The sequence below is a fragment of the Anabrus simplex genome, chromosome 5, assembly GCF_040414725.1.
Source record: "Anabrus simplex isolate iqAnaSimp1 chromosome 5, ASM4041472v1, whole genome shotgun sequence".
Classification (NCBI taxonomy): domain Eukaryota; kingdom Metazoa; phylum Arthropoda; class Insecta; order Orthoptera; family Tettigoniidae; genus Anabrus; species Anabrus simplex.
Genome location: NC_090269.1, coordinates 321,392,574 through 321,453,521, shown reverse-complemented (window position 1 = coordinate 321,453,521; position 60,948 = coordinate 321,392,574). Strand labels below are relative to the sequence as shown.

General features: G+C 42.2%; 1 protein-coding gene across 4 annotated transcripts; it reads right to left on the bottom strand.

Annotated features, from left to right (window-relative positions):
• Positions 1 to 16,317: 16,317 nt before the first annotated feature.
• On the bottom strand, positions 16,318 to 55,045 carry LOC136874871 (uncharacterized). Of its 4 annotated transcripts, none has more exons than XM_067148566.2 (2): positions 54,953 to 55,045; positions 16,318 to 17,432 (listed from the first exon to the last, which is right to left on the bottom strand). In XM_067148566.2, exon 2 carries the CDS (start codon positions 17,423 to 17,425, stop codon positions 16,577 to 16,579), a length of 849 nt encoding a protein of 282 aa, XP_067004667.2. In that variant the 5' UTR covers positions 17,426 to 17,432; positions 54,953 to 55,045; the 3' UTR covers positions 16,318 to 16,576. The 4 variants fall into 4 exon arrangements, with proteins under 4 accessions (XP_067004667.2, XP_067004665.2, XP_067004666.2 ...); XM_067148564.2 differs by having other exon boundaries at positions 54,911 to 55,006; XM_067148565.2 differs by having other exon boundaries at positions 54,894 to 54,969.
• Between the last annotated feature and the right edge of the window lie 5,903 nt (positions 55,046 to 60,948).

The following is a 60,948-nucleotide window of genomic DNA, read 5'->3' as shown; positions in this document are numbered from 1 at the left end:
TAATACGTTAAAATTTGGTAATGTGTAAAGGCGTGTTTAATAATAATCTTTGAGAATAAAGGCACGGGCTTAGTTGGATAGAATGATTGCAAATTAAAGTAATTTAAATGTGGAGATCACATGTGCCGTGAATAATTATAATTTGTGCATTGAATCCGGTTTTAACACTAATTGTTGATTTAACGTTTTTGGACTCCATAATAATCATAAATAAATTTGGTAGAAACGAGATAGGCACTTTTATAATATGGTCACGCTATGTTTGAGATCCAGAGGGATTTGAGCCAAAAGTTGAGATTTGGAGTTTTGTGGGACAGAAATCCGGCCCGAAATGAAAGTGAATTGTACTGATGTTGATGAAGAAATAGATGGATCTTAAGGCCCACATAGAGGTTGTATTTATATACCGGTGTATTGAGTGGCAGAATAGAGTCCACACACCGAGGGTTAATTTGTGAAAATGTTTTGAAGAGTTCCAATGGATAAATGGAATCAAAATGGAAAAGGAAGGAATAATTTAACACTTGCAGAGATTGGAGGTATTTGCCCAACTGCGAGGTGTTATGGGATTTGAGAATTGTCTTAGGAGCATATGGTCTCCATGAATTAACGGCAGTACGAAAATAAGGTTGCGGGTTCGAAAACTATTATGTCCCGACCGATGTGAATTCGGATCTTGGTGATTTCTGTTTGGGAGAGAACGTATGTGACCAAATTATAAAGATGGGGAATAAAATTAAAGATTCTCGAAAGAAGTAATAATAATAATAATAATATTCCAAGTAAATCATATCTGGATTGATTAGTGCCAAAATAAATCGGAGTTGTAAAAGGGGTTATGCGTTAAACATGTTAAGAGTGGACTACCGTATAACAGGCGATATATTTTTTTTGTAAAATTAATAATAATAATAAATATTTAAAAATACTTTTTTTTGAAGAAGAAGATTTTTTTTAAAAATTTTGGACATAATAATGATGTTGGGAGTTGAAATGAAAAATTTGAGATTTTAACTAATAATAATAATAATGATGAGAATATTTGAAGAAGGAGAAGAAGAATAATCAAAGAAGGTACTTTTATTTATTTCAGATGAAAATAAAAAAAAATTGCGAAAAGTTGAAATCTTAGTCCGAGTATGATTACGGGTTACGATAATCGTGATCTACACGAAACATAATGATAATAATAATAATAATAATAATAATAATAATAATAATAATAATAATAATAATAATATTTAATAAAATATTTTTTTATTTTTTTATTTTTCTTATTATTTCGGATGCTGATGATGGATGATACTAGGGAAGTCCGCTGGCGAATTAACGTAATAATGTCAATTGGTTGTAAATAATAAGTTAAGTTAATATGTGTACAATGAAGGCAAATCCCTACATCGGGACCATTAGGTTAGAGTCCCTTTGTCGTATTCCTTCAACTAACGATTAGCATATCTTGGTTAGGAACCCGGGGAGAGTTTGTAGTTTCCCGGGTTGGTCTCATCTCAATCAAAGTGGAGGCGATAACATGGTCCATGTGATCGCGCCTACTTAGCCAACAGGTAATTGGTCCATGATCAAATATGGTCATGGTGTTAACGAAGGTAAATCTGATACCTTCAGACGTCAACGGTTCCACCACCCAAATGGAAGGGTGGTCAAAAGTGACAAATATTATGTAATCATTTTTCAGGAATAATTTGCCAAATTACAGGCAAATCAAGGGTCAACAGATTTTGATTGTGTGTAAAATTTCATTTGTTTACTTAAATAAATGCTCCTTTAGCATTTGCAAGGAAACAGTTCCAGGTTCTTGTTCTTGTAGAATAGTAAACCCTTGGTGACCGTTTAAATATCCGTCCCCATTCCTAGGACGGAGCCTTCATAATTTCCCTTTGATCTGAATATATATAATTTGTGTGTTTTATGATGAGCCTTAAAGATAAAGATTAGAGTGTCCCGTTCAACCCTGTAGTACTGATTGGATGGCGCCCTTTCATTTAGTTTGAGATCTTATATCTCAAAATATTTTTTTATTGAGTATTAGTTGCGATGGATTCGGACCGTAACACTCCCTGAGATAAATGCTGGTTGGGACTCAGGTTTTGAGCGGGTACAATAAATATAACTGTCTATTCCTCTCGTAGCATTTTTCAATTACCATCTGTTGTCTGTAAATTTTCCCCCCACTTCCGCAACTTCTAATTACCAATCGCCACTACTGGATATGGCTAAGCATGATATTGTTTCCCTATTTGTAGAACAGGCAAATACTGGGGCTGTTATTATGGTCACCGATCTTCCTTTCCTCTTGGTTGATATTTTCATCTCAAAATATTACGTGGCGTCAGGAAGGGCATCCGGCATTAAATCTCCTACCAAAACAAAAATGAACCTAGGTGGCTCCAGCGACCAAAAATTTACTGTAATAAACTGAAGAAAGTTTTTGCTGTTAACTCTGACTACGATGTCACTCTATACTTCATAATATGAGTCTACTTATTCCTCTTCTGCTGCCTTACACTGTGAATACACTGAGACGATTCTCATCCTAATTCCACCAACTGCTAAATCTATCCATATCATTCGTTCATTTACATGCCTAACAGAAAGTATGTTGCATGCTATCGTTTTTCTACTGAACAATCCCACCCCGTACTCTGACCTTCGTCTTCTGACATCTGTTAAGAAGATTTTGTAATCTCCTTCCTCGTTACCTGCCCTAACCTCAGCATCAGTAACTTCTAACACATCCAGACGCATCCTCTTTTGCTGACTCAGCCGTCTCCACTTCCTTTCGTCCCCAAGCCCTATTGGTATTGATAGCCCACCATCGAACTTCATTTCATTCGCCGAGTTGTTCCAAAGAGTCCGTGGTCTGTGAAATGGTGGTGTGACTCCGTCAATCCCATTGGTCCGAGGCTTACTTAAAACATTCTCAGCGTGCTCGGTAAATGTTCTGTGAAGTAGGATGCTATCTTAGTCACATGTAGTTCAAATGATAATCTCTCCTGTAACGGGTAGGAATCATCGGTCGATCGTAAAGTCCTAGCCGCCTAAGCTCAAGGAGGGTCACGAATAATAATTCTGTGGCTTGGTTCTAAAAGGGTCAATGTCATTTTTTTTAATCGTTTGAGATATTAACTGATACAAACGCGTTTTATTCTGGCTTGAAACATGTTAAAAGGGCCAATGTCTCTGTTAAGTACTAAACGAACAGTTAACGTTTAATTAAATAAGCCCTTGCCAATCATGTTAGATTACCAATAAAGATCAGAGACCTGGATATTTTTAAAGAATACGATAGAAGAAATTAGCGTTTAATAAGGTGACTTCCACAAAGAAAGTATAAAGTTATTTAAAGTTAGTTGTGGAAAAAAATAATTGGAAAACTATAAGCAAAACTTCAAATGCTCATAGCTCAAAAACAGGTTTTTTTGACATTGGCCCTTTTAGAACCAAGCCACAGAATTATGTCCGAGATGCCCACTCCAGTTCCACTCTCAGGACCACTTAATGGGCCACTTAGCCCTCTAGTTACCTTGCACTTAGCCATTGTCCATGGTTCACGAACTAGGACGTGACTGTAGTAACCCACAACACGAGCCATTAACTCACAGCACGGGTACAAACTAGTCTATTCTTATTCTCAGAGCAATGAAAGACTGAAACTTTCTGAAATATTTTTCTAAGTAATATTTTTGACTTAATGTGTTTCCTTTGTTAGCCAACGATATGAAACGGGGTGGTCTAGGGAGTGACGATGAGAGTATGGGGAACTGGAATTCAAGTAAGGATAACATAAAGTTGTTAGTGTTAAACAGTAGAAGTAATGCAAAGAAACGAATATAATAAATGTAATAGATACATATTTACCAGATGTCAAAGGAGTTGAATCGTGGCAGAGAAGTGATATTAAGAATGCGGAAGGTTTCTCACGGAATTTCAGGTGTAAGGCCGAACTCTGAAGATAATAGGAAACTTGACAATTTTGGGGTGTACAGACCTGGAAAGGGAGGTGTGGACACTGATACGGAATTATTTAATAAGATGAACAGCTAAGTGGGAAACGACACGGATGGAACGTTAACGTTATTGTAGCGGGTGGTCTCAATTTACCAAATATTAACTGCGTAGGTAATGCGAATGACCTATCTAAAAGTTCTGGAGAGTTTAGGAAATGCCATTATGGTCCTAAACTCGATGAAAGGAAATTCCTGATATTCACCTCCCCGTGGTAGAGAGGGGACAACGTTTGGATATACATTTTTGTCATATTCAAGGGCTAACGAATGCAGGGACCGAATGTCTCCCGGGATAATGAGACCACCATTACTAACGAGTAAGTGCCAACGGGCTCCTGGGAAGGCGGATGAGTGGGCAATGATAAAGGGCACTCTCTTGCCCTAGAGGTAGGAAACTACCTCTGAAGGCGGATGAGCCACTTTAGTGCTGGTCAACGGTATAGGTTGCGGGAAAGTACTTCATTAATGATCTATTAAGATTTCCCAAGTATCGGCAGTATGATGGAAGGCTCTTTAGTAAATTCTTCCGGAATAGCCCTCCATTCGGATCCCCGGGCGAGGACAACTGAAGAGATGAAGCGAAGGAAATACAGTGGAGGAGATAAAAGAATAGCAACATGGAATGTGCAATCGATGATGAAGTGTGGAAAGGTGGAATATTTGAAACATGAGTTGAAAAGAATGAAGATTCACATTTTAGAAGTGTCAGAAGTAAGGTGGCCAGATGCAGGAGACTTTTGGAGTGTCGATATTAGAATAATTCATTCAGGAACATCATCTGACAAACCAGGTCAAGCAGGAGTAGGAATAGTCCTAAATAAAGAAATGGGCATAAGAGTGAAATGATATGTCAATTAAGTGAAAGATTAATACTGGCTAGACTAGAAACAGAACCAAGAGATGCAATAATAGTACAAGTTTACATGCCAACAACTGGTCACGACGATCAGGAAATAGAACACATGTATGAAGAAATAGAAAAAGCTATTAGTAGAGTACAAGGCGAGGAAAACCTTATCATACTAGGAGACATGAATGCTGTAGTCGAAGAAGAAGCGGAAGATAACATAGTAGTAAAATATGGACTGGGGACGAGGAATGGAAGAGGTGAAAGACTATTAGAATTTTGTGCTAAAAATGAACTTGTAATCACCAATACATGGTTTAAACACCATAGAAGAAGAAGGTACACTTGGAAAGCACCAGGTGATATCAATAGATATAGAATTGATTGTATAATAGTTAAAAAGAGATTTATGAATCAAGTAAAAGATAGCAGAAGCTATCCGGGTGCAGATATGGACACAGATCAATCTCGTTATGATGAAGAGCAGGCTGAAATTTAAAAGAATACAGAAAACAAATACCAAATCTTAACAAATAAATACATTGAAAGATGAGAATATTGCTGAGGTATACCAGCAGAAAAATGATGAGATAACTAAAGCAGAAATAGAGAATACTATAGAAGATTCATGGACTCAAATTTTAAAAAAATGATCTGACGGAGGCAGCTGATGAAATTTTAGGGAAAACAGAAATACCACCTAGGAAGGAATGGATCACTAAAGAAATTTTAGATATGATAGATAAAAGACGGTTACTCAAGAGCTCAACAAGATCGGAAGACAAATAGAAGATTGCGGAATGCTATAAACAGGAAAGCAAGGATAGCAAAGAAAATTATTAGAGGATATATGGTCAACGATAGAAGAAAAACTACTAAATGACATGTAGGTTCTGCGTATCAGATGGTAAAGATTTTCTTTGGAAAGATATGTAACAAAAGTAATGCCATAAGTAATGCAGAGGGTATGGGCGCCCGCAAGGGGGGAAGGGGGTCCTTGCCCCCTTGGAAGTCTAAAAAGGTCGATGTTCAATTATTTAATATCAAACCAGATTATTACATAAACTGAACTTACTGACAGTCATCTAGAATCTGTTATAACTGAAAATTTCTGTAAACAATGTAATGCTGCTGACGTTATATTGGTTTTTATATTCAAGAAAATTGTTAATGCGCCCCCCTCCCCGGAAAAGATCCTGCGGGCGCCCATGCAGAGGGAGTAATTCTCGATGATCTTAGTGAGATTGCAAAGAGGTGGAAAACTTACATTGAAACCCGAGGATGTAAATCTACAAGAAAATGAAGTTCTTGAGGAAGAAGATGAAAACCAAACCAAAACCCATGGTACTACAGCCCTTGAAGGGCCTTGGCCTACCAAGCGACCGCTGGTCAGCCCGAAGGCCTGCAGATTGCGAGGTGTCGTGTGGTCAGCCCGACGATTCCTCTCGGTCGTTATTCTTGGCTTTCCAGACCGGAAAGAAGATGAAGTAACAGAAGCTAATTTAGGCTTCAACGTACTGAGAGAGGAATTTGAATTAGCTCTACGAAAACTGAAGGACAATAAGGCGCCAGGCATTGATAATCTCAAAGCTGAACTCCTAAAGAAAAGAGGAGCTCTTATGAAGGAGAGATTACTTACACTTGTACAAAACATCTACATGGAAGGAAAACCACCTGCTGACTTTGAAAAAGTGTCATGATCCCTAACCCAAAGAAAATGGCAGCAAAACAATGTGAACAATATCGCATTATCATTTTAGTCGTTCATGCATCAAAAATTGTCACCAACATAATATTAAGACGAATTGAACAGCAAATTGAAGAGTATCTGACTGAAGACCAGTTTGGGTTTGTTCAAGGTAAGGGTAAAAGAGAAGCTATACTGGCATTGAGACTTATACTTGAAAAAAGATTAGAAAAAGTCAAAATAACTTACTTATACTTTGTGGATATTGAAAAGGCTTTTGATAATGTACAGCGGATAAAGTTGTTTGAAATTCTTACAAACATAGGAGTCCCGTATCGAGATAGAAGAATAATTTGGAATTTGTACAAAAATGAAAGTGCAGTACCGTAATTAAAGTTGGAAATGAACAAGAGGAAGCAAAAATAAGGAAAGGGGTTAGACAAGGTTGTGGTTTGTCTCCCATGCTTTTCAATGCCTACATCCAGGATGCATTGAATAAGGTTATAGAGGATCTGAATATAGGAATAAGGATACAGGGTGAACAAATAAATATGATTAGATTTGCAGATGACATTGCCATAGTTGCAGACAGTGAACGACATCTCAAACAAATAATAGTAAAAATGGAGGAAATCATAGGTAAAGAATACAACATGAAAATAAGTAAGACAAAGACGAAAGTTATGGTCTGCGATAAAAAATGCAGACTTAGGCATGAAAATATTGGTGGGCAACAAAACACTGGAAAATGTTAAAGAATTTAAATATCTCGGAAGCAAAATGACCAAAGATGGAAGAAACAAGAAGGAAATCAAAAGTAGAATTTTACAAGCCAAATTAGCATTTGACAAAAAGAAACGTTTATTCTCTAGAAATTCTATTAATCTTAAAACAAGAAAAATATTACTGAAAGCGTATATTTGGAGCATTGCCCTTTATGGTTGCGAAACGTGGACAATTGGAAAAGAAGAAGAAAGGAGTTTAATTCTTTTGAACAATGGTATTATAGAAGAATGCTAAAGATTAGCTGGACAGAAAAAATAACGAATGCTGAAGTGTTTAAGAAGGTGGAGGAAAAGAATTATACCTTATGGGAAAGTTTTTTTTTTGAGACGCGATAGCCTGTTGAAAACGGTATTGGAGGGTATGATTGAAGGTAAAAGATATCAAGGAAGACCACGCTTACAATATACACAGCAGAAATCATGTCTGATGTACGATGCAGAAGCTATGAAGAGATGAAGAAGAAAGCTATGAATAGAGTCGACTGGAGAACTGCCGCAGACCATTCCATGGATTGAATACTTAAGAAAAAGAATGCGAATGACAAAAAACATGAACAACAAATGGTAAATAAGTTAATCTGGAAAGGATGAATGAATCAGAAAATGATAGAATCAACTCGAGGTGAAAAATATTCTAGACCTGATGTTGATGAAACCAGATGAACTGTATAGAGAAACAGAAGTGATAGATGGTATAAGGAAATGGTTAAAAGGAACTAGTTAAAAATAAATGTATTAAACGAAGGTTTTAAAAGTAGGACTCTTAAGCAATACTTGAGACGAGGAAGGGAGATGTACGATACATTTTCAAGTTCTTATAAATCATTTAAGAAAAGACTAGGTAGACGTTTAAAAGGGAATTCGCTACCTCGACGGCGGACCTAAATGCAGATAAATGATGATTGATTGATTTTGTATTAGTAGAAACGGAGAAATTGCCCAGTTCCTGTTCAGAATCACTCATTCTGTCCTACTACGGACAGCCTATGTAACAACGGCCGGTGTGCAGCGTTATTCTGATGACGTAATTGAACATCCTACCGAGTTTCATTACAATCGATATCGCGGATACACCACGTTCCATTTAACACTACAACAATAAATTACCATTTTGAAGTATGTTCTATTTTACGGCAGAATGCCTATTACCGCCACGTTTATGATGTCTCAGTTGATCATCCTACGATGTTTCGTTGCAATCGGTCAGGTCCAACTAAACAGTTCGTTTGTCAAGACGATATTATGTGGAGACATCTAGAATTAAAGAAATGTATTCGTGGATTTTACTAAAGAAGATCTCATTCACTCTGTTGAGTTAAATGCAAGGTGTTATCTAGATAGTACTTAATTCTTATGGTTCGAGGAAAGAGATAAGGTAAGGAATGAACTGATAAGAGTTATCTTATTCTTCCTTGAAGTTTCGTTCAAACACATAAACTAAAATCCATTTGCAGTCAAGAAGTCGCTAATCCCAATTGCTATCGAGTGTCACAATGCTTGCAGTGGTTGTCCAGATCCTATTTCAAATCGTAGGGCACAAGCAGACAGCAGTCAATGCAGTACATCCACAGTTCCCCACGCTTGTCAGAAGAGGTGACTGAAAGGGTTATTTTCAATAATTAGTGAACGTGGTTAGCGACCACGAGGTCCCTGCTTCCACATACATGTTGCATTCTCCTCATTTTCACCTTTTCTATTCTATTCGCCTTTTGCTTTCTTCCAACCCAACGCTATTAGGTTTGAGGCCTAGGGAATCTTACATTTCCACGTCCCTTTTGGAATCCTTCTTTTTCTTAAGCCGATACCTTCATTCTTAAGATAATCGAACTTCCCTTCTAATGAGAGTTCTATTTTCTAGTTGTACCTTCCCTTAAAATACAATAAATACTACAACACATTACTCAGCTGGCACAGAATGTCACATGAGTCTTGAACCGCACGAAGAACCATTTTGTCCGTTCTTCAAGGAGCTGCAGATTTTAAAACGTCTTTCTTCTCGTATCAATGGAGGAAAAAATTCATTTCTTTGGACGCATTGAGAGACGTCCCGGAGAAAATCTAGAGAAGTTGATCATGGAAGGGAGGGTTGAGGGTAACAGAGCACGGGGAAGGACTGTGACCAGATGGATGGGATAAGTGAACACTATCACCGGTTGATCTTCCCAATGTGCCCGGAGCAGAACCAAAGATCGTCCGTAATGGCGACGCTGCAGCAGAGATGTGACCGACAAAGCCAGTGGGGTTACGACACTCAGAAATGAGTGATTCGATTAGTGATAGAATAAAATTGAATTTAACGCCTGTATTGTTTCACATACTTTAACGGAGTCCTACAATTACAACATACATTTTAATGAATTGGTTGATGTATGATTTCATGATTGTGTTCGTGCATGAATGAATGAATAAACACTCTTCACACCCAGTTACAGTTACCAACTGTGGAGAGAGCAATTCGTTAATGAATGAGTGGTTGATTGGATGAATGACTGAATGGGCGAAATGAATATGAATGGATGAAAGCGTGAGTGTATAAATGAATGATGAATGAACTCTGTTCCTGTAGAAAAATAAATAAATAAATAAATAAATAAATAAATAAATAAATAAATAAATAAATAAATAAATAAATAAATAAATAAATAAATAAATAAATAAATAAATAAATAAATACACTGACTGACAGAGCAAATACAACACCAAGAAGGAGTGGTCAGAACTTTATGCCAATTGCAGGGTAGACTGACGTCACTGAGGTATGCTCATGATGTGAAATGCGCCGCTGTGCTGCGCACGTAGCGAACGATAAATGGGACACGGCGCTGGCGAATGGCCCACTTCGTACCGTGATTTCTCAGCCGACAGTCATTGTAGAACGTGTTGTCGTGTGCCACAGGACACGTGTATAGCTACGAATGCCAGGCCGCCGTCAACGGAGGCATTTCCAGCAGACAGACGACTTTACGAGGGGTATGGTGATCGGGCTGAGAAGGGCAGGTTGGTCGCTTCGTCAAATCGCAGCCGATACCCATAGGGATGTGTGCACGGTGCAACTCCTGTGGCGAAGATGGTTGGCGCAGGGACATGTGGCACGTGCGAGGGGTCCAGGCGCAGCCCGAGTGACGTCAGCACGCGAGGATCGGCGCATCCGCCGCCAAGCGGTGGCAGCCCCGCACGCCACGTCAACCGCCATTCTTCAGCATGTGCAAGACACCCTGGCTGTTCCAATATCGACCAGAACAATTTCCCGTCGATTAGTTGAAGGAGGCCTGCACTCCCGGCGTCCGCTCAGAAGACTACCATTGACTCCACAGCATAGACGTGCACGCCTGGCATGGTGCCGGGCTAGAGCGACTTGGATGAGGGAATGGCGGAACGTCGTGTTCTCCGATGAGTCACGCTTCTGTTCTGTCAATGAGAGTCACCGCAGACGAGTGTGGCGTCGGCGTGGAGAAAGGTCAAATCCGGCAGTAACTGTGGAGCGCCCTACCGCTAGACAACGCGGCATCATGGTTTGGGGCGCTATTGCGTATGATTCCACGTCACCTCTAGTGCGTATTCAAGGCACGTTAAATGCCCACCGCTACGTGCAGCATGTGCTGCGGCCGGTGGCACTCCCGTACCTTTAGGGGCTGCCCAATGCTCTGTTTCAGCAGGATAATGCCCGCCCACACACTGCTCGCATCTCCCAACAGGCTCTACGAGGTGTACAGATGCTTCCGTGGCCAGCGTACTCTCCGGATCTGTCACCAATCGAACACGTGTGGGATCTCATTGGACGCCGTTTGCAAACTCTGCCCCAGCCTCGTACGGACGACCAACTGTGGCAAATGGTTGACAGAGAATGGAGAACCATCCCTTAGGGCACCATCCGCACTCTTATTGACTCTGTACCTCGACGTGTTTCTGCGTGCATCGCCGCTCGCGGTGGTCCTACATCCTACTGAGTCGATGCCGTGCGCATTGTGTAACCTGCATATCGGTTTGAAATAAACATCAATTATTCGTCCGTGCCGTCTCTGTTTTTTCCCCAACTTTCATCCCTTTCGAACCACTCCTCCTTGGTGTTGCATTGTCACTGTCAGTCAGTGTAAATAAATAAATAAATAAATAAATAAATAAATCCTGTCGCCCAGTCACGGATAACCACCAACTTGAGAGAGAGTTTCATGAGTAATTCGATTAGTAATAATGACCACAACCATGCACACGCTGGTAAAGATTTCGACAGTTACACAAGAAATCAGAGTGCGTTTGCCTAAACACTGCAGTGTTCTGAACTTTAAAAGTAAACAATAGAAATAAGGGGATATTCATTAACTCAGAACTCTAGGCTAGTGACTTACGCTCTACATATAGACCAAGCATTCATGAATGCCCTCCTTCCTTTACTAGGAAAAAATAACAACGTGTGAGAGTCAATGCTATGCACCAGAAGGAATTTTCATAAACAAATATACAGAGCAAGTGGCTGTGGCTGTGCTGTTTGGGTCACGTAGCTATCAGCTTGCATTCGGGAGACGATAGGTTCGAACCCCGCTGCCGGCAGTCCTGAAGATGATTTTCCTTGGTTTCCCATTTTCACACCAGTCAAATGCTGGGACTGTATTTGCGTCGGTGCGACATAAAGCAAATTACAAACAATTAAAAAAAATGCATAAACAAATAGGAAAAAACGAATAATGTAATATCCAAACCAAACCCTATGACACTACAGCCTTTGAAGGGCCTTGGCCTACCAAGCGACCGCTGCTCAACCCTAAGTGCTGTAGATTACGAGGTGTCGTGTGGTCAGCACCATGAATCCTCTCGGCCGTTAATCTTGGCTTTCTAGACCGGGGCCGCTATCTCACCGTCAGATAGCTCCTCAATTCTAATCACGTACGCTGAATGGACCTCGAACCAGCCCTCAGATCCAGGGACCCCAGGGGATCTGAAATTAAGGGTGTGGGTTGGCAACCACGGGGCCCTTAGCTGAGTCCTGGCATTGCTTCCACTTACTTGTGCCAGGCTCCTCACTTTCATCATTCCCATCCGACCTCTCTTGGTCAACTCTTGTTCTTTTCCGACTTCGACGGTATTACGTATGGAGGCCTAGGGAGTCTTTCATTTTTACGCCCATCGTGGCCCTTGTCTTCCTTTGCTCGGTACCTTCATTTTTCGAAGTGTCGGATCCCTTCCATTTTTCTCTCTGAATATAGAGGATGGTTACCCAGTTGTACTTCCTCTTAAAACAACAATCACCACCACCGCCTCAGGTCGAGGTAAAAATCCCTGACCTGGCCGGGAATCGAACCCGGGGCCTCCGGGTAAGAGACGGGCACGCTACCCCTACAACACGAGGCCAACAATGTAATATCAACCTACAACAAATAGCGGTCCTAAATGAAGATGCAATAATAATAATAATAATAATAATAATAATAATAATAATAATAATAATAATAATAATAATAATAATAATAATAATAATAATAATAATGTCCACCTCTGTGGTGTAGTGTAGTGGTTAGTGTGATTAGCTGCCACTCCCGGAGGCCCGAGTTCGATTCCCGGCTCTGCCACGACATTTGAAAAGTGGTACGAGGGCTGGAACGGGGTCCACTCAGCCTCGGGAGGTCAACTGAGTAGAGGTGGGTTCGATTCTCACCTCAGCCATTCTGGAAGTGGTTTTCCGTGGTTTCCCACTTCTCCTCCAGGCAAATGCCGGGATGGTACCCAACTTAAGGCCACGGCCGCTTCCTTCCCTCTTCCTTGTCTATCCCTTCCAATCTTCCCATTCTCCCGTAAGGCCCCTGTTCAGCATAGCAGGTGAGGCCGTCTGGGCGAGGTACTGATCGTCCTCCCCAGTTGAATCCCGACCCAGAGTCTGAAGCTCCAGGACACTGTCCTTGAGGCGATAGAGGTGGGATCCCTCGCTGAGTCTGAGGGAAAAAACAACCCTAGAGGGTAAACAGATAAATAATAATAATAATAATAATAATAATAATAATAATAATAATAATAATAATAATAATAATAATAATAATAATAATAATAATAATAATGTTCTGCCCTATACGGTTATTGCGTGTTATTATAGTGGGGGATAATGATGTGTGTAGTATGTGACTTGCAGGAATGTTGGGGATAATAAATCGTCGTTGCGCCCAGAAAAATCCGCTATGTGATAATACTTCAGCTTAGAACTCTGACATCTAAGGTTTAGTATTGCATGAACTATATCAACTAATTTTCGTTTTAAGTGATACATGTCCTGCTGGTCAGTTTTTCTTGCCTTAACATTGTCCCATAACGGAATTTCGAAGTGTTATTTATTGATTTCAAGTCCTCGAGCTAAGGAAATTAACTACGATTAAATTCCCAGTTGGGAATCAAACCTGCGGCCTCGAGACCCGAAGTCCAAAACACTGACCCCTCTGCGATGAAACCAAGTTATAATAATAATAATAATAATAATAATAATAATAATAATAATAATAATAATAATAATAAGCCGAGCTGAGTGGCTCAGAAGTTTGAGGGGCTGCCTTCTGACCCCAGCTTGGTAGGTTCGATACTGGCTAAGTCAGGTGGTATTTGAAGGTGCTCAAATACGTCAGCCTCGTGTCGGTCGATTTATTGGCACGTAAAAGAACTCCTACGGGACTAAATTCCGGCACCTCGACGTCTCCGAAAGCCGTGAGAAGTAGTTAGTGGGACGTAAAGCCAATAACATTATTACATAATTAATGACAGCTCATCCCCTACGATGTGTTTTACACTAATGTGCTTGTCGTCTAAGAGTTGGCGACGTGGCAAAGTAAAGGCTACTTTATAATTATACATCACAAGGCAGCATCATTACTATTTTGTAAATAATATGTTATTGCCTTTACGTCCCACTAACTAGTTTTACCGTTTTCGGAGACGCCGATGTGTCGGAATTTAGTCCCGCACGAAGACTTTTTACGTGCCAGTAACTCTACCGACACGAGGCTGACGTATATGAGTACATTCAAATACCACCGGACTGAGCCACTCAGCCCGGCAAATTACTTTTTTACTCTCTGTGCGAGAGTTCTTATTACTAATTCTTGTGAAATCTATTTTCAAGTCTGAAGACTAACATCTCTTCCCCGAATAGGGAAACTTTAATAAATGAGAAATTTACACATAGATTGCTGTTATCAATTCATTAATCTACGTGCTGAGCTTCCTAGAATTAAATGGCGTGAATGGGAACAGACCAAGTGCAGAAAAGTTCGTAAGAAATTTGATATTTATCATACTACCTACTACGTTCTAGCGGAGTTGTACACCGCATGCCTTGCCAATTTTTAAAAAACATTAATGTCGTTCAATTTGCCTTACGTTTATGAGTCAGCTCCGTAAATTTGTTATAAAATGGTTAAAAGAATACAAGAAAGTCTTACTTCTTATTACAACGAGACCTCATGTACAAAATTTCCTTGAGCATAGCAAAGCAAAGTTATCTCCGTACAGGCCATAAAAGCCCTTGGAGGGGCACTTATTAGGGTAGAGTGGTTAGCTCTACGCCCGGTCGCCTTTGCCCTCGGGAATTAACCTGGTATTCAATTTTGGTACCGAGCAAGTGGCCGTGAGCTTGAATTCTGGAGATGGTGGGTTCTAACCCCACTGTCGGCCGCCCTGAAGATGGTTTTCCGTGGCTTCCAATTTTCACACCGGGCAAATACTGGGGCTGTACATTAAGGCCACGGGCGCTTCTTTCACGCTCCTAGCCCTTTCCTCCCCCATCGTCGCCATAAGACCTAAAGCGACGTAAAGCTAATAATAATAAGATGAGTGAACATCAGGGCTCAAGCGTACCCCCGGAAGTGGAAATAAGATTTCCTTGGGACAAGAAAAATGTACGTAAACAAAAATGTATCAGTAGTTAAACAATACATAAATAGTTTTGCCATGTGGGATGCAAAGGATAATTAGCAGTCGACGACGATGCTGACAATACTGTCGAGTTCGAGACTGAGCAATTGTCCTTACATCACAAGTAATATATTTTCCACTGCCACAGTCCACGTAGTAAAAAGTGTATTTGAAAAACACTTCACATTTACATCAGTTAATCGACGGCCTAGTTATAATACAACGTATCTGACAATGCTGTCCATAACCATTATTTTCCTTAAGACTGGTCACGCATCCTAGCCACATGTGGATATGCAGTCCATCAGAACAATTTTCGTTCTGCTCATTTTCCTATGTGTATGTGTAAAGGAAAATGACCCATCTGTTTTATTTAATCACATTTCAAAACAAAACTACACGCTAAAGCACCGTGAAAAGGAAAAGAGAAAATAAAAAAGTATATCATACTGTCGAATGTGTAAATACGGCACTCAAGTACACATAGGACAGTACGGCACGGTAAGGTTCATTTTCCTTTACACATCAGGAGAGGAAATGAACACAACATAAATTGTTCTGATGGACTGCATATCCATATGTGGCTGTGAGGCGAGACCAGTCTTAAGCAAAATAATGAATAAGAATAGCATTGTCAGATACGTGGTATTGGAACTAGGCCGTCGTAATATCAGTGAATACACCGAGTTTATGTATTCTTTCGTTTGTTGCTATGAAACATGTGAGACTGCTTGTCGATCCATCTTCCTTACTTAGCGAACATCGCGTTCCCAGTACCAATCAAAAAATATATGGTCAAACATACTTCTTCTAGAAAAAAGGTCAAAACAATATAGTTTCTACAATGGAAGTGGAATAAATAAAGAACATAATTATTCACTGAACCACATATTACTTACCTACATTGTGAAGTTCTTAGAATTCTTAAGCCATACATGAGATGGCTGTACATCTAACATTTCTATGAAGTACATCTCAGATTCCACTATATTCGTTAATATACTTACCATTCTATCAATATTCGCACTGATGATACACAGGTGTAATGATTCTTCAATACCTTTTGGTAGTAAGTCGATAACGTTTTAACCATAAAACATTCACGTACTGTTTTATTTAATCACATTTCAAAACAAAACTACACTGAAAAGCACCGTGACAAGAAGAGAAAAGGAAGAGGCCACTTTGCCGAAAACTATATTTTTCGTTCCTAATGCAATGATTAACTAAGTGCTTGAAAACATTTGGTCTTGTGCATTATTTTAACTTATTTTCACTCCGTATAAACTGCGAAGGTATTTATAACATCCAAGTTTTCAAGATTTGTCCAGCACTCACACAGTTAGGCTTCCGAGTCGTCAGGGGCGCGTAAGTCGTCGGCAATCTCTTCCGGTGACCTCAGGTCAATGGCGAACTTCTTCTTTATACTTTGTGTTCCGCCCTCGGCGGCTGCAGCTTTCACCGTCTTGCTGAACTCCTTAAAGGCGGCTGAGAGGGCGTAGGTTAGTCTTCGAGCTGCATCGCGACTGTCGCAGACGAAGGCGTGGCACTCGAAAGGGTGCTTGTCGTGAGTATTGCCACCCTCACGCACCACTATAATGCAGAAGACTCGCGTGTACACCAGGTCCTGTACTCCGTAGGAGATAGTATCAATAGGGTGGAATCTCAACGGCTCCTGGCTCTTGCCCAGCGGTAACACGCTGACACCTTCCTTGGAAACAATGAGACGAACAATAGGTAGTATTTGTCCTGCAGGCATAGAGCGGGCTGTCGTTACCAGCTGGTCCACAGGCTTGCGTGTATGTTTGATACCCCATAGCCCACTCGCGTCTCGCTGACCCAGGTATTTCACTTGAAAGCTCTGAGGCAAAGGCACCGTCGCATCATCTCGCTCCTTGGACATCTTTACTTTAGGGGCACGCTTAACGCTAGGGACTGCTGCATGGGAGCTCTCAGTTCCTGCTGATGACTTTCTGTTCTGTTTTGGAACACTAACTTTACGTTCTGTTGATGAAGTTGAGCTGACACGATCAGGTGGAGCGGAAGTTGTCACTTCCTGTGGTACATCCTCCCCTCCTTCACTTCCTGTAGTGCTGGCCACTGTTGGACGTGGACTCGATTCGTTCGTTAGTGCTTTCTGTAGGATTTTACTGTCGCGGGCGACAAAACCGTAGTCCTCTTCGTCCCCCATCCTGGTCCTGAGAACAGAAGACAGTGTTAATGTAAAGAGTGTCAATTTATCTCTAGCAACGGGACTTCGAAAGAAAAAAATGAAGATTATTGTTAATAATCAGCCCCACTTTCCAATAACAACTGGATAATAACAACAACAACAACAATAATAATAATAATAATAATAATAATAATAATAATAATAATAATAATAATAATAATAATAATAATAATAATAATAGGCCTTGTCCCGTTTCCCTACGGGGTCGGGTATGAGGTGAGATGAATCTGTCGTGGCGGGTTTTTATGACCGGATGCCCTTCCTGACGTCAACCTCATCAGAGGAGTTAATAAGATGAAATGAATGACGTGATATATGATAGTAGGGAGAGGGTGGAACCCGGTGTCGGCACATAGCCTACTCCTGTCGAATAGCACCAAGGGGTCTGCTCAAGGCTTAACGTCTCCATCCGACGGACGAATCACCATCAACAGCGTCATATGCCCTCACTCCATATGAGCACTGCGGAGAGGTTTGGAATTTAATCCAGACTTTTGGCACGCAATCTAGTGATTATAAATTGTATACCACCACCTCCTCTACCCTGCCGGCCAACATTATGCTAACCCCGGGGTCAGACCGTTTAGACTTCAGCGCCTTAACGATAATGGCCACCAGGCGGGCCAATAATAGGCCTAATAATAATAATAATAATAATTGGGCAAGGCTGGGGGATGGGGAAGTGAAGGACATTCCTGACCAGTGTTTCGCAAACTGCTCTCTAGGATTTGTCCTACTGGGGAGAAAATGCTTTCAATAAAGTATAGCGTAAAGGTAAAGAGAGTTTAATTAACAATAATACAAATGGTACTTTCAAAAAAAAACTAGCTGATGTACTCATCGCTGACGGATTATTGAATGTTTTCATGCCAGCTGCGTTGTCGCTGTAGGACTTGGTAATAAACATGTAAATTCGTGAATATCTCCGTTATTATAAATTTGTTATGTACGGTTTTTAGACAGAACTAATAGAAAACCAAAACGCATTGTGCTACAGTCCTAAAACACCAAGGCCTTCTAAGCAACCACTGCTTAGCCCGAAGGCCAGCAGATTACGAGGTGTCGTGTGGTCAGCAGAAAAAAATCCCCTCGGCCGTTATTCTTGGGTTTCTAGACCGGGGCCGCCATCTCTCGTCGAATAACTCCTCAACTGGTAATCAAGTAGGTGGAATGGACCTCGAACCAGTCCTCAGATCCAGGTAAAAACCCATGACCTGGCCGGCAATTGATCCCGGGGCCTCCGGGTAGGTGGCAGGCACCTATACACGGGGCTGGCAGCCAGAACTAATATTTCCGAAGATATTAGGACGTTTATGAGAAACGTTGATGATGATGATGCTTATTGTTTAAAGGGGCCTAACATCAAGGTCATGAAAAATGTAATGATCACAAATATCTGTTTTATATTATTTTTACGTCCCTTTATATCACTACGCTACTGTATATTAATCAAATAAGATATAGCCTTGCGCAGGCTATATGTATGTATTTTTTTTTTTTTTTTTTACTATTTGCTTCACGTCGCACCGACACAGACAGGTCTTACGGCGACGATGGGATATGGTAGGATTAGGATGGGGAAGGAACCAGCCGTGGCCTTAATTAAGGTACAGCCCCAACATTTGCCTGGTGTGAAAATGGGAAACCACGGAAAACCATCTTCAAGGCTGCCGACAGTAGGGCTCGAACCAACTATCTCCCGGATGCAAGCTCACAGCTGCGTGCCCCTAACCGCACGGCTAATTCGCCCGGGAACCCGGATATCCTAAATTTAGATACAGAGTTTCAAGAAATTCAAGATTATCCCTTTCCCCGTGATGTAACAAACACACCCAGACAGACAAAAACTGAACTGAACCAACTTTCTTTTTCTTTTCGCCTAATCCGAGAAAAAACACAGTTTGAGGTAAAAATTGGAAGCGTACAGACAAATATTTGCTATTGAATATGCATATCGGCGGCGGTAACTATTGAATTAAGGGGAAGTACAACGATATAACCGTCACCGAGCGAGTTGGACGTGCAGTTAGTGTCGCGCAACTGTGAGCGTAATGAAAGCCACGGTCGCTTCCTTCCCACCCCTAAACCTTTACTATCCCATAGTTGCCATCAGACGTATCTGTGCCGGTGCGACGAAAGACAACTTGTAAAAATTCATTTATTATTATTATTATTATTATGAAAAAATAATTGCCCGCTCTTTAAAACTAATTAGAGGATACAATGAAAGAGTTTCTACCTTTCGAAAAATGAACGTATCGGCAAAAGAGAGGGAAGCGCCAAGAAGGGCATGAGAATGAAAGACTGCCTATCTCATAGAGCTCAGTCGAGTCGGTAGAGAGCAAGAGTTGCCCGCCCAAGAGGCGTCAGATAGGAAAGATCATAGTGGAGACACTGGTACAATGAAGTGAAAGCAATGGTTGCCTCTGCTAGAAGCCGCCCGTCATATATCACGCTCGTTAGTTGAGAGCCCCTCACGGGGCTTCCTGACACAAAATAATAACAATGTTTTGATTTAATCTATTCAGTAGCTTATATCCAGCGCACAGTACAGTACCATTAATTTTTCTTTCGGTGGGTTCGAATCCCACTGCCGGAAGGTTTTCCGTAGTTTCCCCATTTTCACACCAGGCAAATGCTGGGGCTGTTAATTAAGGCCACGGTCGCTTCCTTCCCGCTCTTAGTCCGTTCCTATCCCATTGTCACCGTAAGACGTATCTGTGTCGGTGCGACGAAAAGCTAATTGGAAAGAACAAATAAACTAAAGGAACTCAACTAGCCACGATTGCAGTGACACCTTCAAAAGAATGCAAGCAAGCTTATAGATTTACGTGGAACGTGGAGAATGAAAGGACAGGGACGTGACTCTTGATTTCAAAAATCCCGCATGCATTGGCCGGGATTCAAACCATGACCACTTTGATAAAAGCTAGTAATGATCTTATTAGACATTCATGTCCACATGGACAAGATGATCGGATAAGTACTGAATATACATACATACATACATACATACATACATACATACATACTGAAACCGTACAGTGTCCTGTACAGCTCCATGGGAATGATATGGGCTTTATACTCCATTAAAATTACTCCTAAAGGTCGCGTCATAGGTAGCAGTATGGGCGAAGGGCATCGAGCGGCGGCATGCCAGAATGGAACCCGCGAAAAGAGCACTTGCCAGACAATGGAAAGACAAAGGAACAGCCAAGCCCTCGCGGAAATACGCTCTCAACGTGCAGAGAGAGATAGAAAGGGGACGCGATGCTGGAGTAGTCAGATACGCCCCGAGGTGGAGCCTAGCTTCCCAGAGTTCCAAACGAACATAAGGAACTTCCGGTTTTTTATGCACATGTCACGGGTGCCAACGTCGCGTAAAACGGGGCGATATTTTAATCCAGACATAGGAAAATTATGTGAGACACACCATTGAATAGAGCGGAATTTTCTGCGTTCTCCAGACTAAAAATATGTAATAACTTATGCAGGGGAAGAAATGAGGTCACCAGCTGTCAAGATGTAACATATCGCTAACACATGTGGACATAGCGGCGTCACCCACGCCAAGAATCGCGCTTAGGAGGTAGCTCCACCCCCCAGAGGACGCTATGAATTAATCAAAGGCGGGAAGCAAATTACATAAAAACTGCTGATCGTCGGTCCAGCACGCCAGGCTCAAATGAAAGAGGAGACAGAGGGCTACAAGATGCACTATTCAAATATCGTCAATTCTTGGTACGAAAGGAGCTCTTGTTCTTAATGAACCGTGAACGTTGACGCCCCCGAGCTTCCGGCGGGTAAGATAATATAAGCCGGGCAGGCCATTGTAGAGACAGTTGTTCTTTCACGGGTCGTGAGGCGGACACTGCGTCCCGCGGTGCTCCAGTTACAGTCAGAAACCCTTGTACAAAAGCCTTTGTGTAGTGAACGGGAGGCCAAACGAGCCTAGGTGAATCGTTTCTGTGCTGCGTGTCAAACTAGTAAAAACCGCGAGCATAATTTTCGAACAAGTATTAGAATTCGGCTGAGAAACTGCCGGTTTAATGAGTCAGTGAAATTCATAATTAGGTGTCACCCAAAGTGTTACTTCGAATCAGGGGCTCGAGTCTCGTGAGCTACCCGATTCTTACTGTGAACGCGGGTGTAAGCTCTGAAATAGAGGACGTGTGACGAGTGTAAAAGTGTTACCCAATTGGATTACTGTAAGATTTCAGCTGTGACGAGTTCCCCAGGATGTCGGACTTGGATGGACCAGGGATGAAGGACTGCACGCCCGCCACCTGCCGAGTGGTCATGGAGTACTAAGAACTTCACCATGGGTCTCCCGTGGCGGAAGAGACAACGGCCACCAAACAGATGAGTGATGTCCAAATTTAATTTCTAAGCATGACATAACCCGGGGATAGGATTAGCGTTCTTTTGTAAATATCAAATGTTGTAAGTTAATGCATGTCCTATATGGAATTTTTATTGATTTTTATAATGTTGAAGTAAAATTCAAGGGGCTAAATTCCCGGACGACTCATATTTCTTTCTTAATGATTAGCTTATCGTGAGGGTTATATTTTTAGTAAAATGTAGAATGTCCTAGCAAATATGGGAACAAGGTTAGGAGAATATTCGAGTTTCCCGTAGGGGCGGTTGGAAAAATAGTGTTGGCAAGCAGGGAAACATGTCGAAATATTGGTAGTCACTGTCCCACGAGGTTGTCAAATATGCCAGGGAAACTCATGGGTCAGTCAGATAATGCATGCCTAGCTTACAGATATAATCCGTGCATGTACAGCAAGAATGAAGAAAATCCCGACCGGGAGAGGTACATACTGTGTGATCTAGATAGGTGTGAGGGACCATGTGCAAGTCTCCCGTGATTTTGATTAATTGGCCATAATGGTTTGGAGAGTTTTCTTTTAATCTATAGCCGGGGTGAGGCCCATCCCTAATCTTTGGTCAGAAGGTTTAAATATAAGTGTATTTATGTGGTATGAACGAGGAGCCATGAGAGCCCTAGGCCCAAGGGAATAAGATACGCGATATGAGACATAGTGGGACGGCTGAATGCCCGAGTAATTTACGATGAAATGAGTTAGAAATGATTGTGCCCATAGCCGGCGCTCAGCGATAATAATGAGAGAGAATAAAAGAGTATTTCATGGGAATTCCACAATAATATGAATAAACAAATAAAATGGGCCGTGGATGTGTCCCTAAGACGAGAAGGTGACGTTTGAGGGAGAGAAGAATCTGAATGGCCGTGCGAAGTGAATGACCGGCCTCCTTTATTTTTTTGTGAAGGTCTAGCTCTCGCCATCGGGACAAAAGGGTCCCGTCTCGCATTGTGTTAGGGCTTGGAGCCTGGTCTGCTCACGTTCTTTTGTTTGGGTTATATGGCTTAGCTAAGAATACTTGTATAATGATAATATCACGGTAACTTCCTTTAAAAGGTATTTAATAAATGAATAGGGATTCCCCCAGATATCCGGCGAGATGAGATTGTAGCTATTCTCGGTATCTACAGAAACCCACAGTACCTCTCGGTCGGGAGTCTGCCAGTTCGACGCCGGATGATGACGGCGCCCTTGGGCGAGCTGCTCCAAGCTTGCGCTGTGGGCCGGAGCCAGTGATAACCATGCTGTTTTCTTTCTAGGAATGGTTCTCCTGAGTGCATGAAGTGTATATATCCATATGTTTTGTGTATGTTTCGTAATGATGTGCACATATTTTTGAGTTCAAACAGAACCTATGTGCACGTTGTTTGGTTTTGGTAATAGATGAGGAGTCCGGGGTTTAGCAAAAGGGTATTTGTGTTTGTTTGTGCATTATGCAAATGTGTCTTTTAATATGATATTATGTAGCGTAGGCCCCGGTTATGTTCGTGCTTAGAACAGCTAGTAATATTTGTGTATCGGGACATCAGTTCATCTCACGGTGTGATCGACAGAATAATGTACAAATGTCATGAACGGTATGAATTAATGAGAAAAAAATGAACGATAGCAAGTCGCAAAACCTCAATCATACCGTTATGCAGACGACGCCCATGGGCGATTCGTATTTTAAAATGATTATTATTTTCTTTTCCTCCCATATGTGGAGAGTCATTGTATAGAGCTGTATCAACCTTGTTAAATTGTCATATTTGAATAAATTTGCATTCGTACCCCTATTAAATGGTTCTTGTCATTTGTAGCAGTGTTAAGCAGTATCCAATAGGCATTTGAACCCAGAGATCCTACTTTCATATTATAGACATAAGGCTCCATCTTAAGTATTGTTGTTTTTGTTTTCTTTCGAACGTACCGCTTCCCCAAGTGCTCAGGCTGCCGGGCCGGCACAGAAAGTAGGAAGGGGAGCGGTTCGAAGCTCGTTAAGCAATTCGACCCGCTCTTCAATCCAATCTCATCCGTGGGTGTTTACCCCGTTACGTGGAGGCATTCTTGCGTGGGTCATCCATTCGAAGCCCGGTAGGGTGTATACTTGGCGCCCAACGTGGGGCATTGTTTATAGTTTACGCTGGAGCATTTTGAGTAAGAGATAGGCCGCCCACAGGGAGGATAGTGTGCTATGATGGAGTCAAATTGCCAGGTTCGTGCCACAATCTGATTACATTTGGTATCGAACGGGTTGGCAATTATTTGGAATGGAGTACCCGCCACGTAACCGAACGGATGGAGACGTTAAGCACATGTCCGAAGTGCTAAGATTCATAATTATAAATTGGATACTGCAAGGGTTGTTCTGATTGTGTGATACTCAGCCGGACTGTCATGGTCATCGTACGGGTGTGCGTAAGTCACAACTCGTGATAACTCACACAAGATCAGCCATGAAAGGGAGCGACGTGAATAATAAATAGGATAGGAAAATGACAAGAACAGGAAAATCATGTGTCCAGTTTAAGTGGAAATCCGCATGAGTGTCGCTCATAAATTAAAATTGGTACCCGGGACATACTATGAAGTTGTCAGTTCGTTGGGAGACAATGTTATGGTTCTCTCAGTGTGAGGTTAAAACGGCCGGCAAAATTCTTCAAATTTCGCCAGTTACGGGTATCGGCCAAAGATTGTGCGCTGAGGTAACGGAATTTGGCAAATATAAATATTTTTTCGAGAGGGCTTTAGACACCGCGGATAGAGCAGGGTACCTCAACCCCAGCTCTAATTTTTGCGCAGTAACGGATGCGATGTTGCCAGTTTGAGACGGGTAATTGTCTGCTAACGTCATCTTACCAATCTCAAGGTGATAACATTCATTTGTGACTGGGGTATGCCATGTTTCCGGCATACGTAAAATCGAGCCCACGGTAGGCCGCGCGCGCGTGACCGGAAAACGTATTCCAGGATAACAGGGCTAACGTAGAATCAGTATTATTATTGTTATTATTATTGTCAAATGATATGACGAAATTTCCTATACAATGAATTATGACATTAATATGGTAGGGGGCGTGACACAAGCCGTTTGTAGGCCCAGTTTGGATTGATTTGTTGGAATTTCGAGTAAAGTTAGGTCACGCTGAAATTTGTATTAAATATTTGAATGTATCTATGTTTTCTGTCGATCACCGGTGGTCAATTTTCTGCCCACGGGAGATCCGCTTTCTCCAAGATTGAATTTAATATGGACATGGAGGTCATGAGGGATATGATGCGCCAATTATTGGCAGAACGCGAAGAAAAGGCAAAGGAAGACAGGGAACTTTTAAGGGAACAATTAAATCAGCTAGGCAAGCAGGCAGCGGACTTTAAGGCGCAGTTTGACAGGCAGGCAGAGCTTTGCCAGGCTCAGGCGGCTACGAATAAGGCTTCGTTAGACGAGCTCGCAGAGGATGTGAGATTAGGTTGTGAACGTAGCGACGAGAACGCCGCGAGGCTGGAGGCAAAGATGACCGAGGCGATAGAGGGGAAGTTAGAGGACGTCATCCAGCAAATGAAGCAAGTGGAGATTCGGGTGACAAAGAAGATCGACCTGACGGACACCAGGGTAAGCGCGTGCGAGGAAGAGATGGAGAAGGTGAGCACCCGCGTAGAGGATGTTGCAAGAGACGTGCAGGATACAAAAGCGGAAGTCCGAGAACTAAGGACGCAGACGACGGAGTCCCTCAACAAAGTGGCAAATGAACTCAGGAACAGCATAGCCCGAGTGCAGGATATTGCGACAACCCAATTCAAGGAGGTCCAGACGCAGATGTACGATGAGGTCGAGAAGCTACGGAAGGAGATGACCGAAGAAATGGGAGTCAGGCGAATTTGTAAAGTTTCTACAGAACATATAGTGAAAGCAGATGGGAACGACGGAGTAGAGAAGGTGGCCACTAAAAGGGATACCGAAATAAATGCATCCGAGACCCAATGTGACGCCGAGATGGATGAAACTGACATACGGCGACCATCAGGCTTGGAGATGAGTGACATGGATGGCGGAGTGTACTCAAGAGTGGAAGAGATAATGGAGATAAAAGATGACGTCGCGATAAGCCATATGGAGGCGAGAGAAGAAGTAGAAACTGAATTGGTAGGAGCAGGAACAGCGAGAATGGCTGAGGACATAGGAGCGTCAGTTGGAGATACTAGGGAGTCGAACTCAGGACTAGAAGATATGGAGTCACGTCTACATCAGGCAGATATCGAACTCAAACCAGAAGACTTAGTGGAAAGAGATGCGGCCCCAGATGTCGAAGGGGAGTGCGAGATGGAAAGGTCAAAGAATGGAGCCAGGGAGTGTGACTCGCTAATGGACATAGCAGTAGCCGTGGAACAGAGGGACACAAACTGCTGGGAGTAGGTAGTGAACTCCAGAGAAGAAAGGAAGACATTGGGTCATTTGGGAGCAGAGCTGAAAGAAGGGGGCGAGCTATTGTCAAGTACCCAGGCCATTGTGAATGGACAAGAGGCGACAGGCGTATCCCTAGCTTATAATGAAGGAAAGGTCGCTAATGTAAATGTAATGGGAGAAGTAAGTGCGAGCGCTAATTCTCGTACGGAGCTAAGTGAACAGGTGATGGAGAACAAACAGTTTCAACCAGCTGGAGAATCGAACTGGGTATCGCAGCCCAGAAGAAGGAAGAAGAATGTATTAGGTCGACGTAAAAGACGATACCGCTACAAGTACGGATGGTTCACTAGACGGAGAAAATTGCTGTCAGGAAGAGAGGAACGACGCTACGGAAGGACCATGAGATCGCGACCCGTGCAGCGTACCTTACGTAATAATAGAGCTCGGAAGAAGGAGGACCGGTGCAGCTACGGGAGCGTTAGCGCAGGAAAGAAGAAAGAAAGGAAGAGTTATGAACCTCATCCTAAGGAAGGCAGAGGCAGGGGCATCCAATTAGACCCCCACGTCTCAGAGTGCGATCCCGGAGGGCGAAGAGAGGATCTACAAGATTGATAGCGAATTGTGGTCGCATGAGAAACTGTATATTATGTAAATAAATTTCACCGTAGATGTGGGCAATATTTTTTTTTGCCACATATTTTTAAGGGGGCACGAATATATTATTAATTATGCATCAGATGAGACCAAGGTGGAATCAGCGGGAGCCCAGGAGGAGTAAACTGAACTTGTGTGAAGACAACGGAGCAAGATGTCCAGGCATAGGCCGAGAAGAGTCTGACAGCGAGGAATTATTACCATAGTTTACGGAACCCTACATTGGAACCTAGAGAATAACCCCTACGAAGTACAGTCAATGGACGGAAGAACAGAGACCACTTACAACGCTGCAAATAACCAAATTTTACCACGCACCAGGACAACACCCTGAAGAAGGTCCGGAGGAAGAAGAACCAGGAGAAGCCGAGGATGACGAGGACAACCCGGATCCAATGGAAGAAATGGAAGCCGATGAAGAAGATGATGCCGTGAATCACATTGTTTTGGAAGAAGGGAGCGAGTCCGAGGCATCAGCCTGTGAAGATTGTCCAGAATGTTTTGAGAGGACCAGTCTTAGGAACGCTTTAATTAATCTATGCTACCAGATACAACTGGAGAACACAGAGTTGACCGAGAAGGTCCACCAGTTACGCGACCATCACCAATGACTACTTTCCGAGACAGTTAAAAGGGAAAGAAAAAAATCCCGAGTTCGTGATTTTTCTTTGATGAAGTAGGAGGAGAATGAAACCGTACAGTGTCCTGTACAGCTCCATGGGAATGATATGGGCTTTATACTCCATTAAAATTACTCCTAAAGGTCGCGTCATAGGTAGCAGTATGGGCGAAGGGCATCGAGCGGCGGCATGCCAGAATGGAACCCGCGAAAAGAGCACTTGCCAGACAATGGAAAGACAAAGGAACAGCCAAGCCCTCGCGGAAATACGCTCTCAACGTGCAGAGAGAGATAGAAAGGGGACGCGATGCTGGAGTAGTCAGATACGCCCCGAGGTGGAGCCTAGCTTCCCAGAGTTCCAAACGAACATAAGGAACTTCCGGTTTTTTATGCACATGTCACGGGTGCCAACGTCGCGTAAAACGGGGCGATATTTTAATCCAGACATAGGAAAATTATGTGAGACACACCATTGAATAGAGCGGAATTTTCTGCGTTCTCCAGACTAAAAATATGTAATAACTTATGCAGGGGAAGAAATGAGGTCACCAGCTGTCAAGATGTAACATATCGCTAACACATGTGGACATAGCGGCGTCACCCACGCCAAGAATCGCGCTTAGGAGGTAGCTCCACCCCCCAGAGGACGCTATGAATTAATCAAAGGCGGGAAGCAAATTACATAAAAACTGCTGATCGTCGGTCCAGCACGCCAGGCTCAAATGAAAGAGGAGACAGAGGGCTACAAGATGCACTATTCAAATATCGTCAATTCTTGGTACGAAAGGAGCTCTTGTTCTTAATGAACCGTGAACGTTGACGCCCCCGAGCTTCCGGCGGGTAAGATAATATAAGCCGGGCAGGCCATTGTAGAGACAGTTGTTCTTTCACGGGTCGTGAGGCGGACACTGCGTCCCGCGGTGCTCCAGTTACAGTCAGAAACCCTTGTACAAAAGCCTTTGTGTAGTGAACGGGAGGCCAAACGAGCCTAGGTGAATCGTTTCTGTGCTGCGTGTCAAACTAGTAAAAACCGCGAGCATAATTTTCGAACAAGTATTAGAATTCGGCTGAGAAACTGCCGGTTTAATGAGTCAGTGAAATTCATAATTAGGTGTCACCCAAAGTGTTACTTCGAATCAGGGGCTCGAGTCTCGTGAGCTACCCGATTCTTACTGTGAACGCGGGTGTAAGCTCTGAAATAGAGGACGTGTGACGAGTGTAAAAGTGTTACCCAATTGGATTACTGTAAGATTTCAGCTGTGACGAGTTCCCCAGGATGTCGGACTTGGATGGACCAGGGATGAAGGACTGCACGCCCGCCACCTGCCGAGTGGTCATGGAGTACTAAGAACTTCACCATGGGTCTCCCGTGGCGGAAGAGACAACGGCCACCAAACAGATGAGTGATGTCCAAATTTAATTTCTAAGCATGACATAACCCGGGGATAGGATTAGCGTTCTTTTGTAAATATCAAATGTTGTAAGTTAATGCATGTCCTATATGGAATTTTTATTGATTTTTATAATGTTGAAGTAAAATTCAAGGGGCTAAATTCCCGGACGACTCATATTTCTTTCTTAATGATTAGCTTATCGTGAGGGTTATATTTTTAGTAAAATGTAGAATGTCCTAGCAAATATGGGAACAAGGTTAGGAGAATATTCGAGTTTCCCGTAGGGGCGGTTGGAAAAATAGTGTTGGCAAGCAGGGAAACATGTCGAAATATTGGTAGTCACTGTCCCACGAGGTTGTCAAATATGCCAGGGAAACTCATGGGTCAGTCAGATAATGCATGCCTAGCTTACAGATATAATCCGTGCATGTACAGCAAGAATGAAGAAAATCCCGACCGGGAGAGGTACATACTGTGTGATCTAGATAGGTGTGAGGGACCATGTGCAAGTCTCCCGTGATTTTGATTAATTGGCCATAATGGTTTGGAGAGTTTTCTTTTAATCTATAGCCGGGGTGAGGCCCATCCCTAATCTTTGGTCAGAAGGTTTAAATATAAGTGTATTTATGTGGTATGAACGAGGAGCCATGAGAGCCCTAGGCCCAAGGGAATAAGATACGCGATATGAGACATAGTGGGACGGCTGAATGCCCGAGTAATTTACGATGAAATGAGTTAGAAATGATTGTGCCCATAGCCGGCGCTCAGCGATAATAATGAGAGAGAATAAAAGAGTATTTCATGGGAATTCCACAATAATATGAATAAACAAATAAAATGGGCCGTGGATGTGTCCCTAAGACGAGAAGGTGACGTTTGAGGGAGAGAAGAATCTGAATGGCCGTGCGAAGTGAATGACCGGCCTCCTTTATTTTTTTGTGAAGGTCTAGCTCTCGCCATCGGGACAAAAGGGTCCCGTCTCGCATTGTGTTAGGGCTTGGAGCCTGGTCTGCTCACGTTCTTTTGTTTGGGTTATATGGCTTAGCTAAGAATACTTGTATAATGATAATATCACGGTAACTTCCTTTAAAAGGTATTTAATAAATGAATAGGGATTCCCCCAGATATCCGGCGAGATGAGATTGTAGCTATTCTCGGTATCTACAGAAACCCACAGTACCTCTCGGTCGGGAGTCTGCCAGTTCGACGCCGGATGATGACGGCGCCCTTGGGCGAGCTGCTCCAAGCTTGCGCTGTGGGCCGGAGCCAGTGATAACCATGCTGTTTTCTTTCTAGGAATGGTTCTCCTGAGTGCATGAAGTGTATATATCCATATGTTTTGTGTATGTTTCGTAATGATGTGCACATATTTTTGAGTTCAAACAGAACCTATGTGCACGTTGTTTGGTTTTGGTAATAGATGAGGAGTCCGGGGTTTAGCAAAAGGGTATTTGTGTTTGTTTGTGCATTATGCAAATGTGTCTTTTAATATGATATTATGTAGCGTAGGCCCCGGTTATGTTCGTGCTTAGAACAGCTAGTAATATTTGTGTATCGGGACATCAGTTCATCTCACGGTGTGATCGACAGAATAATGTACAAATGTCATGAACGGTATGAATTAATGAGAAAAAAATGAACGATAGCAAGTCGCAAAACCTCAATCATACCGTTATGCAGACGACGCCCATGGGCGATTCGTATTTTAAAATGATTATTATTTTCTTTTCCTCCCATATGTGGAGAGTCATTGTATAGAGCTGTATCAACCTTGTTAAATTGTCATATTTGAATAAATTTGCATTCGTACCCCTATTAAATGGTTCTTGTCATTTGTAGCAGTGTTAAGCAGTATCCAATAGGCATTTGAACCCAGAGATCCTACTTTCATATTATAGACATAAGGCTCCATCTTAAGTATTGTTGTTTTTGTTTTCTTTCGAACGTACCGCTTCCCCAAGTGCTCAGGCTGCCGGGCCGGCACAGAAAGTAGGAAGGGGAGCGGTTCGAAGCTCGTTAAGCAATTCGACCCGCTCTTCAATCCAATCTCATCCGTGGGTGTTTACCCCGTTACGTGGAGGCATTCTTGCGTGGGTCATCCATTCGAAGCCCGGTAGGGTGTAATACATACATACATACATACATACATACATATATACATTTGCCATAAAAAATATTAACATAGAGTCAGGTTGCATACACCGTAATGTTGGTATTCATCTCTTAGCACATGCCTGAACAAAAGAGCAGCGTCCACTGAAGTCTCAGTATCATTTATGTCTGTGACAGTATGGAAGTTGCTCCCTGCTGCTGCTGCTGCTGATGATGATGATGATGATACGAAGGTCGTACTATATTGTTTCACACTTTATTTTTTCTACCCAAATGAAGTACATTACACATGAGTTGTTACATCCACCTTCTCAATATAATCTCCTTGTAACTGTATGCACATTTGCCATCGATGTGTCAGTCTGTCCAGACCTTCCTGAAACCATTCTTTCGGAGTGTGCGTACCCATGCCTTGACAGCTGTGTCCAGTTCTGCAAAATCTGCAAAACGGCAACAACGTAGAGGTTTCTTCATATTCCCGAACAGATGATAATCACTTGGTTTCAAGTCGGGAGAGTATGGTGGGTGTAGCAGCACCGTGAATCCCATTCGATCAATGGCAGCGGTGGTCTCTCGGATAGTGTGGGGCCGGGCATTATCATGTTGCAGAAACACGCCTTTAGCCCATTTTCCTAGCCGCTTAGTTTGAATGGCACCACATAACCGCTTAAGGGTTGCCACATATGGTGCACTGTTAATCGTGGCCTCAAATTCCAGCCAGTCAATGAATATGATGTCCTCTGTGTCTCAGAACACTGTCACCATTCGCTTGCCTACAGATGGCACTGTTCGACATTTCTTGGGCGGTTGGCTGCCCCTATGCTTCTATTGCATCGATTGTTGCTTCCTAGTATGAGATGAAACGAAATGTAAAAGTTCAAAGTTTACGAATGATTAGAATTTAAAAATCATTTAATGAAGAATGAATATTAATTTAAAATAATAATAATCATCATCATTCACTAATGGCTGAGCCTTGTCGTTGCAACCATTCTCCTTTCAATCCTGCTGTTCTCTTCACTTCCTTGTCGTCTTTACATCCCATTGAGTTTCTCACATCCTCGAAATATGTCTTCTTTGGTCTTCCTCTTCCTTTATTTCCTAGTATTTTTCCTTCAAAGACGTTTATTAGGAAGTCATTATGGTTCAAGATATGACATACAAGTTTTAACTTCCTTCAATATCCATTATCAGTCCCCAATCCGGCTTCATGGCTATATGGTTAGCTTATTGGCCTTTGGTCACGGGGGTCCCGGGTTCGATTCCCGACAGGGTCGGGAATTTTAACGAACACTCATTAATTTTGCTGGCTCGGAGGCTGGGTGTATGTATTGTCTTCATCATCATTTCATACTCATCACGACGCGCAGGTCAAATCGAAAGACCTGGCGAGCCGAACATGTCCTCGGACACACTCGGCACTAAAAGCCATACGCCATTTCATTTCATCAGCCCCCATTTCTCACTGACTTCCTTTAGAACATCTCGATATGTCTTTTATTGAGTCCAGCCCATCTTCGTTATTTTCCCCCAAATCAACATTTCAGTTGCTTCCAACGAATCTCTTTCCCCCAATAATGAGTGGATATAATCCGCAATACCTTATTTCGTTATAAAATTATATGAAAATCGATTGAAATAGGATAAGGAACTGCCTTTAAAATTAAATATCATTCAAATTAAAAGTTAAAGTAACACATTAAAATACACAAACTCTAAATATAACAGTCATTAGAGTAAAACGTAGTTAACAATAGAATAAAAACTAGAAAATGCATATTTATACATGAAAACGGGCAATTATCCCTCACAAAACGGATGACGGGGTCTGCTGACTGCTCGTCGTCTCGGATAGGACGCGGGCGGTACTCGGAAGTTTTAAGCTACGGCATAGATCGAAGAGGACCACGCACTCCGTAAGGATGTGTACCACAGTAAGGAAGCTGCTGAGCTATTGATGGTACTCAGTAATGAATTCAGAACATAGCTAGTGCATCTACATTCTAAATGCTGTGAAAGGTGTTACTTATATAGTAAATCGTGTTGCAACAGTACTTTATAGCTCAGTGAAAAGCAATCGAAGTTATCTCACTTCTCATCACGCCTAGTACGCCTCATTATAGTGTCACTATCGACTTTTGCGGCTTCTCTATAATCGGAGAACCTTCACTGGTGTTATTTGAGGATCCAACTAACTTCTGGGCTGATAACTTGACCAGCAGACTGCAAATATTAACTAGTAGGTATTAAATAGTCCGCCTCTTTGGTGTAGTGGTTAGTGTGATTAGCTACCACCCCCAGAGGCCCGGGTTCGATTCCCGGCTGTGCCACGAAATTTTTGAAAATTGGTACGAGGGCTGGAACGGGGTCCACTCAGGCTCGGGAGGTCAACTGAGTAGAGGGGGGTTCGATTCCCACCTCAGCCATCCTGGAAGTAGTTTTCCGTGGTTTCCCACTTCTCCTCCAGGCGAATGCCGAGATGGTACCTAACTTAAGGCCACGGCCACTTCCTTCCCTCTTCCTTGTCTATCCCTTCCAAACTTCCCATCCCCCCACAAGGCCCCTGTTCAGCATAGCAGGTAAGGTCGCCTGGGCGAGGTACTGGTCATCCTCCCCAGTAGTATCCCCCGACCCAGAGTTTGAAGCTCCAGGACACTGCCTCTGAGGCGGTAGAAGTGGGATTCCTCGCTGAGTCCGAGGGAAAAACCTACCCTGGAGGGTAAACAGATTACGAGCGAACGAGGTATTAAACAAAACATCTGTCAGTTAAGCACAAATAGGTGGGATTTTTTTTTTTTACAATGCTATTTGTTCGGGGCGTCGACCTAGAAAGATCTTTTGCTTCTACTTGCACCATATGTGAGGAACCTGCGTGTATTTTGTAAATGGCGGAAGTGTAAAGTGCTGAATGTGAGGAAAGGAACGTTAAGACCAGGGATATTAATCATTTACAATTAAAAATCCCTGACCCGTCCGGGAATCGAACCCGGGGCCACCGGGTGATAGGCGGACGCGTTGCCCCCTACACCGCGGGGCCGGACTAGGTGGGAAGTTAATAGTTACCGAAATTACGTAACTAAAGCCTTAGCATCATAATTCGGCTTAGAAGATTATGTTTGAGTTACGGAGCTTAACGTGAAGTTCATTAGCCTAGGTGAAAATAAGGATGGAGTCCTAATTCCAACAAGACTGCCTATTAGATAAGAGTAAGGAGAAAAGAAAAACCTACCAAGTGTTCACGTGTCAGGGATGGACAAGATGAAGCAAAACTTGTTCTTTTACGTGACTGTTAATATCGTGATAATTACCACAGGTAACTCAGTCTTACGTAGAATCAAAACCACTTGGACATACCTTTCGAAAATCCCACATGCATCGCCCAGGAATCAAGTCTTGATGAAAAACCAGTGACGATGTCAATCAGCTAACAAGGACAAAGTGAAAGAGGAGGTTAGTAGACGTACGAGGAAGAAAATCACCGTACTAATTTCGTATCTCTTCGAGAACGGTATGATTGGTGCTAAGTCAGTTTAAAACACAAGGCCATTTTTTTATGTAGCCTTGAATGTAAAGATACGTAGTGCTGAAGGAGTACAGTCACAGCTGGCTAGTTTCAATCAGTATTATCACTGACCTGCATTTAGGACTTTCGCCCGAGTAGCAAGCAGGTTCTTTACCAATTGTATACCGAGAATTTACTAAAATTATTTCAAGGAAGTTAGAAATGTATGGAATATTCCCCTTGATAAATTATTCCAATCACTAATTCCTCTTCCTATAAATGCATATTTGCTCCCAATTTGTCTTCTTGAATTCCATCTTTATCTTCATAATTTCACCTTTTTATCTTCAAAAGCTCCAGTCAAGCTTATTCGTCTATTAATGTAATTCCACGCCATCTTTTCACTGACAGCTCGGAACATACCGTTTAGTCGAGCAGCTCGTTTCCTTACTTTCAATCCCAAAGTCTGAAACATTTTCGCAACATTATTTTCTCGGAAATTTACAAGAATACGTCGAGAATCTCCACAGCTATCTTGGGAATGGTTCCTTCATTATTCAGACAAATGATTGTTAAATCCCAAACTATATAATAATAATAATAATAATAATAATAATAATAATAATAATAATAATAATAATAATAATAATAATAATAATAATAATAATAATAATAATAATAATAATAATCTGGCTCCTTGGCTGAACTGTCTGCATAGTAGCCTTCAGTTCATAGGGCCCCGCGTTCGATTTCCAGCAAGGCCGGGGATTTTAGCCGCAGTTACAGTACTTACTGTAATTCTTCTAGCTCGGAGGCTGCTGGGTGTTTGTGTTCCTCTTAATATAAATCTTCATCTACATACAACACATCACACTGCCAACCACTACAGGAACAACAACAGTTGTTTTATTTTGTTACAATTTGCTTTACGTCGCACCGACAGGTCTTATGGCGACGATGGGATAGGAAAATGCTAGGAGTGGGAAGGAACCAGCCATGCCCGAAATGAAGGTACATCCCCAGCATTTGTCTGGTGTAAAATGGTAAACCACGGAAAACATCTTCACGGCTGCCGACAGTGGGGTTCGAACCCACTATCTCCCGAATTCAAGCTCACAGCTGTGCGACCCAAACCACTGGGCAAATTTGCTCGGTAATAACAATAGTGCTCCGCCTCTGTGGTGTAGTGGTTAGTGTGATTAGCTGCCACCCCCGGAGGCCCGGGTTCGATTCCCGGCTCTGCCACGAAATTTGAAAAGTGGCACGAGGGCTGGAACGGGGTTCACTCAGCCTCGGGAGGTCAAATGAGTAGAGGTGGATTCGATTCCCACCTCAGCCATCCTGTTTTCCGCGGTTTCCCACTTCTCCTCCAGGCAAATGCCGGGATGGTGCCTAACTTAAGGCCACGGCCGGTTTCTTCCCTGTTCCTCGTCCATCCCTTCCAATCTTCCCATCCCCCCATAAGGCCCCTGTTCAGCATAGCAGGTGAGGCCGCCTGGGCGAGGTACTGGTCATTCTCCCCAGTTGTATCCCCGACCCAATGTCTCAGGCTCCAGGATACTGCCCTTGAGGCGTTAGAGGTGGGATCCCTCGCTGAGTCGGAGGGAAAAGCCAACCCTGGAGGGTAAACAGATTAAGGAAAATAAGAAGAGCATCCGACTGGGCTTAATCTACTTCAGTGCCGATCCAGATAATTGGGAAATAGGCCATATAATAATAATAATAATAATAATAATAATAATAATAATAATAATAATAATAATAATAATAATAATAATAATAATAATAATAATAATAATAAAGGAAATTTCGTGGATTACAGAGGTGTAAAAAACGCGAGGGTTGAATGGGTGGACAAAGAATTAACTACAGCATAACTTAAATTTTGAAATTTTATTTCTTCCCTTTTTTCTCTACTTTAACATTGATAAATAGAAAATCTGAAAGAATAACAACTATAATAATGAGCTTGTCAGCTTTAGTAGTAACAAAGGCTTAAAAGTCCGTATATCAGGTACAAAAACTTGAGAGAGAATTACAAATGCTAATTTACACAGAAAAGAGCTAGATCGCTCTTGGCAGATAGAAAATTTACAAGAGCACGATTTGCTCCTATCCTTTACACTACAGGGGAGTCTGCGCTCCAACTATATCATAGCCCAGCCTCGTAGAGGCATTCATTTTCTTATGGTGCACTTACAGTCTATCGATTGTCCTTACTTGAAGTAGGGCCTACTTACTCCCCGTTGCTCTGATGTGGGCTTATCTGTTGCTCAACAGTTTGTAACACACTGTTCCTAAAGGGAACTAACACCAGAAACAATTACCGAATAAACAGTGACATGAGTGCCCATACTAAATGGCCTTTGTGTAAAAGAAAAGGTTGAACATGACTGGCCATAACAAAAGGCTAGGAGGCGAAACACTTGCTCTCCTTATAGGAGTAGTTAAAAATCCTAAGTGGGCCCCGATGATACAGAGGCTAAGCCTATTCTTCACCGGGATGACTAAATGAGAAACATTAAATACCAAATAAGTGTTAACAATTTTAGGGGTTTAGAGACTTTAGTCCCCTCATGCCAAGTTGAATGGGAACTTGATCACTCTTTGTTCCCTTACATTACGTAATTCCCAATAGGGACTAGAACAGAGTCCTGAGACTTGGCGATAAATTCTACATTTGGAACACCAAATTTAGAAATTTAAATTCAATTCCCCTCAAGCTATCCCCAGGAGCTATCACATGTTTATGAAAATTGTGCCATTACCTTGAGTTGCTTGGCCTTCCGAACGACGCCCGCGGCCTCTACCTCCCTTAGGATACGCCGCTCTCAAATCACTAGAGCAATCAAGACAATACGGCCGTAAAGCGCCCAGATTTTATATTTTTGAGAGGAAGTTTCCAGAATTCTTTACTGATATGCTGGATTCCTGTACACACCCCCACTTTTAATTGGCTAGAGAAAATATTTACAAATTTCTGATAGGTTGATTAACCAGCTGAAGTGTTGACAACTTTGATACATAATAACCATCCTAAGAACCAGGTTGACAAACATCACAATTACACATTTCTTTATGACATGATTATAGTTTACCCCACTAGATGGAGCAATTAAACCTATGGTAGAGGCAACTAACAGTTGAAAACAAAAATATCTTGTAAAACATCAGTTCAAGTTAGATTACATAGATGGCCTTATAGAGGGTGCACAGTTTAACTGACCGGAGAAGAAGTACCCCCGGTACAATAATAATAACAACAATCTCCAATTGCTATAGATTTTAAGAGGCACTAGAGTGTTTTGAGTATTTTTATGTTGGATTTCTTTAACGTGCCGGAGAAAAGAAACTGGGAGTGAAATTTCTAGATCCTAATGGGTGGGTAGGATATAGGGATCTGCGCTCAGATGGCCTTCACTTAAACCGCAGTGATACATATAAGTTGGGAAATTTGTTTAGAAGGATAATAGGGAGGTACATTCAGGGAAACAGGGTGCGCTAGGCAGCGGTGTTAAGGAAACAGGGAACTGGAAATCAAGTAGGGATGACATAAAACTGTTAGTGCTCAACTGTAGAAGTATTGTAAAGAAAGGAATAGAATTAAGTAATTTAATAGTTATATACTTACCAGATATTGTAATAGGAGTTGAATCATGGCTGAGAAATGATATAATGGATGCAGAAATTTTCTCACGGAACTGGAGGGTGTGTCATAGGATAGGAATGGTGGGAGGGGGAGTATTCATTCTCGTGAAAGAAGAATTTGTAAGCTACGAAAAAGTTAAAGGTGACAAGCACGAAATTCTAGGGGTAAGGCCCATTTCTAAATATAATAGGCAACTAGATGTCTTTGGAGTGTACAGAACAGGAAAGGGTAGCGCAGATGCTGATTCAGAATGATTTGATAAGATAATCAGCTATGTGGGAAACGATAAGGAAACGAACGTGATAGTAGCGGGTGATCTCTGTCAATTGGGAAGGTAATGCGAAAGACAGGAAGCATGACCAACAAATGGCAAATAGGTTAATATGGGAAGGGCACCTGATGCAGAAAGTGATGGAACCAACTAGAGGGAAGAATATTCTGGATGTGGGGCTGGTAAAACCAGATGAGCTCTATAGAGAAACCGAAGTAATAGATGGTATTAGTGACCACGAAGCTGTTTTTGTGGTAATTAAAAATAAATGTGAAAGAAAGGAAGAGATTAAAATTAGGTCTGTTAGGCAGTACCATATGGCTGATAAAACAGGCATGAGGGAGTTTTTAATAAGCAAATATGATCGGTGGAAAACGGTAAATAAAAATGTAAACAGGCTCTGGGATGGGTTTAAAGCAATTGTTGAGGAATGTGAAAATAGGTTTGTACCTTTAAAGGTGGTAAGGAATGGTAAAGATCCACTATATTATAACAGGGCAGTAAAAAGACTAAGAAGGAGGTGCAGGACGGAAAGAAATAAAGAGTTAGAAATGGCTGTGGAAGTAAGGAAAAATTGAAGGAACTTACTAGGAAATTGAATCTAGCAAAGAAGTCAGCTAAGGATAACATGATGGCAAGCATAATTGGTGGCCACACTAATTTTAGTGAAAAATGGAAGAGTATGTATAGGTGCTTTAAGGCAGAAACAGGTTCCAAGAAGGACGTTCCAGGAATAATTAATGAACAAGGGGAGTGTGTATGCGGGGATCTTCAAAAGGCAGAAGTATTCAGTCAGCAGTATGTAAAGATTGTTGGTTACAAGGATAATGTCCAGATAGAGGAGGTGACTAATGCTAAAGAAGTATTAAAATTTACCTATGACAGCAATGACATTTACAGTAAGAAACAAACGTTGAAAACTAGAAAAGCAGCTGGAATTGATAAGGTTTCGGGGGATATACTAAAGACAATGGGTTGGGATATAGTACCATAACTGAAGTACTTATTTGATTATTGTTTGGTTGAAGGAGCTATACCAAATGAATGGAGAGTTGCTATAGTAGCCCCTGTATATAAAGGAAAGGGTGATAGGTATAAAGCTGAAAATTACAGGCCAGTCAGTTTGACATGAATTGTATGTAAGCTTTGGGAAGGCATTCTTTCTGATTATATAAAACATGTTTGCAAAATTAATAAATGGTTTGACAGAAGGCAGTTTGGGTTTAGGAAAGGTTATTCCACAGAAGCCGAACTTGTAGGATTCTAGCAAGATATAGCAGATATCCTGGATTCAGGAGGTCAGTTGGACTGTATTGCAATTGACTTATCTAAGGCATTTAGGGTAGATCATGGGAGACTACTGGCAAAAATGAGTGCAATTGGACTTGACAAAAGAGTGACTGAATGGGTGGCTCTGTTTCTAAAAAATAGAACTCAGAGAATTAGAGTAAGTAAAACTTTATCTGTCCCTGTAAAAATTAAGAGGGGAATTCCTCAAGGCAGTATTATTGGACCTTTATGTTTTCTTGTATACATCAATGATATCTGTAAAGAAGTGGAATCAGAGATAAGGCTTTTCGCAGATGATGTTATTCTGTACAGCGTAATAAATACCCGTAAGTTACAAGATTGTGAGCAACTGCAAAATGACCTCGATAATGTTGTAAGATGGACAGTAGGCAATGGTATGATGATAAACGGGGATAAAAGTCAGGTTGTGAGTTTCACAAATAGGAAAAGTCCTCTCAGTTTTAATTACTGCGTTGATGGGGTGAAAGTTCCCTTTGGGGATCATTGTAAATACCTAGGTATAAATATAAGGAAAGATCTTCATTGGGGTAATCACATAAATATGATTGTAAATAAAGGGTACAGATCTCTGCATATGGTTATGAGAGTATTTAGGGGTTGTAGTAAGGATGTAAAGGAGAGAGCATATTTGTCTCTGGTGAGACCTCAACTTGAGTATGGTTCCAGTGTATGGGACACTTGATTCAGGAATTGGAAACAATCCAAAGAAAAGCAGCTCGATTTGTTCTGGGCGATTTCCGACAAAAGAGTAGCGTTACAAAAATGTTGCAAAGTTTGGGCTGGGAAGACTTGGAAGAAAGGAGACGAGCTGCTCGACTAAGTGGTATGTTCTGAGCTGTCAGTGGAGAGATGGCGTGGGAGGACATCAGTAGACGAATAAGTTTGGATGGTGTCTTTAAAAGTAGGAAAGATCACAATATGAAGATAAAGTTGGAATTCAAGAGGACAAATTGGGGCAAATATTCGTTTATACTAAGGGGAGTTAGGGATTGGAATAACTTACCAAGGGAGATGTTCAATAAATTTCCAATTTCTTTGCGAACATTCAGGAAAAGGCTAGGAAAACAATAGATAGGGAATCTGCCACCTGGGCGACTGCCCTAAATGCAGATCAGTAGTGATTGAGTGATTGATAGAGTATTAGGGTATGTGACCCTCACCAGGCTGACTTGGTTCAAGAACGGGAAGAATCCAATGAAAAGCAGCATGATTTGTTATTGGTGATTTCCGGCAAAATATTATTACGAAAATGTTGCAAACTTTGGACTGCCAAGACCTGGGAGAAAGGAGACGAGCGGTATGTTCCGCGCTGTCAGTGGAGAGATAGCGTGGAATGGCATATGTAGACGAATACATTTAAGTGGTGTTTTTAAAAGCAGGAAAGATCACAGTACGGAGATAAATTTGGAATTCAAGAGGACAAATTTGGTGAAATATTCGTTCATAGGAAGAGGAGTTAGGCATTGGAATAATTTACCAAGGGAGAAGGCACGTATTTAGAAATGTATCTCGAGGGGATGTTCGGCCTCGTTCGCATACATTTCGCGAATTCTGAATATTTGTCTTTAAAGTACTGGTAGTGCTAGACAAGATTGGCCGGTGGTGGTGGTGGTGGTGGTGGAGGGGGGGGGGGGTAGGTCATACAAATTAGTATCGCATGACCACTACCAAATTATTATTATTATTATTATTATTATTATTATTATTATTATTATTATTATTATTATTATTATTATTATTTGTCTCTGCGTTAAAGGATTTAAATGTGACTATTTCTTAATCCGATAATACTTTTTCTTATTTTCATTTCTGAATAACAAACGGAAAGGTGTGCTATCCAATTCCTGTCCAGCTTACTGGAGACGAGATTTTCGACGAAGCGGTATGTTCTGAAATTTATAGTAATTTCTAAATTGCTGTATAAATTAAATGTTTGTATAGGTTGAACGATTTATATAATATTTGATTCTACAGACAACGTCAATTCTAGTGGACGTTGATCAGGTAGTGAATTCAGCTTTCAACGTAAAATGTTCACAAATAGGCCAGCATCAAACTTTCCAGAAAACTAAGGATATTTCGAAGAGGGTCTTAACTCCCTGGACTCCTTCCCTTCCCTATAAAGTACTTTACAAAGGAGATATTCGATAAATTTCCAACTTGTTTGAAATTATTTAAGAAAAGACTACGTAAATAACTGATTGGGAATCTACCACCTGAGTGATTGCCCTAAATGCAGATCAGTGGTGATTGATTGATTGATTGGTTGATTGATTGATTGATTGATTGATTGATTGATTGATTGATTGATTGATTGATTGATTGATTGATTGATTGATTGGTTGGTTGGTTGGTTGGTTGGTTGAACTATTACTTAGTCGTGGACCACCTACTAATTGAATGTGCTGCATTTGAAAGAAGAAGGCATGACTTGTACTCTCATTTGAATTATTGCAACACTGCATTATCAAAACCCCTGTATCATTTGTTTAAGAAGCCGCGCTGTTACAAATATTTTATTAACTTCATCCACTTCATTTTACGTCGATTAGATACATGAATTCATTTTCATTGTAAAAGTGAATATGTATTTTAACTACAACCCTAGTATACTATGTAAAATAGGGTTCCAAACTGCTTTGGATATTCAATAATAATAATAATAATAATAATAATAATAATAATAATAATAATAATAATAATAATAATAATATAATTAGTCGTCGTTGTAATCAATTGACAGGAGTGGTTGTAGTCGTTATTGTTTTTACAAGGTGTACAGTCACGTGGTCATCAGCCCCTACTGATCAGTTTGCAACGAGTTGTATTTAACTAGTTCCTCCTACTAACCTGAAGGCTGGTTTGATCCTCAATACCTCTGCTATTAGCTGTCATGAATGGCCAAGTCATCACGGAAGAGTTATACTTGGGAAATAAGGAGCGGGGTAATTTCACGTTGCTTTCCTCACCGAGCCAGAAGTTGATATTACATACCAGTCTGCCAAACCCAGTAAATTCACGTACCATTCGACCCTACGAGCGATGTTTTCACACCAGAGCCTGGTTATCAAGGAATGGCATTACTAGTATTGCTCATACAACGATCACTTCCATTTGTCAAAGTCAGAGCGGGGTCTAATACAGGCTCAGTGAAAGTAACACTTTTGTTCTAGCACATGCCAGAAGACACAGTGCACTGTAAACTCTGGGTCTCGTCAGCAAAGGCATAACGCATGAACGACGGGTAATACAGATAGTTTTTATGACCTTCACATTTCCAGTGCGCCTCTGACTCAGCACACGGTGTATCAACAGAGGAACAATTGGAAATACAATTATAAACAAAACTCTCTCCTTGTTTCACGTTTTGACCCCAAACTCTTCTTCCCTAATAGAGTCTTTTTCTGCTACGCTCCGTGAACTTTAGACATTATTGCGTTAGGTTCCCAAATATTCTGCTTGTCGCTGTGACCTCAATTATGTTAGAGGTATCGTGAAGCACGCAACTCTCTGTCCTCTGATGTGAAAATGTGTAACCGCTATTGATGGACTTCTCAGTTACCTTAAGTGATTAAGTATTCGTTACTCAGACACAAATAACGTGTTAGTCATCTGGAGATGGAGGTTCAAGAAATACACTGTATGTGCTGTGGAGACTGATGGTTGAAGAGCTAACAACAGCTCGTAGTAGTTCTTGTAATTATGGTCTCGAGATTTATAGTGTTATATTCCCCCGAGAAGAGTCTTCAAACGGTAAAGTCCTTATTTCTTTCGAAGCTTGTTAGTCCCTTTCATGCGATTTGTTAGCTGAATAGTCAGTGTAGCGGCCTTCGGTTCAAAGAGCGCGAGCTCGATTCCCGACCAGGTCGGAGTTTTAGCTGCATCTCATTCCCCTGGCTAGGAGACACGATGTTTGTGTTTGTGTTAGCCTTAATACATAAGTAGTTACGCAGAAATGAATAGCTCAGGATAGGGTGGTATGGACGGCTGCATCAAGCTAGTCTATGGACTGATGACTCAAACAACACCACCACCACCACCACCACCACTACCATCACCACCACCACCACCACAAATACATGCGATAGTAAATACACTGACTGACAGAGCAAATGCAACACCAAGAAGGAGTGGTCAGAACTTTATGCCAATTGCAGGGTAGACTGACGTCACTGAGGTATGCTCATGATGTGAAATGCGCCGCTGTGCTGCGCACGTAGCGAACGATAAATGGGACACGGCGTTGGCGAATGGCTCACTTCGTACCGTGATTTCTCAGCCGACAGTCATTGTAGAACGTGTTGTCGTGTGCCACAGGACACGCGTATAGCTAAGAATGCCAGGCCGCCGTCAACGGAGGCATTTCCAGCAGACAGACGACTTTACGAGGGGTATGGTGATCGGGCTGAGAAGGGCAGGTTGGTCGCTTCGTCAAATCGCAGCCGATACCCATAGGGATGTGTCCACGGTGCAGGGCCTGTGGCGAAGATGGTTGGCGCAGGGACATGTGGCACGTGCGAGGGGTCCAGGCGCAGCCCGAGTGACGTCAGCACGCGAGGATCGGCGCATCCGCCGCCAAGCGGTGGCAGCCCCGCACGCCACATCAACCGCCATTCTTCAGCATGTGCAAGACACCCTGGCTGTTCCAATATCGACCAGAACAATTTCCCGTCGATTGGTTGAAGGAGGCCTGCACTCCCGGCGTCCGCTCAGAAGACTACCATTGACTCCACAGCATAGACGTGCACGCCTGGCATGGTGCCGGGCTAGAGCGACTTGGATGAGGGAATGGCGGAACGTCGTGTTCTCCGATGAGTCACGCTTCTGTTCTGTCAGTGATAGTTACCGCAGACGAGTGTGGCGTCGGCGAGGAGAAAGGTCAAATCCGGCAGTAACTGTGGAGCGCCCTACCGCTAGACAACGCGGCATCATGGTTTGGGGCGCTATTGCGTATGATTCCACGTCACCTCTAGTGCGTATTCAAGGCACGTTAAATGCCCACCGCTACGTGCAGCATTTGCTGCGGCCGGTGGCACTCCCGTACCTTCAGGGGCTGTCCAATGCTCTGTTTCAGCAGGATAATGGCCGCCCACACACTGCTCGCATCTCCCAACAGGCTCTACGAGGTGTACAGATGCTTCCGTGGCCAGCGTACTCTCCGGATCTCTCACCAATCGAACACGTGTGGGATCTCATTGGACGCCGTTTGCAAACTCTGCCCCAGCCTCGTACGGACGACCAACTGTGGCAAATGGTTGACAGAGAATGGAGAACCATCCCTCAGGACACCATCCGCACTCTTATTGACTCTGTACCTCGACGTGTTTCTGCGTGCATCGCCGCTCGCGGTGGTCCTACATCCTACTGAGTCGATGCCGTGCGCATTGTGTAACCTGCATATCGGTTTGAAATAAACATCAATTATTCGTCCGTACCGTCTCTGTTTTTTCCCCAACTTTCATCCCTTTCGAACCACTCCTCCTTGGTGTTGCATTTGCTCTGTCAGTCAGTGTACATCCTTCCACATAGGATTAGTGTTGGGAAGGAGTTCTGGACGTAAAACTTGACCAGATCCACATGTAAATGAAAAGACATATGGCTTTTCGTGCCGGGAGTATCCGAGGACAAGTTGTTGTAACGCAGTAATTAAAACTGAGAGGACTTTTCCTATTTGTGAAACTCACAACCTGACTTTTAACCCCGTTTATCACCATACCATTGTCCACCGTCCATCTCACAACACTATCGAGGTCATCCTGCAGCCGCTCACAATCTTGTAACTTATTTATTACTCTGTACGTAGTTAGTGGGGCGTGGAACTACGCTCCTTCGCACTAAGTCTGTGCCCTCGTCCAGTTCCTCGCCTCTTACGTTTAAATCATCGACGACTGAGGTTAACCATCGCCGTTTCAAACTATACAGGATATCTTTTGAAAGGAAAATTTATACTGTATACTGTATATACATGTGCGTCTGTCTGAAATGTTTAGATTGGTCCATACTATAAAGTTGATTGCTATTACTTAAACGTTTTCATTCCTCCCCTGAAGGGGGAGGCGGGCCTCTTAGACGGTAACGCCGTCTCTCAGGCCGAGAGATTTGTTACTGCGAAGGAGATCCACGGAGAAGGTGAGGAGTTGGCTGCCGTGGCCTATACTAGGAACTGTCCCGGCATTCGCCTTAGTGCAGGAGCATGGAAAACCACGGAAAATGATTCTCAGGACAGCCGACGTTTGGGGCCAGACGTGAGGCCCATCCCAGTCCCTTCTCCCGAATACAGAGGCTTAGAGCCATAGTAGAGCCGTATCCACCCCTCCTCTGATCGGTTGGCTGGTTGGAGTGCAGAGCTGTCGGACCACGGACCAGCCGTGGTCACTTGTGGGTCGAGACCCATTCTGCATCCACCGACCCATATAAAGTTGAAATGTGGCTCCTACGGGCTATTCTGTGTCATTCACCAGTGATACCGGGAAAACGAGGTTTCTACAGCTGAAACTGGCACCAGTTGTAGATTGTTATGTCTTATTTACAAGAAAAATACAACGAAACTCTCACGACTACAAGATCTGCACTAAAGAAAAAAAGAAAAAAAGAAAAGAAAAATACGTTTCTTTCACCGAAGTGAATGTCTCATATTCACCATGATGACGTACACAGCTGTATCTATCTGCATGAGCTCGAACTACGTACATCTTGACTTCTGTTTCCTTCCGTAGATATATTAAGGTGGTGGCGGTGGTGATTAATGCCGGCCCCGTGGTGTAGGGGTAGTGTGCCTGCCTCTCGCCCGGAGGTCCCGGCTTCGATTCCCGGCCAGGTCAGGGACTTTCCTCTCGACCTGAGGGCTGGTTCGAGTTCCACTCAACCTACGTGATTAGAACTGAGGAGCTACCTGACGTTGAGATGGCGGCCCCGGTCTCGAAAGCCCAGAATAACGGCCGAGAGGATGCGTCGTGCTGACCACACGGACCCTCGTAATCTGCAGGCCTTCGGGCTGAGCAGCGGTCGCTGGGCAAGCCAGAGCCCATTCAAGGGCGTTAAGTTCCGTGGGATTTGGTTTGGTTTGGTGGTGATTAATGTTTTAAGAGGAAGTACAGATAGGTATTAAGGAAACAGGAACGTTTGGTAAATCGTGAAACTGATATCAGCTACAGATTACAAGAGCAATCAGCAATGCAGGCTGACCATCATACTGTTCAGTGAAAACATTTCTTTCAGTGAAGTGAATGGATCTTTATTTTCATTCTGACGTATGAAGACACATTATCTCCATCGATAAGCACGAGATAGAAGGACTTAGTTTAACCGACTATAGTCCACACAAACAGATAATTAGAGAAATGTCGAAAACGTACATTACCTCATGGACTGTATGTAGGGTGTCCTTGAAAAAAAAAAGTTCCAATATTTACCGGGGAAGCAGCACGCAACAAACGAAGGAAAAAATGTCCTGTAATCATGGATTGCAAACCCAGTATCTTCGGAGTTGTGCTCCGCTACCACAACCATCAATGATCACTATGTCTTTGATCTACTCCTCACAACATGTGACCACCATCCATTCCAATGTACCCTTCCTCCATACGTCACACGGAATCACGGATTCGTTGCAACACCCGTGGCTGTTGCTGAATTGCATCATAGCCACTGAATACGCGTTCTCGTAGTGCATTCACATCGTTTATGGTGACCACATACACCACAGTTTTTACATATCCCCAAAGCCAAATCTAAAGGGCTAAGGTCAGGCGAACGGGCAGTCCATCGCTCGTGGAAGACCCGTATTAGGTGTCGCCTGACCCTGTGATGAAAATGGGCCGGTGCCCCATCATAGTAAAACCACAACACAAAACGCTAATAGTTTCACGACCAATGTCTAAGTAGGAACGTATTTCCGTCTTTTGTTGCATACTACCCTCCATAAATTGTTGGAACATCAAGATCATTGATAGTAGTGGTAGCGGACCATAACTCCGAAGATATTGGATTTGTGACCAATGTTTATAGGACCGTTTTGCCTTCGTTTGTTGCGTGGTGCCTTCTTTAAATACTGGAATCATTTTAAGGACACCCTGTAATGTTCATCATGATGATTTCAAAAATTAATATTTACGATACCGTGCCTCATACACGGATACTTTGTTGCCAGGACAAAAGGATTTTATATTCAGACTGTTCCCGACTCCTGTCCAATGTTTATCACAGTGCAGATCATTAGCCTAACATGATCGATTGTGGAGTTTACGCCATCGCTTTTGCCACATCTGCCATCTCCAACAGAAATCCACCGGCGGAACATTAAGTACATGAAGGCGTGAGGTCTCACTAGAAAAGAATCTTCGATCGTCATAAGTTGTATGAATTTTCTATGGTTAAATCAACAGATTGTAAATGTGCTGACCATTCAACGTAATAAAACTCTACGAGGAAGACAAAAAAAGTAAACAAAGGCAAAAGTGCAGCGCTTAAAATATGCAGTTACAGAGACAAACAACTGAAGCTAAAACTATACGTTTGGGGAAACATGATTTGAGTAAAGTTAAATCACAGGAAAGAGAGAGTAACTAATCTAAATTCACAGCACCCTACGTCTAACATAAGAACGATATGAGAAAATACAAAGGAAATTAGACAGGCTAAGTTAATCTACTACTAAAATGTTTTCATTCTTTCCCTGAAGGGGGAGGCGGGCCTCTTAGACGGTGACGCCGTCTCTCAGGCCGGGAGATTTGTTACGGTGAAGGAGATGCTCGGAGAAGGTGAGAGGGTTGGCGGCCGTGGTCTATACTAGCAGCTGTCATGGCATTCGCCTTAATGCAGGAGAATGGAAAACCACGGAAAACCATTCTCAGCTCTGTCCCGTCTCCCGAATGTAGAGGCGTAGAGCCGCGGTAAAGCCGTGGCCAGCCCTCCTCTGCTCGGTTGGCCGGTCAGAGTGCAGAGCTGTTGGACCACGGACCAGCCGTGGCCACTTATGGGCCGAGACCCACTGCATCTACCGACCCAAGTTAATCATATGAGACGAGGCAACTATGGCTCTCCAATATGTTCTTTCAGCAGTAAATCTGTTACTTAAAATGAACACAAATCACCTTTTGCTAGAAAAGTGATCTTGCTTGGTGCATACAGTGCCTGGAAATAATTCCTCACTGTCACCGAGCAGCTGTTCTCCAGTCAAGTTTTAGATATTCTACTCTATGGCCCAAAATTTGGATTTAACTTCAGTGAATGTCTTCTAAAACTCGGAAACGGAGAACTGAGAAAAATAGCATTGCCAAGATTCGACAAAACCAGATTTCAAAAAATATTGTGCGAGATTCACACTGTTTATTCTTTTTATCCAAGTGAGAATACAATTTTTCTACAAAGTAGCAATTTTGTGCCAAAAAATTAGAAAAAAGTTAATGTCATCAACCAGCAGGTTCTGAATAGTTTGACAGGTGACCAAATAACGTACACTAGCATTGACTCCGTAGGGTACGATGATGTTAATGAAGTTAATAAAGCTGGTTTAGGCAGCGGAACGAGATTGACTGTACTACAGCTAGACAAAAATATCGTTCATGCAGAAATTTTGACGGGCCCAGTTTCAGGAAGAAAGAATTTTATTCGAAGAATGAATTTAGCACCTTTAATGCCGATATAACGGCTGGCTCGGTGAGGAAAGCAACGGGAAACTACCTCCCTCCTCATGTCCCTAGTACGCCTCTTCAGTGACGCCTAAGCTATTTATGACAGCTGTTGGCGGAGTTGCAGAGGATCAAACCAGCCTTCGGGCTGAATACCCAATATGCAACATACATACATACATAACTTCGTTATTAAATTTAGACTTCCATGAGCAAGTCACCTTGACAAACTTTAAATTTGGGATAAATCTCTCCATTTTTGAATTTTGGACAGCTGTATGTAGCTTCCTCAAGAGTGCGCTGATCCAAAGACGTCAAAGCATAACTCCAATCTGCAACTACACCCAATATGGTTTGTAAGGAAATACCATAATAAATTTTTTGATTCCATTCAAATACCATATAAAATCTGGAAAGTATAATTTTTATTCATAAGATATATTAAAAGTCCATTTAAATTTTAAAATTACTTCTTAGATAATAATCATTTCGACTGTCGAAGACAGGTTTACTTACTAATAAAATTATAAACTCTCACTCCACCGGCCTGCATAATTACACAGGAAGTTGGCGTTACGAAAATCAGTCTGTTTCTGGAAAACTATAAGTGATACTTTCGATATTGCTATATCGCTTATTCAAGGCTCAGATAAATATCACAATGATAAACGTAGCGCGGCGTAACCTTGCCCCGCGGGGGAATTCCTGCTGTGAGCTCTCGATTACGCCCACTCAGTACACCTCAGAGCCCAGGAGTGAGTACAGTACACGAAAACCGATTTACAAGATTTCGTTTTGTCCGAACTAGACAGGCTAACAAATATAAGTGACGTTGTAGAGAATACAATTTCAGTTTGTGAATAACTAATTATGAACACGGCAAATATTCAACACAAATTTTGACAAATCGGAAGTTTGACTACTTAAATGTTAGTTCTGACCCTCATATGAGACACCAATAAAAATATTTCTCTGAGCCCCAGAATATGGTACAACAACGGTTGTCCTGCAATCCTTAGGGGCAAACTTAAGCGGGGTCAAACCTGTGAGAATTTCTTTATTTGATCATATCGACTTCACTTAGTCAAATAACAACGTTTTCTCTTAGATTTCAGTTCACTGGATGGATAGAAATACATGATAAAACTGTTAAAATGATATTTATAACATCATTTTGAATCTTCCGCCCGATATAACAGTACCATTGCGATGGAATGATCACAATAGGGCGAACGAACGTTTGAAAATTATTCAAATTTCTAAATAATCAGTTTGATAGTGTGAGATGTGAGATTACTTTCATTCTTAGTTACGTTGTATCCTAGGAAAAGCATTACTCCGTCACCAAATTGTACCCCAAGGTCTACAAGCACTCTACATAGAATGGGAAATCCATGACCGTGTCTATTGTCATACGTCCGGGAAGTGTAACATTCAGCATTCATTTTAACTGTGCAAGTTTACTTCCAATAACATGATTTTCTCCTCTTCTTCAACATTTCCTTCGTTTTTCATTCATTCCTGAATGTGACATTTCTTATAGGCGCCGCCCTGTCTTTATTATTGTAGGTATCGGTACTCACAATAATTATTTCCAACCGGGCGAGTTGGCCGTGCGGTTAGGAGCACGCAGCTGTGAGCTCGCATCCGGGAGATAGTGGGTTCGAACCCCACTGTCGGCAACCCTGAAGTTGGTTTTCCGTGGTTTCCCATTTTCACACCAGGCAAATGCTGGGGCTGTACCTTAATTAAGGCCGCGGCCGCTTCCTTCCCATTCCTAGACCGTTCCTGTCCCATCATCGCCATAAGACCTATCTGTGTCGGTGCGACGTAAAGTAACTAGCAAAAAATTATTTCCAAATCCAAGTGCATCCTATCTTCTGGTAAGGGCTAGAACAAGTTTGTTACTTTCATCGACCATTACTAATTCCAACCAGTCCCTGTTAAGGAATGATGTGAAGGTGTCGCTCGTAGACTTGGTTAATAATAATAATAATAATAATAATAATAATAATAATAATAATAATAATCGTATGACCTCAGCTACAATGGTGCATTCCTTCTGAAGTGGTGTCATTTAGGCGGCCTGCCTACCAATTTCGACATTCAGATTGTGCTGCTATCTAACAACGAAAGTGAAATTATACTGGAACGGGTAATATGGCTGAGTTAATTTAGTTTTGTCGGGTAAAACTGAGTGCGCCAGCAGAGATCTTTAACATATCAACAAGATTTTTGAGCTTCCTTCAAAAATAGATATCTCAGCCGGAATGTTGGGATTTTGAGTCCGTCACTCTACCATTGATTCCACCGAGGCAGCTAATGAGTTGGTATATGCATTTCATTTAGCCTAGTAGACTGACATACATAACTTCAGTTGGAAAATAAGAAACGCCGGTATCATTGATGGCCGGTGAAGTTTCATGTTGGAGGGTCGCATTGTAGTTTAAATAGAAACACAAGTAGTTCGTCTTAACTGAACACATACAAACATCAAAGGACAGTATGTCAGGACACATCCAGGCTTTCTTTGTCATTGATGCTTATACTTAGAGGCATGAAATTTTCGCACTGAATTAGGTTCGATTTCGCGAAAAGGAAACAATTTCCCGCGTTATTTCGCGAATTAGGGCTGACCCCACCGCTTTAATTTCGCTTTAAAACAAACCAAACCCCATGGCACTAGAGCACTTGAAGGGCCTTGACCTGCTAAGCGACCGCTGCTCTGCCCGAAGACCTGTAGATTACGAGGTGTCGTGTGGTCAGCTCGACGAATCCTCTCGGCCGTTATTCTTGGCTTTCTAGACGGGGCCGTTATCTCACCATCAGATAGCTCCTCAATTCTAATCACGTAGGCTGAGTGGACCTCGAACCAGCCTTCAGGTCCAGGTAATCGGGAATCGAACCCGGGGCCACCGGGTAAGAGGCAGATACGCTACCCCTATACCACGGAGCCGGCTTTGCTTTAATCCATTCCTAAAATCATTTATAAAAGAAAGTTTAATTCGTGAGAGTTATGAATTATTTTTGTGAAAGATAGATAAAGAGAAGCAATATTGATAATTATTCATTCTTATGCAATCTTGATTAGAACTATAATATAGCCCTGCTGGGCTGAGTGGCTCAGACGGTTAAGGCGCTGGCCTTCTGACCCCCACTTGGCAGGTTCGATCCTGGCTCAGTCCGGTGGAATTTGAAGGTGCTCAAATACGCCAGCCTCGTGTTGGTAGATTTACTGGCACGTAAAAGAACTCCTGTGGGACTAAATTCCGGCACCTCGGCGTCTCCGAAAACCGTAAAAGAGTAGTTAGTGGGACGTAAAACAAATATTATTATTATATAATATAACCCCAATCAAGATTACATAACAAATTATAATTTCACCCTACGTGGCCATAACTTTCACCATATATGGTCAAACCATTACGGGATTTTATAGAATATTAATACGAACCGATCTGTCCAAATGAGAAATCCTTATTCTGTTTTCTGCTTTTCTTCACTCAGGTGACATTACTGTAGAATACAATTTCAAGATCGTCATTTTCCATGAATTTCGCTGCATTTTCGCACTAATCGCAAAGTAAGTACATTTCGCTTTAAACTGGCCTTGTCGCTCTAATTCGCGAAAAAAAATCACTAAATTCCTAACCAGAAGTATATGATTCGTTAAGAGATTTCAAATTCGCTTCAAAATAATTTTTGTTGCGTTTATCGTTAATGCGAAAAAAATCATGCCTCTACTTATACCGAGTGGAGTGGCGGCTATGAACCCAAGCTCTGCATTCAGAAAACGCCTGAGTTAGATCCCCGCCTTCGGCTGTCTTGGGAATGATTTTCTGTGGTTTCCCATTTTCTTATGTAGGCGAATGCCGGGATAGGCCACTGCCAATCTTTCCACTTCCTTACGCAATTTCATTCACCATCATTCATTTCATCTTATTAGCTCCTCAATTGAGGTTGGCTACAGGGAGGGCAAAACGAAGAATGTTTTAGCCAATTAGTCGATCGCTTGTGAAAGACGAAACATGGAGTCGTCGTCCATCAACATCAGACGTGTTCACATCGTCAGTGGATGCTTACAGGCTCCAAAAGTTCTGATTACAAAAGACGATTGAATGCGCGGACCACCATTTTGAAACTCATTCTTCTTTTTTTCTTCTACACTGGATAATGCATCGTTATTTCGAGGGAGTAAATATTAGCCGAGACAAAGTTGTAGCGGAATAAATTACAGAACACTTTTTTCTGATTTCCCTACTTCTAAATATGTGTTGTAGTCTCGTTAGAACTGGGAGTCGTTTAATAGGCTCTATCATGAAAAAGTTCGCCATAATTTAAATATAATTTGTAATTAAGTGGCCGAGGCTGACCACCTCTACTTAGTTGACCTCCCGAGGTTGAGTGGACCCCGTTCCAGCCCTCATACCACTTTTCAAATTTGGCTGTAGTATTTTATTTTTGCAAACAGCATGTTCTAGCCTCTTTCCTTTTTCACAAGTATTTACAATTTTAAATAATAATAATAATAATAATAATAATAATAATAATAATAATAATAATAATGGCGTGTGGCCTCCATAGATCCGGTGCAGGTCTTTTTGTGTTGACGCCTGATAGGCGACCTGCACACCTGCGAGAATGGGGCAAAGATTACTGATGTATTTATGAAACTTAATGATTAAGAACGGAAGGAATTTCTTAGAGATTCTATAGGCTAGTATGTTGTTGATATAAATATTTAAATAGTTTTAGCAAAAAATTTTTCTTTCTTTCTTTCCTCCTTAATCGGTTTACAGTCCCGGGTTGGTTTTTCCGTCGGACTCAGCCAGGGATCCCACCTCTACCGCCTCAAGTGCAGTGTCCTGGAGCGTAAGAGTTGGAGTCGGGGATACAACTGGCAAGGAGGACCAGTACCTCGCCCAGGCAGCCTTATCTGTTATGCTCAACAGGGGCCTTGTGGGGGGGGGGGAGATTGGAAGAGATAGACAAGGAATAAGGAAGGAAGCGGCCATGGCCTTAAGTTAGGTACCATCCCGCCATTTGCCTGGAGGAGAAGTGGGAAACCACGGAAAAACACTTCCAGGATGGCTGAGGTGGGAATCGAACCCACCCCTACTCAGTTGACCTCCCGAGGCTGAGTGGACCTGGTTCCAGCCCTCGTACCACTTAACAATTCGTTGCAGAACCGATAATGGAACCCGGACCTTCGGGGGGGGGGGCGCAGCTAATCGCACTAACCACTACACCACAGAGGCGAACATTTAGCAAAATAATCATTTAAATATTCAACAAAATGTGTTATTTATAGCGCAAACACCATTTGTCACAAAAAATAATATCCAAATTTGTTTAAAAATTACAGGTAAGTATAAGGCATTTTGAAAACATGAGCATTAAATTCCTGAATGGTAATGAATGTACTCGTATATTATACTGTACATGCACAGTCTCGTTAACGTAAAAATATACGGTCTATACATTTATGTAAAAGTTAAACATACGTGAAGTGTGCATATACCTGTAGGTCTTAAAGCAGCTTCTCTAATGAGACACGACTCACCTGTCTCTTGACCGAGATAACACTGTCTACTGATAATGATAACACATGGAACTGTACGATCAAGAATAGCTGGAGATAACGCTTTCGTTTGCTGCATTCCCTTGTGCTGAGTGAGTTCGTTTTGTACACGCTTTCTCGCTTACGTAGCAACGCGACGGGCAGGTCTTTATAGCCAATGTCGTAGCCTATATAAAATAAGCAACCCTATACCAGGCCATCTCTGACGCTTGAGTACCCATTCCCGTTCCAAGACCATTAAGTATGCCAATATTATACATTACATACTTCTTCTTCTTCTTCTTTATCTGGTTACCGTCCGACTCGTTGGCTGAATGGTCAGCGTACTGGCCTTCGGTTCAGAGGGTCCCGGGTTCGATTCCCGGCCGGGTCAGGGATTTTAACCTTCATTGGTTAATTCCAATGGCCCGGGGGCTAGGTGCTGTCCCCAACATCCCTGCAACTCACACACCACACATAACACTATCCTCCACCACAATAACTCGCAGTTACCTACACATGGCAGATGCCGCCCACCCTCATCGGAGGGTCTGCCTTACAAGGGCTGCACTCGGCTAGAAATAGCCACACGAAATTATATATTTATTATCTGGTTAAGCTCCAGGGTCGGTTTTTACCTCGGGCTCAGCAATGGATCCCACCTCTACCGCCTCAAGGTCAGTGTCCTGGAGTTTCAGACTCTGGGTTGGGAATACAACTGGGGGGGATGACCAGTACCTCACCCAGGCCGCCTCACCTGCTGCTAAACAGGGGCCTTGCAGGGGATGGGAAGATTGGAAGGGATAGACAAGGAAGAGGGAAAGAAGCGGCCGTGGTCTTAAGTTAGATACCATTCCGGTATTTGCCTGGAGGAGAAGTGGAAAACCACGGAAAACCAATTCCAGGATGGCTGAGGTGAGAATCGAACCCACCTCTACTCAGTTGACCTCCCGAGGCTGAGTGGAACCCGTTCCAGCCCTCGTACCACTTTTCAAATCCGTGGCAGAGCCGGGAATCGAACCCGGGCCTCCGGGGGTGGCAGCTAATCACGCTCACCACCATATTGCTTTCTAAGGTTCAAAGATGGATCTGTGCATTCCCCATTATTTTTTTAAAAGGAAATACATTGCATTGTTGTTTTCCTATATTTCTTATTGGAATTTATGACGTACTAGCTACCCGCTTCAGCTTTACACAAGAACTACCTGTTTGTTGTCCGGCTCCATGGCTAAATGGTTAGCGTGCTGGCCTTTGGTCACAGGGGTCCCGGGTTCGATTTCCGGCAGGGTCGGGAATTTTAGCCTTAATTGGTTAATTTTGCTGGCACGGGGGCTGGGTGTATGTGTCGTCTTCATCATCATTTCATCCTCATCACGACGCGCAGGTCACCTACGGCGTCAAATCAAAAGACCTGCATCTGGTGAGCCGAACATGTCCTCGGACACTCCCGGCACTAAAAGCCATACGCCATTTCACCTGTTTGTTGCTAGTTGTTTAAAGTCGCACTGACAGATCGATGGTTTCCGACGACGGAAAGATGGTAAAAGGAGAGGAATGGGAAGATAGCGGCTGTGGAATTAAGGTACAGCCTCCGCATTTGCCCTGTGTGAAAATGAGAAACCACGGGATAGCATCTTCTGGGCTGCCGACGGTGAGATTCTAACCCACTATCTCCCGAATGCAAGCTCACAGCTGCGCGCTCCTAACCGCACGGCCAACTCGCCCGGTGGAGCATGTTTCGTTCAACAGAAAAGCTGGCCATGTTCGAAAGCAAGGCGCACAGCTCGAACTCATTCTGAGGTTTAGCTTCATTACGGTGATCACGTGAGTGCAGTTGGGAGGAAACAGGCAAAAGCGAAACCCACGATTGTTGCAGTCTGTATCTCTTTTTATTGACACTGGCTTGATAAATTGCCGCCAAAAATACCTTCTGGTTCTTCCAAACTTCTGAAATAAAGAATAGCTACTTTTATGAACTAGTCCTCAAAATTTTAATATCGATCCACACTACCTTATTTATGATATAAAGCACTCTTGGTGAACCATGCATAGTCCAGTTTTTATACAAGTGCTCAGCCTTGTATACAACGTATACAGGAAGAATATCGCCAGTACTGCTTGAGACATCATAACCGATACTGTGGTTTGGAAGATTAAATCAATCACTCAGGGTGTTTACAGATCCTCTTCAACAAAGCTTTATCTCGGTCAATATCGTCAGTCATGTTGGTCTCATTATTATTGATCACATTCCCTCCTGGAACTCCCTATATTGTAACTTCTACTTATTATCAATGTATTCTTTATCTCTGAAGAGATCGTTGCTCTGTTGTGTTTCATATTCTTTGAAAGCCTAAAAGTCAGTTCTCCTTGATGACCTTTTAGGAAGGGACGAACCCAGTCTACTCCAGGCATATTCTTCCTGAATCGTCTCTCTGCCCCACCTATTCTGTCAAGGTCAGACTTGACAAGTAAACTCAAATGCTGGGGCTGTAGCTTAATTAAGGCCACGGCCGCTTCCTTCCCACTCCTAGCCCTTTCCTGTCCCATCGTCGACATAAGACATATCTGTGTCGGTGCGACGTAAAGCCAATAGAAAAAAAATCGACTCTACAATGAAAACTGAAAGGAGAGAACATGAATCCTCGTACAGGACAGTCAGCACTGTCGATGGTGGAAGAGAAAGTTTTGGTGGAAGGACTGTTAAGAACGGATAAAATCATATTTTCTCTTCAAGTTTAAGAAATGACAGGACTTAATGGAGGTGGAAAAAAGTGGTAAGACCGGGCGAGTTGGCCGTGCGGTTAGGGGCGCGCGGCTGTGAGCTTGCATCCGGGAGGTAGTGGGTTCGAATCCCACTGTCGGCAGCCCTGAAGATGGTTTTCCGTGGTTTCCCATTCTCACACCAGGAAAATGCTGTATCTTAATTAAAGCCACGGCCGCTTCTTTCCCAGTCCTAGGCCTTTCCTATCCCATCGTCGCCATAAGACCTATCTGTGTCGGGGCGACGTAAAGCAAATAGCAAAAAAAAATAAAAAAATAAATAAATAAAAAAAATAAAAAGGTAAGAATAAATAGTGAAGTACTGGCTTTACCTAGCATTCGCATGCCATGTTAATCGCTGCGTGTTACTTCAGTTGCTGTGTACAGCAGGAGAAATTTTAAACTAATAATATTCAAGCCTTCTTCCGCCATGGCCCTATACACCCGAGACGATTTGGACATCCACTGAGGCTAGCAGAATAGACAATTAACGGCATAATAATCTGTAATAAATCATCGGCTTCTTGTTATCTGTCCTGATCTGGAAAAATGTGGGTAACAGCAATAACTAGAGACCGAATTAAAAAAAATCAATACGAAACATGAAATAGTTAATTACGGAGTTCAAACTGTCTTCCACCGACCAAATTAAGTTGTTTTGAATTCCGTTTTCCTCTCCTTTTCTTAGTCCATATTCCATTTTTAAAATATTTCTTATTTTGGTCCGGTTGTAACTGAATATCGCAAACATTTAGCTAATTGTCATATATTTTTCGAAAAACCTATGATTGTTTGAGACAAACAAAGAAATGGCTTACGATAAATATCGTTCCTACATTCCTACAGATGTCAGAAGCCTACCGAAATCAAAGAGGAAAGGCTTTTTGTTTCTCTATCGGGCGTATAATATTTAAACCTAATGAACGAAAAATTAATTGTGCGAACGAGAACTGTTACTTATAGCAAGAGAAATACTGTAGTTCGCACATGAACATTCCCTTGTCACCCACGCTGTACTGTAGGCCTGGGCTGTCCAACGTTCGTTTGCACTCGGGCACATTCGCATGATAACTAAGGGTACACGGGCGCCAGTTTACGACTGCACTACTTCGACACTACTGCTGCCTTATCCCAGTTATTTCTGAGGTCGCTGGGGTCAGCCAGGATCATTTTGATTCTGGCTAGGAGTTTAAGACGGGATGACCTTTCTTGAGATGAAAAGGGATTCGAACCTCAGCCTTGCAGGTGGAACCAGCAGCTAAACCACTGAGCTAATCACGCCCCCCCCCCTCAATCATTCCCTACACCCTACTGCTGATTGTACTACTACGAATAATAGTAATAATATTAACAATACATCTAGAATTAAAGAAATATATGAAATAATATTTACTCACATATGTAATGTGAAATTTGGCCCTGCACGCTCGCTGCAAGTTAAGTTAAATTTGGTATGTAAGTGGAACAGGGTGCTCTATCGCATTATCCTTTCACTAATTGCGAGCACTAGTCAGATAGGCCTAGATCATATTTATGGCTTTATGGGCTCAAAGCTCTTTATATTTTAAGGAAAGAATATGACAAATTTTCTGAGCTTGAGGACGGTGCTTTTAAGACGAAAAGTAAGAACCTTTATTCAAATGCAAAAGGCCTGTTTTTAAATAATACTTAAAATTTAATTTGGAAATTAATTACGAAGGGTGCCATTCAAGGGCATCGTGGGCGACATGGCACACAGGGGCGCCGCGCTGGACAGGGCTGCTGTAGGCCCTGCGGAAATATTGTTCATGAAAGTTAGTCGTAATCGCAGTTGGACTCGTCCAGTGAGACTTACAGCACATGTTGCATCAATGAAATCTGATCAGAAGCATACAGAGAGACTTGGTATAATTTGTAGAAAGTAATTCTTTACTAGATTTAGGCCTTTATATGTACTAATTTATGAATTTTGTGCCGTGATGGCGAGTGTTAAGTACGATGGCAAATGAGGCTCCAAGTTATTTCAAGGACGATTACATGGAAAGTGATGGTAAGACTGTTCGCTGTTCCTTGTGTCACGTCAGTATTAAAGTTGATAGAAAACATATAAAAGATAGAATAGTTCAACATCTTCAATATGTAAGACATCAGAAAAATAAAGAACTTCTTGGGAAAGCTTTGACACAGTCGTTCAAACGGACATCTTTCCTGAAGGCAGACGAGGACAGCTAGAAACGGAATGCTTTCTTCAGCGACTTTACAGCTGCCTTTGAATAATGCGATATTTCCCTTCATAAAGTAAATATGCTTTCAATTAAGAATTCCTTTGACAGTTACACAGAAAGATCTGAAAGAAGTCTGGGAAATAATTATTTGCTGCTAATATACGAAATCGACGTCTAGCTTCAAGTTGGTAAGTTGATTATTTGGAGATATTTGATAGACAAACTTTCGGACTGCGGTGGAGGTAATTATAGTTTTAAAATCAAATGCAATGGAATAATCATACCAATCAGAGGAAAGGTCGGGAAGAGTTGCACATTTTCGAAATTGGCGGATTCAGAAAAAAGAAAAAATGGTAAGGGCAACGAAGGCGTGAAAATGAAATTCCTACTAGGCAAATATAATAACATGGAGGTGAGGAAGAGTGACCCCGGGAGGTCTGATTGAAAAGATGATAGTGAGGAGCTTGGCTTATCAGTTGTGCGATTTGATACTTTCTCAAACTGTATTTGAACAGTTTTTTTTGTTTAATTTTGTTCGTAGGGGAGACCGGGGTATTGCCGAACACCTAAGCTTTACTTTCGTAAAGTTTAAAGACTGGAGAAGAAACAATGTGGATTAGTAAAACCCATCGTATTTACCCCGCAAGCACTCACAATTATAATATTCAAATGTAGTTAGAAATATTTTAAAAATCAGCTCCAAAAAATTACTGCAACGTTCGGCATTACTAGCGAACATTATGTTCGCCATTACTCCTCATGCAAATAATATGTTCAAAATGATGTGAAAACTATATTTAGGCTACTAAAGCACAACTTACAATATTTTGAACAGTATGATTTAGGTTAATCTCTTATTGACACTTTATGATGCAAAAATCACATAAGTAACGTTCAGATTTATTTTCCCAAGAACTGCAGTCTTCGTGAGTCCAGTGCTTGCAAGATGCATTTGAACATTTATACCATAACTCATTGTCACGTCCAAATTCCGCACAAACACAACATAACTCGTCATAATCAGTTTTGGAT

Bases quoted from the DNA above. Each gene is read 5' to 3' on its own strand.
- LOC136874871 (XM_067148566.2), bottom strand. From the start codon at position 17,425: ATGGGGGACGAAGAGGACTACGGTTTTGTCGCCCGCGACAGTAAAATC.